At 35.3% G+C, this 72,089-nt stretch overlaps 1 pseudogene; it reads left to right on the forward strand.

The window, feature by feature from the left end:
- Positions 1 to 13,129: 13,129 nt before the first annotated feature.
- Positions 13,130 to 50,551, forward strand: LOC114088079 (60 kDa heat shock protein, mitochondrial-like; annotated as a pseudogene).
- Positions 50,552 to 72,089: the final 21,538 nt, after the last annotated feature.

Below are 72,089 nucleotides of genomic sequence, written 5' to 3' on the forward strand. Positions count from 1 at the left end.
AAATAAGAAGTATTCCAAGGATAGTAAACAGTCATAAAGAAAGATACTTTCAAGGAGTCAATGAATTTAAAATGCCATCAATTCCAAAATGCAAATGTCCCAGGATTCAGGTAGAGAATGCTCAGGTGAGACACACAAGGAGGAGATGATGGGAAATGGGGAGAGAGGGAGGAAGCTGCCTATTATAGTGAGTTTGAAAGAAATTATTTTATTTAAAGCAGGAAAATCAACATTAGTGAATTTTTGTCATGCAGAAAAGAGATTGCCTGTTTTAGTCAGCTTTTTCACTGTTGTGTTTAAAGGAACAGACCAGCACAATTATACAGGAAGAAAGGTTTATTTGAGGCCTCAGGGATTCAGAGGTCTTAGTCTTTAGAAGGCTGGCTTCAATCCTCAGGGCTCCAGCTGAGGCTGAATATCATAGTGGGAGAGGGTGGCAGAGGGAAGCAGCTCACATCACAAGTGATAAGAAGCAGAGAGAGACTCCTCTCTCCAGAAACAAATATACACAACAAAACCATGCCCTAATTTCTATCTCCTCCAGCCACACCCTACCACTTCAGTTACCACTCAAGTTAATTCCTATCAGGGGATTAATTCACTGATTTGGTTAAGACTCTTAAAACCCAAACATTTCTCCTCTGAACCTTCTCACACTGTCTCACACATGAGCTTCCAAACCATAACATCTCCCTTTTAACTTATTGGTAGAGTCCACTAATATGGATTTTTACGTACAATGTCTAGATTTCAAATACTGACTTAAAAATTATGCAGACTGATTCAAATATCTTTGAACTATATTTTTCTATGAGCCTTAAGTATATTACTTTGGAATGAAAATAGAGTAAGGCGGAAGATATTTAGAGAAAGAATTCAATGAGAAGGTGAGTAAAATACCTTAATACTAATTAAAGAGAAGTGCTAGATGTAAAGAGTCAAGAATCTGCAATTAACTTGCATAGAATATCATGACAAATAAGCTACAGCTATCAGTAGTGAACATATTTAGTATTTTCATTCCTGTGGTTCCATTTGATGTAACTATTTCTTTCATTTAAAATTTTTGAATTTCTTACATAGGCAACTGTTTTCTTTAGTATCAGCAAGTCACAAGAGTAGGTTATAGTATATCTTACAAAAATATTTTTAATCAAAAACAAGTATATGCTATTTTCTCAAGAGTCTAATGAGAGGTATTGTGTTTGTAAATAAGAATTAAAATTCTTTCTTCTATGCTACGTATATGCTTAACGTACTGTTTGAGTAACAACTATTAATATCTTTTAGAATAGAATATTTGGTAACTTCTTCATAAACCACTAAAAACTTAATAAACCATTAAAAACTTTTAAGCAGTATCTTAAAATTATAACAGATATCCTCTATAATATTAATGATTTAATCTTACACATAGTTTTTAATAGTAATTTTAAATTCATTTTACAGATATTGTCTTATTTGAGCCTCAAAAAGGTATATAGATGCAGTTATGGATATTTTGTGTTATGTATGAATGAAACCGGGACTCAATTTCTCTGAATGCCAATCTCTTTGCATTTGTAATACATCACAATACTAGAAAGCACAGTTAATGATGTTAGAACTACGTAGAGGGTTACATGGTAACACAGAAGAAAAAGAATGGTTATTTATGAGCCATTTGGCATTTATTGTTTGGCATAAGATTTAAATAACAACACTATCTCTTTTTCCAGATATAGGTAAAGTATAAATAATATAAAAATTCACACATAAGTAATGTTCTATAACAGGAATTGAAGGATTATGAAGCCAAGTTTAAAGATTTTATGAGGCCAAAGGAACACATGATTAAAGCATTTTGATGATAAAACATTGTTAGAACACAATTGTATTTCCTTCATAGTCCATTTTTCTCCACCATTTCAACACTGACAAGTTCCCCAGGAAATAAAGAGGCAGTAGAACACTTCAGGGAATTTTAGCAATCCAGTAATTAACACCCTCCTGCCTGAGGTTGGAACCAATCCTCATAAGAAGCAAGACAAGAAACAAGTTAGGTGGGGATCAGATGTCATCTTTATTGTATAAACAGCTCTGAAGGGAACATTGACATGCCTCCCATCATTTTTGTCGAGGTTGGTGTCCAAGCATTGGACTATAGGATTAACAGGCAATTGGTCAAATAAAGGTATTCCCTTGGGCTTAACTGGACAGAGTATCTCCCAAGAAAAGACACTCTATTCACATATAAGACTTACTCGTTGTTAAAAAGAGATTTTAGAGGAATGATAGAAGCAAATATTGACAAATCCCCTCTAGGAACAGTCTCAGAGTGCCTGGCAGTGTTTTGGCTCACTGATTTCATTCTAGGTCACAAGAGCTCCAACTGCAAGTTGAATGCATTAAGGTATTACTGCCTTATTCAACCAAATATTCAATTCATCCGTCTAATTTTCTTTATTCTAAATGTACAATCAACAAGCAGAATTCTAATTGTTTTTTTTAAAGTTCACCTTTAAAAATGCTCTCAAAAAGACAATACAGTGATCACTCTCACACGAGTATCCTGGTTCTTTTCCAAATGCAATTATAATTCTCATTACACATTAATTTTCTTCTTCATTTAATGCCTTACTGTTTTGTGCAGCTGATTGTGGTATTAGCCAGCCTCCTAAAGGCCCTCTATGATCCTCAGTTCCTAGTATTACTATTAATACTAATTCCTAGTTTCCTAGTAATACTGTTCCTAGTATATCTTCTTTGTTTAATTTCTTCTTAATTGACACAGAGCTGGTCCAATATAATACAATGCAAGTGACAGCACACAGCTTCCAAAATGAGGTTTTTGTTGTTGTTGTTGTTGTTGTTGTTGTTTTGGTACCAGGGATTGAACTCAAGGGCACTGGACCACGGAGCCACAACCCCAGTCCTATTTTGTATTTTATTTAGAGATAGGGTCTCATTGAGTTGCTCAGCGCCTTGCTTTTGCTGAAGCTGACTTTGAATTCGCGATTCTCCTGTATCAGCCTCCCCAGCTGCTGGGATTTTGGGAGTGTGTCACCATACCTGGCTCCAAAGTGAGATTATAAAAGGTATTGCAACATCCACCCAGTCTTGTGTACCACTTCCTTTAATATCTGGACTCTCTAGCAGCACCATACAGAGACCTGGATGGAGAGAAAGGGGTACTCAGCTGACAGCACCAAATTCCCAGCCATGGGTATAAACCACTTTGAACACAGATCTGCCAGCTCCACTATGGCCTTCAGATGCCTGTAGCAAAAATTGACACTGGACTGCAGTTTCACAAGAGACCATAAGCCAGAATCTCTTAGGTGAATCATACTCACGTTCAACGAGCATTGTGAGAAATAATAAATGATATTATAATTTTAAGTCATGAAATTGCAAAGTGATTTGAATTAATTAGGGCAATTAATTAGTGGGTTAATAAGTCATCTTCTGATATGAATTCCCTCTAATATATAGTTATCTATTACTTAATAATTGTTATTTAAAGAGTACTAAATTATAACATACACAGTTATATATATAATTATAAATATAAAAATATAAGCTAATTTAATAATCCATACAAACCTACTATGATCCCCAGTTTATAAATGCAGAATCTGGGACACAAAGAGTAAAGTGTGAAGGTCACATAGCTACGAAATATCAGAACTGAGATTCAAACCCAAAGAAGACTAAATTGATAGTACCTGTTCTTAACCATTGACCTACACTGTATTACATCTTTGTCCACAAAGAATAATGAAATCAAGGTTTCTGAGTCTTTCCACACAATAGGAAATTCACTATGCTGAATATTTCCTTTCTAATATCCTTGTCTCTAACTTGTGAACTAGCCTAGCAACATCTAGACCATTCTCAAAATGCAAATAAGTTGTCATGTGCCAGGACTGACAGAGGAGGGACAGCAGAGGGATATTATTAATTACTCCCAGTTACATCTCTCTGCAACTGCAGAGAGATGAACAGGAAGAACCTGAAAGGTGGAGTCATATTTTACAATGTCCACAACGTGACCTTGACACACTGAAGAAAATCATTATACTGACTCATTATATCCAATTTCTAAACTCATGACTTCTATACTTGGTCACTTAGTGATTCAGCAAGATATTGGCTTTTTGAAATGGGTGGTTAATCATTTCCAGCTTTATATTTTGCATTTCTATTAGGAAATCTAGCATACGGCTTTTGACGTGGCAATGCAGAAAACAGAGTTTTGATTTAATTTTTTCTCAGGCATATTTGTCTATTTTGACAAAAATAGAACCTTTGTTAAATTAGCAAACTGTGAAAAGAGCTGTCATATTAACCAGTTATTGTTTTCTAAACATCTTCCTTAATGTCATATGAAATGTACAAATAACGATTTATGCCAAAACAGAAAAAAATAAAGCAAATGATTCAGTTAAAAAAATCAACATTGGGGATAATAATTAAACATGAGCATGACTTTTATGCTAATGGATCAAAATCCCATCTCTTAAGAAGTATAAGGCAAGAAAAAATAATGCACACATTTTATAATTTTATTTTATCCCATAAACAATTTTTGAAAGGCAAGGTGATTGTGAAGTCTTAAGACCTAGATTGAAAGTCCACTTCTATCGCTTATTAATTTGAGTTGAACACCATGTGCATCTATTATTGTTTAAATGATTTACCTCCCTCCAATAAGAGGATTACATTCCCAACAGTTGTGTTGCCTACTGTGAAAAAAGTATAAATCCCCACCCCGCTGGTATTGGGCTCCACCATATGATTTGCTTTGACCAATGGCATGTGCGCAGATATGGAATTTGCTATGTTCAAACAGAAGCTTTAAAAATCATTATGTTTTACAGCTGACTTGCTCTTTCCCTTCTGAAATGAGAATTGTATGTTCGAAATAATGGCTTCTTCCTCATACTGAATCCTTAAATAAGCAATTAGTCTACACTTATGAACCTATAATGTGAAAAGAAAATACTTCTTATTGCAAGTACTGAGATTTAGGACTTTAAATACACAAACACACAAGCTAAGAAATATATACTATCTTATTTTCTACTTATGAAAGATGGATAATAACCTTAGATTTATTGTATCAACCTGAACACATGGAAATGGTACATAAATTATATATGAATTTAACAGAAAATAGAATAATTCAAGAATAGAATCATTTTATTTGAAATGAGATTTTTATGCTTTTGATAGTTTGAGTTCAAAGAAATAAATTCTAATTCTGGCCCTGCCAAACCCCTCTTTCATTGATCCTCTTTACATGTCAACTGTCACATATATGGTATGGAGGCAGTAATACCAGTCCTACCTGAGGGATGACCTCAGAGTAGCTCTGATATAGATGAGAAAGCATAGATCTGGATAACAGTCCCTCTGATTTTGAGTCCTGACTCCACTTTTTACCAGTATCATGAAAATAAATGTGTCACAACATTGATGTCTTGTTTCTTTATTTAAACACAGGATTGTTGTAAGATTCAAGGGAAACGATGTAATTGATTATGTAGATGTGATTTATTTCTCTCATCATCAATGCTGTACTCTATCCTAGTGCCTTAAAGAAAATGTTTTCTTAAATAAACTCTGTTTACATAATAGGATAGGAGGGGGAAGAGCCACTGATTTCAGAAATGAATCCAATCCCAACTTTGCCATATGTAGTAGTATTCTCTGAATTTTTTTTCTAATACTTGTTGTATATCAAATTCATTACCTATAAAATGAATACAGGATAATATTTTGGGGTGATGTGTATTTTCATGAATAAACAAATTCATATATTTAAATGCTTAGCATCCAGTACCGCTGCTGCCTTTTCCAGTAAGAACATTGCAATGCTAGTATCATATGCCTGATGATATAGAGTATTCTAAATGTGAACGTGCATCCCGTGGACAAAAGATATCTATCAGAATTCAGTACAGAATGCATTGATTTCTGAGCTATCTTTCTAAAAATTCCTTACCTTTAAATGTTAATTTGCATGTATATAATACAATATTCATCTGTATTGTTTCCTCTTCATCTTCAGTTATCTTGCAATAATTTGGTAAACAAATGAAAAAGAATCTTCTTGACCAAAATAAGATGTATCAGTGGGCAATGTAGAAAGTAATATGCAGATTAATTTCATGAAATATTGATAATACAAGCAAGCATTAGTCACACAAAACTTACCTACACATTGGGTACTGAGTTGTTTGCTACTATGTCATTCAAGGAATTCTCTAATTAATATGAGCTGTAAAAATGTGCTGACATACATATCACTCTGTTATCAGCATTAAAAACATTAAAACAGCACAACTGAATCAGGGTTGATGGACTGATAATGCTTGGAAGGAGAAATTTTCCCTCTCTCACACTCTTTCTCTCTATATACATACACACACACACATACACACGCACAAACACATTGTTTTTGGCTATTTATTACATAGGTTAATAGAGCAAAAGTGATATTATAAAAGTAAAAAATCAACTCTAATTTATCTGGATTTTTCTTCCCAAATACTATTTGGGAGTAATGTTTTTTGTAATTCTGTAGTGGGCAGAAGCAAAGAAAATATTTACTTACTTATATTTAATTTAAGAAATTATTTATATTTATATTATATATATTATTTAAATATATTTAATTTAAGAGTTTCCTCAGGCCAGTTGTCACCAATGCAACTGGGCAATCTTGACCTGAACCTCTTTGCACAGGAAGTTCCTGAAACAAACACAGCCACTAGGCAATCAGATACCATGATCCAAGTCACTACTCTCCACAAATGTTCAATAAGTATTAGAGTTTAAAGAAATACACATGAGAAAAAAATGAAAGAAATTATACAAAGTAATACTGATGAATATATATTTTTCTCAGCGTAGTTGTTGAAATAAACTGATACCTATTTAATGAATTAAGAAATAAAATTTAAAAACAATAATGGGATAGATTGAAATGAAAAAAACTTCTTCTTAACAAAAGAAACAATCAATAATGTGAGGAGAGAGCCTACAGATTGGGTGAAAATCTTTATGACATGTACCTGTGATAAAGCATTAATCTCTAGGATATATAAAGAAATCAAAAAACATAACACCAAAAAACCCAAATAACCCAATCAATAAATGGGCTACCGAACTGAAGAGGTACTTCACAGAAGAAATACAATTGATCAATAAGTACATGAAGAAGTGTTCAATATCTCTAGCAATTAGAGAAATTCAAATCAAAACTACACTAAGATTTCATCTCACTCTGGTTATAATGGCAATCATCAAGAATGCAGGCAACAATAAATGTTGGCAAGGATGTGGGGAAAAAGATACACTCATACATTGTTGGTGGGACTGAAAATTGGAAAGCCGTATGAAAGCAGTATGGAGATTCCTCAGAAAACTTGGAATGGAACCACCATTTGACCCAGCTATCCCACTCCTCAGTTTATACCCAAAGGACTTAAATCACCATACTACATCAATGTAGCCACATCAATGTTTATAGCAGCTCAATTCACAATAGCTAAACTATGAAACTACCTAGGTGTTCTTCACTAGATGAATGGATAAAGAAAATGTGGTATATATTTATATTCAGTGGAATATTACTCAGCTTTAAAGAAGAGTGAAATTATGGCATTTGCCAGTAAATGGATGGAGTTAGAGAATATCACGCTAAGTGAAATAAGCCAATCCCAAAAAACCAAAGGCTGAATGTTTCCTCTAATATGAGGATGCTAATTCACAATAAGGCAGGGGGCACTCTAGAAGAATAGCACTACCTGAGATTAGGTAGAGAGAAGTGAAGGGAGGGGAGGGGATAGGGGATAGAAAGGGTAGTAGAACAAAACAGATGTTATTACTGTATGTATATATGTGACTACATGACCAATATGATTCTACAACATGTACACTCAGAAAAATGAGAAATTTTATCCCATCTACATATGATATGTCAAAGTGCATAAATGCATGCTACTGTCATGTATAACTAATTAAAATAAATATATATTTTTTAAAAAGTAATATGCACAGTAGTCCTTCAATGCCAAGGGAAGTTTGTTTTAAACTGATCATGTTCTGAAAAGTAAGCTTGGTTACAGGAAGGGAGAAGAGATAAAAGGAGCCAAGGATTTCCAAAGAGTCTAAATGTTGATTCTTGCTTGGGGCACTTAAATTTCAATTTGTTGAAAACTCTGAATTGAAAATCTGAGGACCAAAATGTGTACTTCCTCAAAGTAACAAAATGCTTTATAACTTCCTTAACATCATTATTATATCAAAATGACAAATATTTATAGTATTTTTCTAAGACCATACTTGAAATCACTTAAGTAGTTTAGTATATTGAGGTTGCTTTGTATTTTTTAAATTACAATATTCATATAACATTAATCTATAGTAAACAATACGAATTGAAAATTGGCAACATTATGTGAACGGTGCAACGTAAAGAGTAAAATTACAATTATAAACTTTGGCCTCTCTGTTATAACTAATGCTGAAGAATTTTTAAAACTAAGAAAATAATAATTTGAAGGAATAGAGGTGGTTCTTATGTCAACTGAACAATATAATTCATTTGGAATTGATATAGCTAATACCTAATATAATTTTGTACACCCTTTATATTTCAGTCTTTAAATTGTATTCATGAAAGTTGTACACTTATTCAATACAATGATGGCACCAATTTGAATATTTGTTTGGTATTTTTAGCTATCTATTATCTTTATTCAATTTATCCATCTCCAATTATCCTCCTTAAATCTGAAAGTCAAACAAGATATAGATCCAACTGTTTTGTATTATGGGTTCTCTCTGCATCTCAAGCCTCCATATGCAATCCCCACCACCACTTGCAAAGTTCTAACTCCATAGTGTATTGTTTTAATGAGGCTTTTTTTTTTTTTTTTGGCAAAGAAATGAAGTACCTGCTGATTTGAATGATCCCATTAGCACTCTGCAACACAAAAATATTATGTAGTTAATTTTAGCCTTCTTATCAGAAAATAACAAATAATTCTATCATCTTCTTGTTAATTTGTGCATGGCAACTTGGTCCCCTGTTTAGCTATAGGGAGAGAAGATTAGTGATGGTAATGATCTCCAAATTCTGTCTGTAGTGTTGTGGAGAGTTGAGTGTCTTTGTGAATGATTTGCCATCACTCTGATACAGAAGCTCTACTGCCTTTTATGCAATTTTTAATTTGTAGAAATATTATAAGAAACAAACGACACAAAACATCAAAGCATTAGGTTTTGATCTGTCTTAAAATCAGTATTCAGGATCTATTTAATGTTTAAAAAATCAAGAAACTTACAATCTAGTTTAGTGGGCTGGTTATCGACATGATTATCATATCATTCCAGCATTTTCTTAGTAGGTTAACTGAAAAATGAAGTGGATAAGGTTTTGATATCTTCCCAGTCCTAAATACTTAAAATACTCATAAGATAAAGTTTTTAGTGAATAAAACATCCATTGTCTGGTCTACTGTAAATGTAGGTCGCATGAGAGTTATAAACAAGAGCTCCAGTGACAACCTAGTGACAAAACTGCGCAGATATCCTGTTTCCCAGAGTATGGTGGTAGTGAGCTCAGTTATGTGTTCTCTTTTGAAGCCCTGTGAACATTTTATTTCCAGGAGACTATAATTAATTCATCTCCTTTGTTTATTGACCACTATTTTTCTGACTTCTGGTGAAACCACTTCCTTCTCCCCAGCCTTAATCAGGAAATTTCCTCAGCCCCTTGACCTTTTATAAGGCATTGTAAAGTTGGTGCCCTTACCATAAAGTTTCTCTCCGCCCCCATTTCTCTCAATATGGCTAGGGAAAGACAAAAAAAATATATATAACTTAAAAAACTAAATAATATATACACATAGTATATATGTGTTACATATATATTAAATATAAAAGTAGAAAATTTATTCCCTCTTCTAGATTAAATTATCTTGCCCATGTGAATGCACTTCACATTATACCTCTAGATCTTACCTTTTCCAGAATACCTGTGTCCCAGTTTTCAACTAATAGACTTTACCATCTGAAAGTCCTTCCTGGTATTTCAACATTAACATGCTCAAAAGATTGTCTCTGAAACAAAATTTTTCTTGAATCCTTTTTTAGTTTATGGTTTAACCTTTTTCATGCCAAAAAAAAAAAAACACCCAAAAAACAAAATTATACCCACTGGACACTTTGTTTTCAAACGATATCACATATACCCTTTATTCCCATTGCTACCATTGTAATTCAAAAGTCTGTCAATTTGTACCTGAAGATTGCTTTAGCATAATGAGTTTTCTCTTTGTCTCTATTCTTTCCATAATATCGTATTTGGTCAGAAATTCCTTTTCAAACCTACTTCAATGTGAAGCCTCTCTTTGATGGTCCCAGTAAATATCTCAGACATTGACAAAATGTAGAAGAACACATTAAACACAATATTCTGCCTTAGTTTTTTTATATTAAAAAAAAAAGTCTCTCCAAGAGTGGAGTGGCTAGAGATACAGCTCAGAACTCAGAACATGTGCTTTGCTTTGTGTGAGGTCCTAGCTTCAGTCCACAGCATCACAATTAAAAAAAAAAAAAAAAAAGAGTAGACCTGGCTCTGAAAACCAGCCGCTTTGCCTGTGGAGACAGTATACTTGATCTAGCACAGAAGCTGAAAAATCTAGCAATGTTTTTCCCATTTGCTTCCCTCCAAGAAGCAAATGGGAAAAGCCAGAAAAAATCAAAGGGAAATCCTGCATATGAGAGCCATAGAAAGACATGGTAATCTCTCTGTACTTGCCCGGCTGACCATGGAGCTGCACATATGTGCAGAGGAAACCCAAGCAAACTCAACAGAAAGTAAAGAGCAGAATAGTTTAGTGAACTTTGAAATGTGCTCCAAACACACTGTAAAAGGATAATTACATCCTGTTTCGCTGTGTTTGAAGATAACATGTGATCAGTTACTGTGTGACCACTAACTTATGTAGAGACCAGGAAAATCCCTTAGGAAGCCAAGAAAAACAGGCTAAAATTAGATTGTTCATAAAATATTAAGCAGAGACATTAGTGGTTGCACACCATGAGAAAGAGATCTTTTGGATTTATTTCAAATGGGATTAAACTGTGATTTCCAAATTCATTATGTAAATTCCAACTGGATATTTATTTGAACTTTTCATGAATGTTTTATACTTAATATTTCCAAAGAGGAAATTTTGATTTTGTTTTCCAAATTTTGTTCCCATTGTTTGCTCTTCTTTGTTTAAGCAATGGCACCAATATTTACTCAATTTTCCAAAGCACATATTTCAGGGTTATTTTTTTATTCTCTTCTCATATCAATTTATGATTAATTCTGGCCTTTTCAATCTCCAATAGAAATGTATACTTCCATTTCTACTGGCATAGATTTAACATTGATAACTGTTGTCTATTTCCCTGGCCTACAAAAAAAAAAAAAAAAAACCAACAAGTGTTTATGAGTTGCTTTGTTTCTTTCTCCTCTATTCTACCTTCCCATACTAAATTCGAGCCTTGTTTTACTTTAGTTATTCAAACACCTGAAGTTATTTTATTTTTCAAGGCCTGTGTGCATACTGTTACCTTAAACTGGAAAATTCTTTGCCCATCCTATCTTCGCTTTTCACATGATCTATATATTTCATCCTTGTTATGATTCCTGCTCCAAAAAGACTTCTCAACTTATCTCAGTCATTGAAACATCTTTCCTATATAACCATTTTGCTATTCTAATTGTTCAAATTCTTTTTTTCTCCATAGCACTTATAATTATTTGTCATTATTTTATTTAAATATTTCATCCATCTCTCCTATAAGATAGGGAGACCCCCCTTGGTACAGACAATGTGTATTTTGTTCACTATTTTTTTCCCAGTGTTTGGAATAGAGTTTACTGCATATTAGGTTCTCAAAAAATATTTCGGTGACTTACTGTATTATGCAGATTATATTCCTGCTTCCCTAGGAATAGAATCCAAGGTTATATGCCCCATTACTTTTGTTTTTGTCAGTACATTCTTCTTAATCTGCAGAGGTGGGTAGTAGATATCAAGTAGGCAAATTCATTATGCACCAAGAATCAATAGACCCAAGAAAGATTGAGACATAAAACTGTTCATTGTCAGGTTTAGAATTTTTGGAAATCTCTGATGAACTCAATTGTCCTTGATAGAGTTCATAGGAGAGCTGAGCATATAGGAAGAGTTTGAACCATGCAACCTCACCCAGTGTAAGGGATAGGGTCATGAGATAAGAGCTGACATGAGATAGGGTCAGAAGAGGAAGACTAGACAAGCACATGGATGGCTGTGGAGAGGAAGTAAAAGGACAGTCAGTGTAGGTAATGAATGATCAGGTAGGATCCGGAAGAAGGGAAAAAAATGCTAATACCTTCAGAGTCCTACCCTCTTCCCCAAACTGTTGCCAAAGTTACCTCTCTTCAGGGAACTGTTCCTCCCAACAAAGAGTTATTAATGAATGCCCCCTGGGTCACTCCTTTCCAGCCAGTACCCCAGGAAGGCTCCTTCCCCACCTTTAGGCCCACCTTGTTCACAATGGCAAAGTAGGAACAGAAGGGAGCATAAGAACAAAGGAAATATACAATCTATAAAAGGGGCAGGACACTCCCACTCCCTCAGGCACCAGCTCTGGGTCCAAGCTCCTCTCCAGAGGAGTCTACTATCTCTGTTCCATCTCTTTCTTAAATAAAACTTGCTTTCTACTCTTTCCTCTGTGTCTGGGTGTTCAATCTTCAATATCAGGGGAACTTGTTATGCTCGAATTCAGAACCCCCAAAAGACCATCAGAGACCAAGATTGATGTAAGCAGCAAACTGGTGATGCTGAGAGGCCCGGAGCCCAGGGTTTGTAGCAGTTTTATACACTCTTTGGGGAAGGCAGGGACTTCACATACATCATAGCATCTCTTACCAAATCATCACACACCGCGGGGAAATCATAAAACAACTCTAAAACATGATTAGCACATTCACTGGTGGGAACAAGTTGGGAAAGGGTGATTTGTTAGTACAAGAGGGGGATTCGTTTGACCTGATTGGTTTAGGCCACGTGGGGAGTATGTGCTGACCGACATGGTTTCCCAACATGTTATCAACTACCATAAACTACTGGGAGGGTCATCTGGCATTCCAGGTATTTTCCCTGTCTCATGCTGATTGGTGGTTGCTAGAGGGTTGCTATGGGTCCTCACGTAGCCTGACTGAGTCAGGGACACTTGGCTCCACAGATCTCTCCTCTTATTTGTAGATAAACAACTCAGCAGAGTGAGTATGTGCCTAGGAGTGCTGTGGGTCTTTCCAAGGACAAGAATCAATCCCCCTTCCTTGGACAGGCTTTGCTCTGAGGTAGAGCCTGGTTTTTCAAACTGACCTGGATCCTGGTTGATTCTCATCACCAACACTGGTATTATCTCCATCTAGAAGTCCTTTCTGTCCTGGTCACTGGGAGAACTTCTTTGGGAACAATATTTGACAACATGAAATGAACATAAACTAAAGAAGTGTTTGAAAACATTTAGAGAATATCCACAAAAATTCAAAATTAACCTACATTATGTTTCTTTCTATTTTGACCTCTCCTGAAGCTTGAGCCCTAGAATAGGAATTTCTAGAAGTGACATAGAAATAAGGAAGAAGGCTGCTACAGAAAGTATGCTAAGATACAAAACATACATTTAAACTGAGAAATGAACTTTTTTGTAAGGCAAGTTATACTATTGTCATTTTGCACAGGAAAGAAAATAGAGCTTATGAGTTGCTTTCGTTCTTTCCCCTCTATAGTCATGAACTAAATGGCAAAGTACTTTCCCAAACTCCCCAGTCCTCCAGGAAGAACTCATTCCCTGTTGTCCTGCTCCTAGAGCGTAATATAGTTTGTGCTGTTTATATAAATTAGGAGCATGTTTTAGTCAGCTTTTTCCAATGCTGTTACTTAAAGACCTGACCAACACAATTGTAGAGGAGGAAAAGCTTATTGATAGCTCACGGTTGGTTTCAGAGGTATTAGTCCAGAGAAGGCAGGCTTCATTCCTTGGGGCTGGAGGTGAGGCAGAACATCCCAGTGGAAGAGTGTGGCGGAGAAAAGGAGCTCACAAGGTGATCAGAAAGCAGAGAGCAGAGAGAGACTCCACTCTCCTGAAACAAAATATGTACCCCATAGCCACGCCTCCAATGAACCCCTTCCTCCAACCACACCCCACCCCAATCATCATCCAATTAATCCCACCAGGGATTAATTCACTGATTAGGTTAATGCTATAATCTAATGTTTCTCCTCCAAAACTTCTTGCATTTTCTCACACTTGAGCTTCTGGGGGACATCTATTTCCAAACTACAACAGAGTACATTTTGCAATACAACATTTTAACTACAATTGAAAATTCAATAAGACAATGATTGCTTCTTAATCATTTTCTTTTCTTTTCCCATCATCAGTAGTAGTGTTCAATAAGTGGTAATTAAAACAAATAATCAAAGATTAACTGCCACAATTCAGTCATACAATAGCAATTTTCGTTTTGTTTCTAAACATTTCAATACTGGTCTGTTTGCTCTTTTTTCCCATGGTTTTGTAAGGGTCCTGCGAAACGTCGGAGAAAGAGACCACCAAGTGACCACTCATGCAATTGGCAGAAGGCGATTTATTGAACCAGCATGCTGGGGCTCCGTGCCCACTCAAGAAGGGAAAGCAGCCCAGAGCCCCGAGCAGGGGCTGAGCACTGCTTAAGTACACTTTTTGGGGAGGGCGGAGGGCTTTGTATACATCAGAACAAATCATCATGAGGCGCGGGAAAATTGAACAACAACTCCTAAACATGATTAGTTCATTCATTGGCGGGAACAGGTCAGGCTGGAGTGATAGGTCATTCCTAAGAGAGTACACATTCAAACTGATTGGTTCAGGCCCTGCAAGGCCTACGTGCAACCACACAGACCCCTTCAGTTATTAAATAACCAGAAAATCAGGGGAAATGTTTACTGGGCGTTTCTAAGCATTGTCTTAACAGCTACAGAAATTTCAGGTTTTGCAGGTAGCATAGAAACCTAACAATACCTCCTTTACATTTTAACTCAGACCTTGCAGCTTAGAAACTTTTACAACACCCTGTCTTTTACCCTTTAACTTTTACGCTTTAACTTCAATTTCTTTTACCCTTACAGTTTGAGTTTTTAATCAAAATAGGCAGAAACTAGCTCTCTCAAACCATATGAAGAAAAGTGAGATTTGCAAGTTTCTAAAACTTGTAAATAATATCACAGTACTTTGTGAGTCTGGAAAAAGTATTTTTGAGTTAGTTCCAGCAAAATTGGCTGATATCAAGTTGGTATAATATGGCAGTCTATTAGATTGGCTAGTCATTAGGAGATACTTTCAGTTTAGGAGGCTATGATTGAGCCTCATGAATTCAGCCTCATGACCTATTGTCATTCTAACAAACCAATCCTGTTTTTGGAGATAGAATCAGGGAACATCCCATTTTTTTTTTTCATATTCTAAATCATACTCTAATCTCCAAGATCAACTGCTAATTTATCTATTGTCAAATATTTTGCCTCATAATGAATGCACAGAAACCTATTACCTGAGTTCATTTCATACAGCCACTTTGGCCTAATGGTACTTGTAAATAAAGTCTTTGCATAATGAGCAATATTTATAAAAGCCAATTATCACTAATATGTGTGACCTTTTGGCATCAAGTAGGTTAATAACATTTCAAATGTGGACCAAATTACACAGGGCTAAAATAAAACTTAGATATGATAAAAAGAAAGTCTTCTCTATACATAAAAATGAAGGTTATTTTCTATTTTGGCTGAACTTTTAAGAAGTATTAATTAGATATGTGATTTCAATTAAAAATTCATTCTGGCCTATTTTCAAATAAAGAACATTAAACAGGAATCATGTGAAAATGGTTAACTAGATATAAGAGCCTTATATTTACTAAGTAATGTCTAATGAAGCAGAATTAACCTTAACATTAAATCCTAAGGTTCAGATATTTCAAGAACATTAATTTGCAAAATACCATATACAGCTTATCTAAAGATTGCCACGAGGTTTTGATTTTTTAGGCAGGGCACAATGGCACGTGCCTGTAATGCCAGCAGGCTGAGGCAGCAGGATGGCAAGTTCCAAGACAACCTTAGCAATTTAGCCAGGCACTAAGCAATTCAGTGAGACCTGTCTCTAAATAAAATACAAAAAAGGGATAGGGATGTGGCTCAGTGGTTAAGTGCCCCTGAATTCAATCCCCAGTACCAAAATAAAAAAGATTTTGAGTTTTTGTTGATTCATATGCAGTCAATATTAATAAACTATAATTAACAGTAATAATACTTAATCCATTTGAATTTTGACTTAACTTTTAAAATGACAATAATAAAGTGATGCCATATATTTAATTCATTTTTTATTATGTTATCAAACTAACTTAATTTACCTAATGCTGGTATAACTCCAGTTCATTCTATTAAGGCACTTTCGTTTTCTGTATATTGTATTTTAAATTGTTTATTTACAGTTAGGCTGCCATATTAGATGATATTTAGCATTATAATATATGGGATAACAGAACTGATTCTGTATTGTACAGTAAAGTATTAACAAGATATACTGGGTCTAACTTTTGCTTCACTATTATATTCTATCCTATTTGAATTATTAGGGATCAAAATTCAATTCTCCAAAACAGAAATAGAATATCAAATATTTTTCAACACTGATAATATTACCTACCATAGGTTTGCTTTTGTCTATCTGGTCTAATCCTGGACTAAACTGCCTAGGTAGTTAACTGCTCAGAATAATCCACTCAGATCTTCAGCTGTCTCTTCACTTTTTAGTGACCTTAACCCCATGTGACCTGAATTTTCACAATTACTGAGTGAATACTATTCACACCTCTGGCCTTCCACCCTGGCATCCCAGGCTGCTATTTTATTTCCATTCATCAATGATCTGTGTAAATTATTTTCTTGCTGACAAAATCACATATCCAATGTTCTCAACACTTTAGTTTGGTAACCAATAACTAATGTAGCAAAATAAGTATAAAATATTAATTTTTAAACACCTGGCAGCTGGACACAAAGGTGTATGTCTGTTCTTCCAGCAGCTCAGGAGACTAAAGCAGGAGGATCACAAGTTCAAAGCCAGGCTCAGCAACTTAGCAAGGCCCTGAGCAACTCAGTAAGACCCTGTCTCTAAATAAAATATAAAAAGGGGCTGGATATTTGGCTGAGTAGTTAAGTGCCCCTGAGTTCAAACCTCAGTGCCCAAAACAAAAATAAACAAACAAAACTCTGGTTATGTGCAAGCCCACTAGGAGATATGTGTATGTTATGGAATATTACTTTCTAAACACATATGAAGTCTGGTGGTGAGGTACAATATATAAAGTAAAGAATAATAAATGCTGTAACTATAAGGTGATGCTGATGTTAGGCCTTATTTATGATTCCTGATTCAATGATTCTTGCTGCTCAGATATTTACAAAATGATTTTTCATATAATTAATTTGATATCATGAATAAATTATACTTTATTCTTTGTACTGAAAAAAGGTTCTACAAATGAAATGTGAACAGTTTTGGGGAAGGTTGGGAATAAGTCAAATGAGTTTATTTAAACACAGCAAGTAATGAAATTTCTAATAAAATCATAAAATGTCTACATTGGGAAGCAATAGTAAGTCCTAGAAATAAGATCAAAACTTGCACATTGAAATCTGATTATATGTACTCAGACAAGGTTAGCTGAGTCCATAAAGGACAATAAAACCTTATCATGAAAAAAAAATGTTACTGTAAGCATATCATATTAGTGAAAATAATGTTCAATAAACTAATACAGCATGACACAATCAGAAGAATCAATCAAAAGTATGAAAGTTAATTCCACCATCTTTATATAAACATAAGTATATTTAATGATGAAGACCATACACTTTGAAGGTAGAATTTAAACATTGTCATGGGCTTTAGTCTTTCATCATGAGAGATAGGAGCTTTTAGAAGAAGATTACAAAAGGAAATAATTTAGGTCAAAACAGGTTTTTAAATAGCTTCAAATACCCATTGTTTAAGTATTACATCCATGTATAGTGTCATCCGTCACTCTTTCGTAGATTATTCCCCTCATCCTGACAATCTAACAAGACTTTGTTTTTATCATCAAAAAGCTTTGTCAAATGTGCTAAAAAATATATACTATCTAAATTGAATATAGCAAGTAATGATGTCAGTAATTGTATTTCTGCCCCAAATGTTTCTTTTTTGCTCCTTTCTCAATTTTGTAACTTTTCAGATTGCTTCACCAACTTTTTAAGCTCGAGGTCAGTAGGCTGAAATGCTCAGAGACAGTTAACTTATAACTCAAAGCCTGAAAGACTGTATCATACTCTCTCAGAGGGATCAAACATCTTTAAAAACACAGCTGAAGGGCAGAGGGGGGGAAAATGGGTCAACATTTTTGTGTTTGTGCTATTTTCAGTGGAAATATCCCTTTTACCAAAAACCTCTGAACAGCAGTTAGCTATCAGTTCTGTAGGAGTCATCACATGGCTAAGAGCGAAACACAAAACTCATGGTGGAGCAGAGGAAGCCGTGTGTGCTGGTGTTAGTGAGATGGTAGGCCTTGGGCTCTGAAGGGCACCCTTGGGACAACAAGCCCCTCTATTCTCCTCAAGCTCTGCATTCCTTCCTTGAAGCATTCATCCCACGCATCCCAACACATGAAATCTTTTCTCTACATCTTTTGTTCTTTTTTTCAGATTTTTGTTGAACTATAATATAAAGAACTTATAAGTAAATTTGTAAGTACAAGTTATAAATCAATTGCTCAGTCTTCACAAACGGAATGGAACTTTGTAACCAGCATCTGGATGAAAAACAGAGTATTCAAATACCCCAGAAAAGAGAAGTACTATGTTGAAAGGAACATTTTTATAAAAGAAGCATGGGTATGTTAATTACAATAGAGAGGAGAAAGGTAGTACCTTTCCCAGGTATATGTGTGTAATGACTCTATGATACACCATTTCCAAAAGTAGGATTATGGATAACTTCCTAAGGCATATTTTTGCAATTGTTAAAAAGCTATTGTGATAATTTTGCAACACATTTAACTAAGGCTACTCTAATAGTTTTATCACCTAAAAGATCTGTACAAACTCAGACTCTAGGGCCTACTACCAGATGATGCTCAAGTCAGAAGAGGAATGAGGAAAATATTTCATTTCTCTTCTGGACATAGATGGACATATATATTCTGACGAAAACTCAGTTGGGTTAACACACGGCCTCTTTCCAACTTTTCTATTTTTTCCTCCATGGAGGGAGTAACTGATTGATAAATTTTGGACAAATGAAGTCGGTGTGCTATTAGGAACTCTGCCCTTGTCTTGGAAGCAAGTAGAACTGGTTTTGTGAATGTGCCACACAAAACCTATCACTGAGAAGGGGCCACCTTGATGTAATGCACTGCTGTGGTTGTCTTGGAATTTCTTAATAATTTTCTTTGAAATTGTGTTCAGAACGTGCAGTCTGGTGGGAAAATGGAGCTGGCATGTGAGAGAAGGAGATAAACACAGTTTGCATTCCCATCATTGTTGTTGTCCTGTCAGCCTATACTATTCACAGTACCCCATGAGCACAGGGCTCCTGTGGACCCTCCATGCACAAGAGTCCAGCATGATTCAAAGTGAGATCAAGGTATGCCTGTTAACATCTTGCACTGAAAAGGAGAGATGCTGATCACCTCCAGGGGCCAGTTTTCCTTGACAACCAGAGCTTCCTTTGAATGCAGAAAGAAGACATTCAAAAAAAAAACAAAAAAAAAAGGCAAAACTGAAGAAGCCTTTCATATCCTTTATTATTCATATTACCTGTCTGTATTAGGCAACCACTGCACTAAAATGATGATACAGAAGCAAGGGAGAAAATAAAGTAACCCTAAGATTGTGTTTCTCTTAATGATTCCTTATTCATCAGTAAGCCAAACGCAGAGCGTGGTAGAGTGTGAACCTATGAAAAAGCAAACTAAAACCACTAAATTAGCTTTAGGCATCATTTACACAGTTGTAGTACAAACAGATTACATATGTATGTAGGAGTTGTACAATTTCGATAGTTTTTATGACTGAATTAAATTCTCTTTTCACTAATAATTGGCATAATATAAAAATAAATTGTCAAATTTAGGTTAATAATTTAAAATTTTACTTTTTAACTAGAATGGCATTAAATGACAAAAATTACTATAACGGAGAAAAAAAGATCATGCAAAAAAAGGAAAAAATATGTCTCAGGACCTGTAATGGTATTTTTCCATTTTTTTTTCTTTTTCTTTTTACCCAGCAACACTCAACTACTGAGCCACATCCCCAACCCCTTTTTTTGTATTTTATTTAGAGACAGAGGCTCACTGAGTTGCTTAGGGCCTCGCTAAATTGTGGAGGCTAGATTTGAATTTGTTATTCTCCTGCCTCAGCCTCTCGAGCCACTGGGATTATAGGCATATGCCGCAGCACCTAGCCATTTTTCCAACTTTTTAAACAAGCAACCATCCATTTTCATTTCGCACAAGGCCTCACATAGACTAGCTGACCCTGGAGGCAAGGATTCTGCTCTGTCCCTTCGAAGAGCGCATCCAACAGGGAAGCCTGCTATTATGACTAGGTGGGTAATTCTACTTCTTTTCCTGATTAAGCAAGACATTTGATGTTCACACTGAGCTGTATTCTCCAACCTCGTTTTCCTAAGTAATAAACAAGGTATTTGGGATGTGTTTGCTACTTTTTTATTGTATTTTTCCATTGGTTCTAAAATCAAGCTGGAAAGAACAATGCTATTTTTTGAGCCTTCACAGAGACCCTACCTAACATCTGCATGTGGGAAGATCCACAGATGTATCTGATTAATTCCCACCTCCAGAAATGATGGAATCTTCATAAAATTCATGGGTTGTACCACAGTCAATTTCCTTATGCTGAAATTATACTTTGTGAAAACCAGGTGAAGTTGTACTTGTGACTTGCTTGTTCATTCTTTTGCAACTTCCTATGAGTCTATAATTATTTAATAACAAAGTAAAGATAATAATAACAATTACAAATTTATTAATTTTATTTTAATGAAACTACTGCATGTTGGGTATTTGCCTGAACCAAATAGCATTTAACTTAATAATAACAGTTAATTGTTAGTACACTGAATATGTGCCAAATGTTACATTAACACTGAATATAGTATGAGTAATGCTTAAGTAGTGGGTGTCCGATGAAGATTTGAATAAATACATAAGTTAACAGGTAAATAAATTGCATTATTTCAAGCCACAAAAGCAGATAAGGCACTACTGTATTTTTATAGCCATTGAAAGGAACAAAATTACAAAATGTGTTTTATTTTATTGGCTGAAAAGAATTAGTAATACCACAGAATTCATAATAAGATTTGACTTGAACTGTTAGTTCAGTGCTAAGCTACTGTATTTATTTCCCAAAGTTCAAAAATAATTTTGATTAAATTGCAACCATCTTTCAGGAATATGAAATTCCAATTATAAAGTCAATATTAGTAATTTCCTTTGGTTTGTATTGAACAACACACTGATTCATGAAACCAAGTGTTTTAATAACCATTTCCATTTTAAAGCAAGATAACCAACCAATCTCTGTGTTCAATAAAGGCCACTCCTCAAAAAACGGAATTTTGGAAAACTAATACCAAAGTTAATGGCCTGGTAATTGTTTTAAAACATTATTCAGTGATGTGTGAATTCATTTTTTGACACATAAATAAAATATCAATTGTTATAGTACATGGTTACACTTTGGGAAAAATTAGATTATTAAAAGAGTTCAATTTTGTTGTCAATGTTTGGAGAAAAACATCCCTTAGTAAGTATAAGAATTCAGATTATGTAGTTGTACAATATGTTTTTTATTTTAGGTAACATTTGCCTTTATTACTAAAAAATACAGATTCTATCTATAATTTCAAAATGTTCTACTATATTAAATCCTCACTCAACTCACAAATAGTTTTTTAAAACTTGTGTTAGTACATTTTTTCATTACTATAACAAAATATCTAAGGCTAGGTTACATTACAAAGAAAAGAAATTTATTTTGGCTCATGGCTCTGGAGATTCTGAAGATTCAAGATTCACAGAACACATCTATTATTGGTCTTCTTGCTGCCAGATTCCTGAGGTGCTGCAGAGCAGCACAGAGCAAGAAGAGGGACCATGCATATGGGTGTGTGTAGGTGTATGACTGATGTCCTGCCCACACTTCTTCTCTCTCTCTCCCTCCTTTCCTCCCGTCTACTCTCTCTTCATCTTCCCATAAAGCCTCAGAATTTCAACCATGGAGGCTCTACCCTGATAACTTTATTTAATTGTAATACTTTTTCAAACACTCTACCTCTAATGCACACCATAGCTCACAATGGGAATTAAATTTCAGCACATGGACCATTAGAAGACACAAACCATATCCAAATCAAGCAGTACAGTAAACCATATACCTTTTCTTCAAATGAGGCTTAATTTTGTTTCCATACTTCCATTATAATAGTTTGGCTCAATGCATTCATTCTATCCATGATAACGTTCTCTCTTCTTTATATGTAGCAAAATCACCCTATGTTTTAAAATTTACCTTAGCAATAAAAACTCATAGGGATGATCACCTGTGTGCAAGGAGTTGTGACAAACTGCTACTTACAACAATTTGGTGGATACACTTATCAACTTTACAATTGAGGAGACTCAGTGTTTGAAAAAGGTAAGTAATACATTAGTCAGCTTTCCATTGCTTGACAAAATACCTCAGTTAGGTAACTTAAAGAAAGAAAAGTTCATTTTGACTCAAAGTTTCATAGATTTCAGTCCACGGGTGGATTGTACTATTGTTTCAGGGCCTGTGGCAAGGCAGAAAATCATGATAGGAAGCCTGTGGTAGAGCAAAGCTGCACATCTCAGGGTAGATGTAAAGCAAAAGAGAAAGACGTGGAGAGTCCAATGAATTAACTTGAACTAAGCCCTATTTCTTATAGGTTTCACCACAGGCTGATGACCAAGGCTTTATCATATGGACCTTTGGAAGATAAATTTAAGATCCAAATTACAATAAGCAGCTAGCCTACAATGCTACATAGTTCAAACCCAAAACATTCTATGTAAGAAATGTGAGTACTCAGTTGCGGAATATATGTGGCTACATGGGAAGGGAGAGGGGGACAGTCATTCTCACCAAGGTGCTAGGCATGTGAGTGAGACCAACTGGTTTTCTCAAGATCAGAGCAGGTGCTAACCAAGCCAGCAATTAATCATAGTCAATGTCACATGGAGATAAATAATTTTTTAGTTGAGCCATTTCTAAAATCCCCACCCATAAAATGACAAGATCTAAGAAAACATAAGCCCCAAGAGAGTCCACTATCCAGCTAACCTTACCAATTGATATGTTAGATGGTAGAGGCTTACCTTCTTCCTTCTTTAATTTACTCATTTCATTAAGAATGGAAAATTAGAAAATTATCTGCAAGTTTGACAAATAAATCACCTTATTTTTCAGTATATTAAATCTTGTCTCTTTTCTGGAATTCTATTTTAGTTGTAGTATAAAGTATGTCATTCTTTATTTAAAGATTTAATTATTCTTTCATTAAAGTTTTCAAAGCTAAGAGAGTGAAAACCCTTTTGAAGTATCCTTAAAATATACTTTGAAAATAATGTATGTTCTTCTATACTTTGGAGTCCTAACATCAGTTTGATTTCCCACATAGATTGCTAAAATGGTGCTATCCAGAGTACTAAACACAATCATTTTTACAACTCCCAGAGGTAAATTCCCAGCACAAAAGTCAAATTTTGAAAGTAATTTAGAAGTTAAATTGAAAAGCCAGCAATATGTCAAACTAGGTCCACCTTATTTATTTTTACTTTCTCTTCTTTGATTATGTTTATTTTTGCCTTCCTTTTCCCTTAAGGAAATATCTGTGTTACTCAGTTTTTTAAATGATAGCTTCTCTAATTAGTGCAGACAATGATTTTTAAATAAGAAGTTAGGAAAGATTACTTAGTATGGCAAAGGCATTCATGTGTAAAAGTTCAAAGTATGCAGATGATTTTATCTTTAATGGATCGCTTGATGCTTATATGAAAGTAACAAGCAGGTGCCAAATTATCCTTATTTCCTTCTATCATGGAGCCTGAAATAATGCTATCTGGACTTAATCTTTCAATTACTTGAGGCCATTTAAGCACCAGTTATTCCCAACTACAATTTAAAATAATCAATTTTTTCTGGTAACACAAATACTTAATTTCTCCAAACCCTTCTGATTGAAATGGATGGTTTAAGTGTTGAGAGGCATTCTTTACTTGGTTTGAGAAATCGGGTAGAGAGTGAATCCGCAGTTACCTGTTTTGGTTATTTTCTGGGAAAAGTTCCTTTATCACCAGGAATATTGATCTGTATCTCAAATTTTACACAAGTGAGGGAAGAAATATCCCCAAGATCTGTTTGATATTCCACACTGAAATATTAGCGATCATCTAAATCACTATTTATGACAAGGCTGACGGGCAGCTGAGAACATGAACTTAAAAATCAAACTAACTTGTGTTGAAATCTCGGCCTTGTTATTCATTGTCTATAATTCTCAGCCTCAGTTCTCACTCTTGTAAAATGGTGAAAATGATAATTGAACCTATTTTCCACTTACTCTTAAAAAAAAAAAAAGAAAAGAAAACCTATTGGGCATCTACTAGGTGGTAGACATTTTTCTGTTGAAAACAGAGTGTGAGGCAAGCTGGTTTTCCATTTGTGCTGGCAGGTGGGGCCTGTGCAGTCTGTCTATAGGCCTCTGGGAAGGAAGCCCTTTCAGTGTTGGCAGCTTATCACAGCAGGGATACCTACCTCTCCAAGGGTCACAGCCAGCAAAGCTGGATTCTTCTCCACTGCTGTCAAGCATTGTGTTGCAGCTCTAAATGGCAGACTATACCTCCAGTGTCACAGCAGACCCCAGCAGCTCACCACTAACTTCTTTTTCAGGTCCTTGTCTCACAAATCCGAAGAATGAATTCATGGGACAATGAAAGGCCACAGTGAAGGGAGTAGGATGTATTCAAGTGTGAAGAATAGAAACAGAACTCTTGCAGTGGCAAGAGGAGACCCGAGAGCAAGTTGCCACCTGAATATGCTAGTCTATGGGTTTATATAGAGCTTGGGCCAATGTTATTGGTCCAAATTATGGTAATCAGGGTTTGGGAAAAGTACTAGTGCTATTAGTTAACCCTTGAGTCTGAATTTCCATTCAGGTCTGGCCCCTTTCTGTTCTCTCTCCACTTGTGGTTAATCCCAGCTCTTCCCAGGAGATTGAAGTCACCAGATTGTAGATTCTGAGGGTTTCAGGGCTGTGTGCTGTATGGAACAGGCTTCCATACCAGGCCTGACCCAGGCAGTCACAGGCTGATAGGTCAGCACACCCTGGCTTACCAGGATTCAGGCCCATACCATCATGGTGGGCTCTGCTCACCACCTGAAGTGCAGCCCACTACTCTGCAGCTTGGGGAGAACAGCTGGGCTTCTCCATATGCTAGAGATACAACAGTGAATACAGAGAACAAAATACATGAAACATATTCTATTTTGAGGAAACAGACAACATATAGAGGTCACGAATTGCTATGGAGAAAAATAAGCAGAAAAATTGTTTAGAGACATTTGGGAAAAGAGATTATTGAAATTTTATTGAGAATGTGATATTTGAATAATGTCTGAAGGAGCTGAGACAGAGCACCATTAGACTTGTATGCTATAAAATACAACAAACACAAAACCCTAGTTCCAGTTCAAAAGATAAGTACATGGGAAGATTGAGAGGTAGCATGTATGAGTGCTCTATTATCTAACGCTTACCCCCAGGTGTATAGTGATAGAGGCCTGGGAGATTTATATGTCCTTCTGCTGTCAAGTAGTCCAGTAAATTTTGTTTTTTGAAAATAAGTGTCATAAAATTTCAACAAATTGAATTTAATGATGTAATTGGCTATTATTGATTAATCACCAGGCAGCATCCTATCTATTAAAAGGAAAAGCACATCCATGAAGGAGTAGTTTTATAGACAAAAAAAGGCTGATGGAAGCAGAAATAAGAAACGAGAAAAAGATTAATTCTTTCAAAGCTATTTTGTATGTTAGCTTATGGTTACTGTAACAGAATACCTGAGATAATTGACTTAAAAAGAAGAAAGATTTATTTTGGCTCATAATTTTAAAGGTTTCAGTCCCTGGCCTATGGTGCTGTACTTTGGGACTTTTGTTGAGGTAGCACAGAATGGCAAGGAGCATATTGTAGAGCAAAACTATTTTACTTCATGGCCTTGAACCAAAAATAAATAAATAAAATAAGAAAAGGAAGGGATTGAGTACCAATATCCCATTCAAGGGTATCTCTGCAGTGACCAGACCTATCAGTAGGCTCTACTTTCTTAAAAGTTCCCAGTAGCGCTGCAGGCTGGTGACTATCTCTAACATATGGACCTCTGGGGAACAGTCCCAAACCACAACAATTTCCTAATATAAAAAGTAAAGGGGACATTATTATCATGCCTCCATGACTGGTCTCTTTAATTGGCTTCTATGCATCTTCTACTTTTAAGAAACTTTCCCTGTTTCCAAGTTCTGTTTGATTATGTGTCAGGCACCTAGAATAAGTGGCTCTATCCAGGTTTGGCCTGGTCTTTTGTGTCCAATTATAAAGGAGCTTAATCTGAAACAACAGTCTCCCATAAATTTTCTTTACCATAAATAAAAGCCACAAATAATGTATGGCTTTTATGAAAAAAAAAATAGAGAAACCTCAGCAATAATACATTGAAGTTTCAGGGGAATGAAGGATTGTATTTCATTACATTGCATATATGTTTTAACATGGCTGAAATTGGGATTCAGCTAAAAAATGAATGTGTTGGGAAATTTCATGTTATAATTTTGTTAGTAACATTTTTCTTAGTTGTACAAAAAAATATCAATGCATCTTACATTGGGACTAATTTATGGCATCATAGATTCAATGAAGTATTACAGCCATGAGAACAACTTGCAAAAAGAATCAAGATAAAACATTTAGAAGCATCTGCATTCTTTGTAAAATCATAGGATTTCTCAATTTGTGGGAACAAAAAAGAAAACAAAACACAAATAAACAACAACAACAAAAAGATAAGGAAAAGGGTAGAAGAGGCTGAATTTAAAATCATCATCACCATCATCATCATTATCATCATGAGGTGAGAGATACCAAGAGGGAAAGAAGTGGAATGGAACAAAATGGTCACAAGAAAAACCATTCATTCTAGAAGTTGGAGACTTCCCTGGAGTTGTGCAGAAGAAGCTCACTTCCTCCTCAAGTTCATCAGGAAGGTGCACAGAGTTGGCCCTGATGACAAGAAGGTGCCAGAGTTGATGAAATGCAGCAGAAGCATCTTGATGGGCATTCCTGAGACAAAACAGCCCAGAGCACCAGTGAAACATCAAGCAGAAATGAAACCATCCTGCTTTGTGGACAACACAAACTTATAGCACAAAATAGTTTTCCATTTCCCCAAAACACACAAGAAGGGTTTGGGGAAATTACGAGCCATGAGCATTTGATGGCAAAAGTGAAGAAACTAAAATCAGGTTACTGATAAACACAAATCAGAATAAACTCTGGCTTTCTTCTACATGAGTAAATTTGTAAAATTTGAGCAACAGTGAATACCAAAGTTTCGAGAAAAATATATTCTTCTAAGAATTTCACACCCATACAAAATGTGTTTTCCAGTTTGAAGTTAAGACCTCTCCTCTGAATTTGGTGGTATTGTACTGAGTGCCCAGTTATCCTAGGGAAAGCCAATCCTGCTTGCAAACAACTGCATTCAAGGAATTTGCCAGAACATAACCTTGAATTTGCTTCCATGCAAGAAATTTCAAAACTTTGTGAGAATATTTATGGAGGACTTTCTGTAAAATGTAGTACCTTCCCATCTCTTAGCCAAGTTTTCTTCAAACTCTGTTCATGTGAAGATAAATATCCCCAAAATTAGCCATAGAGAAATACACAGAAAAATATAGGTGATAAAATGTCAGAGACAAGCTGAGCTCAACTACGTGACACAGAATTCTCTTCTATAGGACAAACTAATCTGCTTTTTAAAATTTTCAAGAGTATGCAGGATTCAAAGTTATTCTTTCCACTGCAACACCAAAGCATACAAATTTACTTATTATTATTTCATAGGAAACCAATATTCCACAGACCATGCTTTGGGAAACATCTTTTGAGATACTTTTAAAATTCACTCTTATAAACGCTCTATTTGTTCTGATCTGAACATACAGCACCCAAAGTTGTTGTAAGAAATTTACCTTCGTCATATCAATTATATTGCATGGTAATATTGTCCTTTATGAATCAACAGAAGAAATATTTCACTTGTCTCAATACCAAAAGTAATGGTGTGTTTCCTAAGAGATAAATTTGTGTTTTCGTTTTGGTTCCTGGCAACCTCATAACTTACTGTTTTACTTTTCATTCTGGCTGCTAAAAACTTCAGAGATAAAAATGATGAGCTCCTCTGGGGTATATGAAGGGCAAAATGCAAACAAGAAACATAACAATGATGGGACATGAACTAGATCAAGCCTTCATATTGGACTTTACCTTCTAAGTCCTTCTCGAGTGACATGAAAAAGCTTTAGAAGCTATTTTTTAAAGGAATTTTATGAGAATTGGTGTGCAAGTGATACTGGTCTGGACCCAGATGACAATGGGCAACGCATGGCAGGAGCAAGCATTTTCTTCTCAATGTCGCTTCAACACAGTGAAGTAGGACTACAGTCACTGTTTGGCACAGTGGAGTTTTGCAGTTTGAGGATCCTAGGTGTTATTCTAGAGAAAGACACATTCTTTCCAGAGTACAGTAGTAGCTGGATAGGAGAGCAACAAATTGAGCTGCAGCCTAGTGAAGGAGCATTAGCCTCGGTATCTTCATCCTGAAGACTGAGATACATGGAACCATTAGGAACAGCTAAGGTGACATTTTCAACTGTGGTCTTGCACTGATAATGATGAGGATTAAAAAAGGTGTGGGATCTAGTTGCAAGTGCCAATATTAGTGTATCTGTGCTCTTGGCACAGTGAGGCTTTGCATAAATATAGCTCTTGGTTTGCCAGTTGTCATAGTAGTTTTAATTTTTAACTTTTACTTACTTCAACTTTACATATTCCTTTCCTTTCCTTCTTTGGTGCTGAGGCTCAAACCCAGGGCCTTGTGTATGCTAAACCAGTGCACTATCACTGAGCTATATCTCAAACCCTTACTTATCCTTCAACATTGAATGTTTTATGTTATGATATTTCATACGTTTCCTTCAGCCACATAAAATAATTTCTTATAATAAGAAATAAGAAGTTGTTAAATAAATAATTAATATGGAATTTTTAAAGCAGATAGAAGTCCAATAATCAATAAGTATATGATGCAAAGAGAAGTTTTGTGGTAGACTACTTAATGACCCCCTCCCCGCAAATGTGTTCATCTCCTAATCAACAGTACCTATGAATATTTAAGTTATGTGGCAACAAGAATTCAACAGATGCAATTAAGGATCCTAAAATATGGCAATTATCCTGGACTTATCAGATGGGCACAATGAAATCAAAACAGTGTTTTTAAAATAGAAAGTGGAGACAAAAGAGTCAGAAAAGGAAACTTGACCATAGAAACAGAAATCAGGGTGACAGAGCTACAAGCTAAGTAATGCCCACAATTACTAGAAGCAGGAATAAGCAGGTGCAGATTATTCCCCAGCACATCCAGTAGAAATGCATCTCTGCAGAAACCTGGACTTCATCCCTCTAAGAGCCATTTTGGACTTCTGACTTCCAGAACTATAAGATAATAGACATTGCTATATACTACTAAACTTATGGCAGTTTGTCAGAACAGCAATAGGAATTCAGTACAAAATTTTAATGAGATATACTTTATTCCTTTGTTTTATACAGATAGTGAAAATTCCTTATGAAACTTAGTGAAAATGGAACTTCTATGAACCACTTGCAGAATATATACTGGGATGTTCCTGGAAGGTTAGCACCATGGACCAAGGTCTAAGACCTTAAAATAATTTTAACTTTTTTTTAAACATTTTTAGATTTATGGACCTTTATTTTATTCATTTATTTATATGTGGTGCTGAGAACTGAACCCAGTGCCTCACACAAGCTAGGCAAGCGCTCTACCACTGAGCCACAGATTCAGCCTCTAACATGTTTTTTAAAATATTAGTGTTCTTTCTTTCTTTTTTAGAAAGGAGAGAGAGAAAAAGAGAGAGAGAGAGAGAGAGAGAGAGAGAGAGAGAGAGAGAGAGAGAATCTTTTTTGTAGATGGACACAACACAATGCCTTTATTTTTATGTGGTGCTGAGAATCAAACCTGGGTCCCTCTCGTGCTAGGCAAGTGCTCTACCCCTGAGCCACAATCCCAGCCCAGCCCCTAACATTTTGACTTAGAAACAAAACTTTAGGAATTTATGATAAAGAAGTAATCAAATATTCATATTATTATAGTTTAAATGTGGTGTCCCCCAAAAGTTCACATATGAGACAATGCAAGAAGGTTTGGAGGAAAAATGATTGGGTTAACCTAATCAGTGAATTAATCCCTGATGGGTTTAACTCAGTGGTAACTGTAGGCAGGTATGGTGTGGCTGGAGGAAGTGGTTCATTGTGGGTGTGGCTATGGGGTATATATTCTGTGTCTGGAGAATGGAGTCTCTCTTTCTGCTCCCTGATCATTATGTGAGCTGCTTCCTTTTGCCACGCTCTTCTGCCATCATATTCTGCCACACCTCTAGCCCCAAGAAATGGCGCCTGCAGTCTATGGACTGAGACCTAGAACCAACTTAAAGATCCAATAAGGCATGGATTTGGGGGGAAAGGTACACTCATACACTGCTGGTGGGACTGCAAATTAGTGCAGCCAATATGGAAAGCAGTATAGAGATTTTTGGAAAATAGGGAATGGAACCACCATTTGACCCAGCTATCCCTTTCCTCAGTCTATACCCAAAGGACTTAAAAACAGCATACTACAGGGACACAGCCACATCAATGTTTAGAGCAGCACAATTCACAGTAGCTTAACTGTTGAGCCAACCTAGATGCCCTTCAATAGATGAATGGATAAAAAAATGTGGCATATATACACAATGAAATTTTACTCAGCAATAAAAGAGAATAAAATCATGGCATTTTCAAATAAATGGGTGGAGTTAGAGAAGATAATGCTAAGTGAAGTTAGCTAATCCCAAAATAACCTAATGCTGAATGTTTTTTTTCTTATATAAGGAGGCTAATTCATAGTGGGATAGGGAGAGGGAGCATGAAAGGAACAGGCGAACTCTAGATAGGGCAGAGGGGTTGGAGGGGAATGGAGAGGGCATTGGGTTAGAAATGATTGTGGAATGTGATGGCCATTACTATCCAAAGTATATGTATGAAGACACAAATTGGTGTAAATATACTTTGTATACAACCAGAGATATGAAAAATTGTGCTTTATATGTGTGATAAGAATTGTAATATATTCCACAGTCATATATAAATAAAATAAATAAATAAATAAATTTAAAAAGCTAAGATCCAAATTTTAAAAAAAGATCCAATAATATGAAACAATGTAGACAAACTTTTTACCCATGCAAAAAAATATATATATACAGTTGTCATTTCCTATGATGCCAAGGGGGAAAAAAACAGGTAACAAAATTCTTGCACATTATTACTCAAATGTGTATAAGCAAACATGTATGCATTATGAACCAAAATAACCAATTATTTTTTAATAATCAGGTATGCTTCACTCTGTAATAAATTACCTGAATTTAGTGGATTGAAAATGCAACCATTCATTAGCTAATGGTTATGTGTTTTGGCAATTTGGAATATTGAGATAGGCAGTTCTTCCCTTGGTCTTTCCTATATTCACATATGTGGCTGGAACCAGTGAGTTTCACCAGGGATGGAATGACCTAAGATAGCATCTTTCTTGTCACTGTTTGTTGGAAGCTACTAACTAGGATGCCTTTGGATTATATTGATAATGTATATTATGTATTTTCTTAGTGTAAAAAATCTTTCTAACTTTAAAAATAAACTAATTTACTGGTTTAATATTTAAGATTAAGTCAGGTGACAGGAGTTATGAATCATGATTTCGGTGTTGTCACACATCATTTTTATGACCTTAAGTTCTTTCCCTTAACATTCCAGAAATGTTATTTTATCATCTAAAGAACAAGGGTATTATACCAAATGATTAGCCACTAATTTGTGATTCTTAGATTTTGAGTCTCTTAGGTACCTAAAGTATTTATGCTGCACACCCTTCTGAAGGAAGCTGTCATCATTTTAATATCCTTATTTAAATCCTAACAATATTTCCTATCAGTTGCTTTGCAATTCTCCATTGCTGCTTTTATGTTTCTTCTAGTAGATTATATTCAGGATGTTTTTATTGTTTTATTGCTATCCATTCTTTTATTTATCCACATTCATTCAGGAAGGGTCAGCTATGTGCCTAGTGATACATGGGGAAGATATGTTTAGGTTACTATATAGTATTTGGGAAAATTAATCAATGTATGCATAACAGAGGAAACTTCTATTGCAAAGTGAGCTAGATCTATGGAAAAATAAACCTTTTTCCCTGTTATCACATGCATAATCACACATAAATAAGAAACTAAGCACTATAAAATTCCCTTGAAGATTTGTATTTGCTACTCAAATTAAACAAACATATCTCAGACTAAAATGAAAGTAAAACCTTATTTCCTCTCTCAATTTGATGGAATGATCTGCATACTTAGTCTAAGTAGTTGCATGAAAAGTCACAAAGAGAATATTCAGAAAGAGAAAATATAAAGAAAATAACACAAATCCATTCTTGAAATTACAGACACTTCATTGTAATTCCCAAAATATTATTAAATTATATGTGTTAATTATGTTTTCTTACAATTTTACAAACGTTTATAGATAATCAAACATATAATCAATAACATATTCATAAAAAAGTTTAATTAAAATTGGCTTCAATGTTTCATGCTATTGAGATCATAATTCTCTATTATTACCATTTTCACACACAAAAAAATTAGCTTTCAATGAAACTTAGCAGTGAAAATGTTTGCTTGGGAGGAGAAAAATACTTTTCTCTCTTATAGACACTTAAATTGAGTCTGTTTTACTCATAAGCTTTTGTTCCTATTTGCTGTAAAGAATTTAAAAGTTTCCTGAATTCACTTTGCAAATGAAACAATGACCATTTTCTTACTGAAATCCCTCAATATGTCTCAAAAAGAAATAGACTCCACCACAATTTCTGCAATCATTTCATGGATGTAATTTTCTTGAAACAAAAAACCAAAATACATCCACAGTACAGAAAACAAATACTGATCTGATTATTAAATATTGAGTGAAGCTGGACCTGGTGGCACATGCTGGTATTCCCAGTGGCTCAGAAGGCTGAGGCAGGAGGATCTTGAATTCAAAGCCATCCTCAGTAACTTAGGGAGAAAGCCCTGAATAACTCAGGAAGACCCTGTTTCTAAATAAACTACAAAAAGGGTGGGAGAGGGAAGGGATGTGGCCAAGTGGTTTAGGGTCCCTGGGTTTGATCTCCAGTACTAACAACAACAACAAAAAGATTGAGTGGCATTTGACTTTTTAGGGGAGTATAGTACAAGAGATACAGGCTCAGCTTACAAATAAAACGAAATAGTTGCATAATGTGTCAAACACAAAGTAAAAGAGATAAAAATTTTAAGAGCAGGGCATTTTTTCTAACAACTAAATAAACAATTAAAAAGAAGAAGACATTAAACCAAGTTTCATAAAAAAATGAATGAGCTAGAGAGAACTTTTCTCTTTAAAATTTTCAAGAAGGACTTCATGGGCCCTGTATACAGGAGAGGTACAACTGGATTTAAGGATCAGATTGGATGAAAAACTGAAGGCAGGAGTCACAAAGGAGTAGGCACAAATGTCAGTACTACATAAAAGGTAATATAGTTGGTAAGATAAACAGGAAGGGAATAAATCCAATCTGAAAAATCGTTTTTCTAAAATTTAAAGTAGATTCTCTTCAAGTTCACCAATTTAGTTGGTTGACGGGTTTTAATATTTAACAACATGTTGCTAAAAAAAATAAAATGAAGTATAAAAGAAGAAAGGAAAGCTAGTGTTTGTTATATTTTTAAATTTTTATGTGGCCACGTAAAACATTATGAATATTTCACTAATCCTAATTAATTAGAAAGCAGAATTTCTATTTTTTTCACTAATCTTATCTTTACTTTGGAATTCTGATAAGTAGATAACTGAATAAATAAATGTATTAATACTTAAGAACAAACCCTAGTATGTATATAAAATTGTTTTATTATTCCTAGTCTTTAAATGGAAAAGCTATCACATAATTTGATTCCCAGAATCATGATCCCCTAGATGATTTTCTCTATTCCATTTGAGGCAAACAGTATATTTTATTCAGTCTTTTGCACATACTTAACAGCTGTTGGTTGAAATGCTCTATGTAAGCATGTAGTGCTTAATTGTCAATTCACTTATTAATTGCCATTAAATATCAAATGCACATGGTGGACAAGCATACCATCACACAGTTTGTTTTCCTTCAAGTACAATGGTTTGCTTAAATCTTTTGACTGTAAGACTGAGAGTTAGTTGTCCCCCTTCTCGTTCCATGGCTGCTGCCTTTTACAAGTTCCTTACCAGCTGTGGTCTGATCAATCCCTGATTTCTAGCTGGACTTCCTACCTGAATCTGCCTTTCTTGTCCACCAACTCCACCCCATTATCTCCTTAAACTCTCAAGTAATCTTTCAAGTCATATTTTTTATGCCAGTGACTATCTAATAAGAGTTAGTTTATATATTTACAAAATGCAAAACCTTTAGTTATACTTTGAAAGCCTTTTACATTCCTTAGCACATGTCTCACTCAAATTAATTTTCACAGCTTCTCCACATACTTACCATTCTTTGATAAGGTTTATAACTTTCTTGTCTCATACCTCCATTGGCATTTGTGCCTTTATTCATTTCTTTCCTGAAAACCTGTCTCCCAATCCTTTAACGTGTCTTCTGTTGTCTTTTCTACATAACCATGTTGTATTTTCATTGAGGCCTAAATCAAGTTTTTATTACTCAAGCTCACAATCAGTTTTCTAGATATTTGGATGCTGCATACTGAATTTTACACAATTTGGCACTTCACAATTTTCTGATTTGGTAAGTGAACACCACCAAAATGCATCCTATTTTTTATTGATTTTTTTAAAAATAAATGACAGCAGAATGCATTACAATTCTTATTACACATATACAACACAACTTTTCATAACTCTGGTTGTATATAAAGTATGTTGACACCAATTTGTGTCTTCATACATATACTTTGGATAACAATGTCCATCACATTCCACTGTCCTTGCTAATCTCCTGCCCCCTCCATTTCCCTTCCATTCCTTGGCCCCATCTAGAATTCATCTATTCCTCTCATGCTCTCCATCCCTACCCCATTATGAGTCAGCCTCCTTATATCAGAGGAAACATTCGGCATTTGTTTTGGGGGGATTGGCTAGCTTCACTTAGCATTATCTTCTCCAATGCCATCCATTTACCTGCAAATGCCATGATTTTGTTCTTTTTTATTGCTGAGTAAAATTCCATTGTGTATATATGCCATATTTTTTTATCCATTCATCCACTGAAGGGCATCTAAATTGGCTCCACAGTTTAGCTATTGTGAATTGTGCTGCTCCAAACATTAATGTGGCTGTGTCCCTGTACTATGCTATTTTTAAGTCCTTTGGGTATAGACTGAGGAGGGGGATAGTGGGTCAAATAGTGGTTCCATTCCCAGATTTCCAAGGAATCTTCACTGCTTTCCATATTTACTACACCAATTTGCAGTCCCACCAGCAATGTATGAGTGTGCCTTTTTCCCACATCCTCGCCAACATTACTGTTGTTTATCTTCATAATAGCTGCCATTCTAACTGGAGTAAGATGAAATCTTAGAGTAGTTTTGATTTACATTTCTCTAATTGCTATAGATGATGAACATTTTTTCATATATTTTTTGATTGATTGTATATTCAGGTCCTTGACCCATTTTTTGATTGGGTTATTTGGTTTTTTGGTGCTTAGCTTTTTGAGTTCTTTATACATCCTAGAGATTAGTGCTCTATCTGATGTGTAAGGGGTAAAAATTTGCTCCCAGGATGTAGGCTCTCTGTTAACCTCACAGATTGTTTCCTTTGCTGAGAAGAAACTTTTTTAGTTTTATTCCATCCCATTTATTGATTCTTGGTTTTAATTCTTGCCCTATAGGAGTCTTATTGGGGAAGAACCCACAGGGACTGCAGAAGCGAGAAGGAGTTTCCATCCTTGTATCAAATAAAGTAGACTTCAAGCCAAAGTTAATAAAAAGGCATAAAGATGGAAATTATATACTGCTCAAGGGAACCATACACCAACAAGACATAATAATCATAAATATATATGCCCCAAACAATGATGCAGCTATGTTCATCAAAAATTCTTCTCAAGTTTAAGAGTCAAATTGACCACAACACAATAATCTTGGGTGACTTTAACATACCTTTCTCACCACTGGATAGATCTTCCAAACAAAAGTTGAATAAAGAAACTATAGAACTCAATAATACAATCAATAACTTAGACTTAATGGACATATATAGAATATTTCAAGCTGCATCAAACAGATGCACTTTTTTTCTTAGCAGCACATTTCTCTAAAATAGACAATATAATATGCAACAAAGCAACTCTTAGCAAATACAGAAAAGCAGAGATACTACCCTGCATTTTATCAGATCATAATGGAATGAAATTGGAAATCAATGACAAAATTAAAAAAAATTATCCATCACCTGGAGACTAAAAAATATGTTACTGAATGAACAATGGATTAAAGAAGACATCAAGGAGAAGATTAAAAAAATCTTAGAGGTAAATAAGAACATAGACACAACATATCTAAATCTCTTTCTGGGACACTATGAAAGCATTACTAAGACGAAAATTCATTGCATGGAGTTTATTCCTTAAAAGAAGAAAAAGTCAACAAATAAATGACCTCATACTACATCTCATAGAATAACAAATCAGCAGCAAAAGCCATAGAAGGCAAGAAATAATTAAAATTATAGCTGAAATCAATTAAATCAAAACAAAAGAAACAATTGAAAAAATTGATAAAACAAAAAGTTGGTTCTTTGAAAAAAATAAATAAAATTGACAGACCCTTAGCTACGCTAACGAAGAGAAGGAGAGAGAGAAAACTCAAATTACCAGCATACGTGATTAAAAAGGTAATATCACAACAGACACTAAAGAAATACAGAGGATAATTAGAAATTGTTTTGAAAACTTATATTCCAATAAAATAGGAGACATTAAAGGCATCAACAAATTTCTTAAGTCATATGATCTTCCCAGATTGAATCAGGAAGATATACACAATTTAAACAGACCAATATCAAGTGTTGAAATAGAAGACACCATCAAAAGCCTACCAAGAAAAGCCCAGGACTGCATGGATACACAGCTGAGTTCTAAAAGACCTTTAAAGAAGAACTAATACCAATACTCTACAATTTATTTCAGGAAATAGAAAAAGAGGCAGCACTTCCAAACTCACTCTATGAGGTCAATATCACCCTGATCCCCAAACCAGGCAAAGACATCAAAGAAAGAAAACTTCAGACCAAAATCTCTAATGAACATAGATGCAAAAATTCTCAATAAAATTCTGGCAAATCGAATACAAAAACATCAAAAAGATTGTGCACCATGATCAAGTAGGATTCATCCCAGGGATGCAAGGTTGGTTCAACATATGGAAATCAATAAATGTAATTCATCACATCAATACACTCAAAGATAAGAATCATATGATCATCTCAGTAGACACAGAAAAAGCATTTGACAAAATACAGCACCGCTTCATATTCAAAACATTAGAAAAACTATGGGTAACAGGAACATATCTCAACATCATAAAGGCCATCTAAACTAAGCCTCAGGCCAACATCATTCTAAATGGAGAAAAATTAAAGGCATTCCCTCTAAAAACTGGAACAAGACAAGGGTGTGCCCTCTTTTACCACTTCTATACAACATAGTTTCTTGAAACAGTGACCAGAGCAATTAGACAGAAGAAAGAAATTAAAGGGATATGTGTAGGAAAAGAAGAACTTAAATTAGCACTATTTGCTGACGATATGATTCTATACCTAGAAGACCTGAAAAGCTCCACCAGAAAACTTCTGGAAATAGTAAATGAATTCAGCAAAGTAGGAGGATATAAAATCTACACCCATAAATCAAAGGCATTTCTGTATGTCAGTGACAAATCCTCAGAAATGGAAATGAGAAAAACTACCCTATTTACAATAACCTCAAAAAAAAAAAAGATACTTGGGAATCAACTTAATGAAAGAGGTGAAAGATCCATTCAATGAAAACTACAGAACCCTAAAGAAAGAAATCAAAGAAGACCTTAGAAGATGGAAAGATTTACGTTGCTCTTGGATAGGCAGAATTAATATTATCAAAATGACCATACCTCCAAAAGCACCATAGAGATTTAATGCAATTCGAATAAAAATCCCAATGGCGCTCCTCATAGAAATAGAAAAAGCAATCATGAAATTCATCTGGAAAAATAAGAGACCCAGAATAGCTAAAGCAATCCTTAGCAGAAAGAGTGAAGCAGGTGGCATCACTATACCAGAACTTAGACTATACTACAGAGCAAATAGTAACCAAAACAGCATGGTATTGGCACCAAAACAGACTGGTAGACCAATGAGGCAGAATAGAGGACACACAGACTAACCCATCAAATTGCAATTATCTTATATTAGACAAAGGTGCCAAAAACATGCATTGGAGAAAAGATAGCATCTTCAACAAATGGTGCTGGGAAAACTGGGAATCCATATGCAACAAAATGAAAATAAACTCCTATCTCTCACCATGCACAAAACTCAACTCAAAGTGGATCAAGGACCTAGGAATTAAACCAGAGACTCTGCGTCTAATAGAAGAAAAAGTAGGGCCTAATCTTCATCATGTGGGATTAGGCCCCAACTTCCTTAATAAAATGCATTCTATTTTATTTGAAGTACATACATGTAAAAACTTATTTAAAATATGTGTGCTTTGTTCTTTATGAATGGTTTACCTGCACAGATTCATCAGGCCTACATAAAGAGACTGACTCTCTTACTTTGGAATGCAGTCAAGTTCTCCCATATTAAAGGGGATTCTCATATCATCCAACATCTCCCTTAGCCTCCGTGTCTCTGACATCTCCATGAAACGCATTGTTCTTGAGTACCCTCTTTTCACTAATACCCTGCATACTTCCCTGTATAAGTCATTTTCCCTGAAATATTCCTATAAACCAACAGCCTCTTCCCCTTCCTGTTCTTTATTATCTCCATTCTTATCTTTATCTCTTCCTTTTATGTTTCCCTCCCTTTTTATCTCCTCCCCTAACTTTACTCATTTCTTCTGGGTGAAAAGCTTGCATTTCTTCATCTTCTAAGTTTCACATGTATGTTTCCAATAGTTTATTAAATATTTTCACCCAGTCTTTCTTTTTTTCACTTAGATAAATACATACCTCAATTATTTTTTCTTTTCCAAACACATATTTCTTCTTTTTACTAGTATGACTAGCATTGTTTCAGTTATGTCAGTTGTGCTTTCTACTTCTGCCTCTCCTCAGGTCTGGTGTCTTTTTAAGCACTATGTTTCTTTCCTCTTCAAAGAACTTATCAAAGGAACCAAGATTTTTGATGTTTTTGGAACAAAACTGCTGGAAACTATTTTACTTGAGTAATGTTTTAGAATTTAAGGTAGACATTCCATTAAAATAAAGTACATTTTCTCAAGAAAGCAAGACAGAAATATTTTCACTACTTAGAAATACATCATTCCTATTCAGTTTTAGATTGCACAGTAAGTATGAAGTTGTATGATAAATTATTATAGATTTAATAGTTGGAAACTACATTTCTCAAAACACACTTACAGTTTTTTTGTGATTTCTCCTTTCATTTTTAATGGGAATAGTCCGTGTTTCATTTCCACAAATTTGCCTAATGAGTATGAGAACACAGAAGTCCACAAAGCAAGAAATATTCTACAATACAAAAAAAGTTGTAAAACACATCTTGAGTATTCTAGACCACTAAGCAGGTTTTAAAGAATAGTTGGTTCTTTTGTTTTTGTTAATTACCCAAGAAATAGAAAATTAAATTCTACACAAGTGAGATAAGTGCCTAATTAGAGTCAGCTGGATAAACATTGAAGCATCATTGTCAGCCCTCCCAGGATTCCTGTCTGTTTCTCTCTGCCTCTGGTTCTGCTGTGATACTGACGATTTTCTACCCTGTGCTTATCACTCTATTTTCCTTTCTTTCTTTCCTTTTTCTTTTTTTCTTGAATAACTGCTCTAAGATAGAAATCAGTAGTGCAACAGGGACTGTAAAACTGCTTTCAAGGCTTCCCTCTGCGGGCATCACCACACACGGTTTTCCCTGAAGAACCACCTCTCACTGTTTCGCGAAAGGTCTCCTTTCTGCTATGCCAGCACCCAAAGACTAAGGTTTAAAATGTATTCTTTTCATCACGCTGTACCTCAGTGCCTATTGTAAAACCTCTGAATGATTGGCAGATGCCAACTAGCAACATTTTCATGAGGCAAATTATAAAGCATATGTAGAAATCAGAAAGAGAAATGCCTGTTAACAAAATCCATGTCTCTTTTAAAACTGATCTAGTTGCTTAGCTGATAAACTTCCCCTTGACACAAACTAACACAAAGCTATCTGTTAGAATATGTCATAGAATTTTATTATAGGTGATAGCATTATTGTTAATAAAATATTTTCATTTTTGTAAACTAGGAGAAAGCCGAAACCAAAATATTTGTTCTATACAGGTAACGCTAATGTATTTGACTAACATCTAACCGTTGACTAAAGGTAAATATTGAGGCATGATATATTGGATTTGTAATAAAACCTAATAAAAATAAACTAAGCTGAAAACTGTGAGGAAAAAAAAAAACAGGATTATTTATCATAATTTCCAGTGAGGAAGTCTTATAAAGGGGAAATATTTTCCCTGTCAATTGCATCTTTTATTAATGCAAAGTATGAAGCTAGGAAGATAGGTATACCTACTGAGATATTACAGCTCAATAAAGTCAATAGGACAATAAAGCAACTTACACAAAACTTTTTGCTTTTCCAGCACATATGGAACTCATGGTAATACTATAGTGTAATTCATTAAGTTTACAATAACATTTTAGCAATAAAATAAAATGTTTTATTGCTAAAAACCTACTAGTGATTAAGCCTTCAGCAAGCATTAATCTTTTTTGCTAATTATTCATTGCAGAAGCCTGGGATAACTCTGGATGAGGTTGTGCATGCCTGTAATCCCAGCAGTTTAGGAGGCTGAAGCAGGAGGATCACAATTTCAAAGCCAGCCTCAGCAAAAGTGAGACACTAAGCAACTCAGTAAGACCTTGTCTCTAAATACAATACAAAATAGGGCTGGGAATGTGGCTCAGTGATTGAGTACCCCTGAGTTTAATCCCTTGTACCCCACTTGCCCCCTCAAACAAAAAGGAAGAAGAAGTCTGGGATGACTGGTGAATTTTTTAAACCAAGACAAACCATGAAATTTGTCACATGAATCTGCCCTTCATTCATGAAAGATTTTTCTGTAGCATTTGATGTTATTTTGTAATATTTTACCCACAGTATAACTTCTTTCAAAATTGGAGTCAGTCCTCTCAAACCCTGTCACTACTTTTTTCACTAATATTATGTAATATTGCAAAAAAATTGTTGTCATTTCAGAAATAAAGGTGTTCATAGCATCATTACTGGGAGAAGAAATCATTTCAAGAAATAATTCCCTTTTCTTGTTCATGAAAAGCAACTCATCATTTATTACATTTTTATCATGAAATTGTAGCAATACATTTATATCTTCAGACTTCCCTTCTAATTCTAGTTCTCTTGTTATTTCCACAGTTGCAGGTTATGGGATGGGATGGGGTCAACGAACAGCATATATCATTCCCAGGATAATCCAAGCCACCCTAAAGCATATAATCTAAAATAACAAGTATATAACAAAGCACAAATACTCAGAAATATATTTACAGAAAGCGAAGCCCCTGAGAGATCTAGTCCATATGGGTTCTGGAACTAGACAAAGACAAAATGGCTCTGGTGGTTTATTTAAGGAGGTACATTAAAGGCAGGGATAAAGTTTCAGGGGCGGAGTCTTGCTACAGGTCGCCTTGTAGTCAGCAGGTTGATTGATATCTTGGCAAGTCATACCCAGCTCAGGTGCTTTTCGGCCTCAGTAGAGCAGGATAGAGATTCACATTATCCCTGGGCAATTGAGGAAATGTCCACTGGTCATTCCCAGACACCAGATGTCTCTATCCACAAGGTTTTCATGCATGGTGAGCCACATGCAACCCAAGGATGGCTCCTGACAGTAGGTACTTCCTCCACTGAAATTTTGAGCCTGTAAAAGTCATCCATTAGATTTAGAATTAGCTTCTTCCAAACTCCTTAAAATATTGATTTTTTAACCTCCTTGGATGATTCAGGATAATCATGATAATGATGATGATGTTTTTGATACTGGAGATAGAACCTAGGGTCTATATCTCTGACCCTGTTTAGTTTTTATTTTTAGACAGCGCCTCGCTAAGTTGTTAAAGCTAGCCTCAAACTTGCAATCCTCCTGCTTCAGCCTCCTGAGTTGCTGTGATTACAGGGACGTGCCACCACACCAACAAAGATTTTATAGTTTTTATCTAATGTACAGTTTGCCCTTTTTGTTTGTTTTTGTGTATTTTGCTTGTTTTTGTGTGCTACCGATCGAACCAACGGCCTTGCACTTGCTAGGCAAGCACTCTATCACTAAGCTATTTCCCCTGCCCCCCCATGATTATCCTTAATGGCATCTATAATGATGAATTTTTTTCCAGAAAGTTATTCTTTGCTCAGATCCATTACAGGAGTAATTATGTGTAGCAGTGATAGCCTTATGAAATGTATTAAACAATAAGACTTGAAATTCAAAATTATCGCTGGGCCCACAAACTGCAGAATGGATATTGTGTACACAGATATCAATCTTGTTGTGTACCACTATCAGTGCTTTTGGGTGACCAGGGGTAATGTCAATGAGAAGAAATAGTTTGAAAAGAAACTTCCCCCCGCCCTGAGCTCTAAGTCTCAACAGTGGACTTAAAATATTCAGTAAATCATGTTGTAAACAGATATACTGTCATCCATACTCAGTTGTTCCATTTATGGTCCAAAGGCAGAGTAAATTTAGTATAATTCTTAAGGTCCCCAGGATTTTCAGAATAGTAAATAAACATTGGTTTTAATTTATAGTCACCAACAAGAGAGCTAGCCTGTCCTTTGAAGCCAGGCGATGATCTCTGCTCTAGCTATGAACATCCTACGTAGCAGCTTCTTCTAACATGAGGCTGTTTCCCCTACACTGAAGATCTGTACTTTGTGTTATGTCCATTACCCGTTCTCTAAGCCACATCTTGTGGCACCTTCTACATGGTGCATATTGTTTCTCTTTAGACTCTCATGTCACGGAGTTTCCTTCCTAGGGTGAAGTTCTCAACCTCTGTCCGGTTCACACTTGTATTCTGTAGCTTCCTCAATTCTCTCAATCTTCATAGAATTGAAGAGAGTTGGGCCCTTTTTCAGAATTAGGCTTGATTTTAGGGGATGTTGTGGCATGGAAACTGACTTCCCTGTTGCTTTTTGGCCTTGTGATCTTGTTTTGGATGTAATTGAAAATGTGACATTGGAACGTAATAATGTGGTAACTCTGGAAATAAGATTATTCTCTTTCCCTGGGGCTTCCTATTTTTTGTTTGTTTCCGACTTTAATTGTTGAAAGCTGTCTCTGTGCTGAGGTTCAGCCTGAGGTGTGAACTTAAGGTCTGCTCAGGCCTTCTTCTGATTTGTACTGACTTTCTGATTCCTCAGTATATGTAGTTTTCTTTGTTTGTTTGTTAATGTTCTAGTTTTCTGTGTCTGAGTCCCAAGAGGGAAAATAGGGAGGGAATATGTGGCATCAGTCCGTTTTCATCTCCTGGGAATCATTCAGGCAGAGAACGGTGTCCTTACAACAGGGTGGGCTGCCACAACCTTTGCATATCTGTGTTCAGAAGCAGCTATCAGTGGTCACAACAGTCTTTTTTTTTTTTCTTTTTGAGGACATGGTTCCTCTTGCACACCAAGGCTACTGCAAGATGTGTGCAAGCTGCTTCAGGAGCTCATGCACAGCTACCTACCACAGGGCTGGGGTAGGGGAACTGACTAACACTAACTGCAGTTTACTTTTCAAGCCTTCCCCTGGGAGTTATAAGCCTTCAGCAGACTCAAAGTTCCATAATGGTTAAACAAATTCTGCTAGTGCAAGCAATTGCCTTGCGGGGAGGGTGGGGAGACAGATTTCTGGTGTTCCTACTTTACCATCCTCCAGAAAATAGGTAATAAGACCTCAATATTGACGAATTACACACCCATGACTTCAAACAACCACAGATAAAAAGCATTTGAAAAAAAAATACATATGTACTGAGCATGTACAGAATTTTTTCCCTGTTACTATTCTCTAAATAATTTATTAACAACATTTACATAGCCTTAATAGATTGCATTAGGCATTGTAAGTAATCTACAGATGACTTCAAGCATACAGAAGGATGTGCATAGTTAAGTGCAAACACTACACCATTTCATATTAGAAAATTGAGTATTCAGTGATTCCTAGAACCAATTCTCATGGATTCTGAAAGTTATCTACATATGTGCAGGTGCGTGTGCACCTATACTACACTATTAACTGGCCTCAGTTACATCAAAATTTTAAAGCAGGGTGGTCCTACAGGGTGCTGTTATCTGTACACCATAAGGTTTTGGGGCCAGGCAAGGTGGTGTATGCCTATAATCCCAGTGGCTGGGGAAACTGAAGCAGGGGGATCGAGAGCTCAAACCCAGCCTCAGCAACTGAGCAAGGCAGAATAAGCAATTCAGTGAGACTCAGTCTCTAAATAAAATACAAAAAAGGGCTGGGGATGTGGCTCAGTGGTTGAGTACCTCTGAGTTCAATCCCCAATTTAAAAAAAAAATTGTGATAGGAAATATTACTTTTGAAAATATTTTAATTTTTGTTCAATTACTACTTTTATGCACTCAAATATACATTTTTTCTTTTCTTTATTATGTTACATACCCTGAGTAAATTCTATAATTTTTAGAACTCCTTAAATTCCTTTTAGACTTCTTTGTCTTTATCACATATGTCATGGGCTAGTGTCTACATGTAGTGAGTTGCTCTGAGTATGGTATTCTTAACAGTGTGAAGTTGTTGGAGGAGGACAGACATTTCATTTTTTAAGTAATTATGGTTGATGCTTTGATCATCTATTACTGAATAGTAAGCTGCTCTTTTCCTCATAAATATGCAGTTGGATCAGGTATCAGTGGGGACATTTCGTATCTGTTCTACATGGTCTTATCCAGGAAAGCTTGCAAGGCTAGAGGATATGCTTCCAAGGGGCTCTGCAGATGTTTGGCAGCTTGGTACTGGCTGGCTGCTGAGGACTCAGCTGTGGTTGCTGGCTCAGGACACAGTTCCTCTCTCCCAGATCTTCTCTGTCAGGATGCTTGGGCTGCTTCATAGATTGGAAATTTGAATTCAAGAGAAAGTATTCTAAGAGGACTAAGTGGAAGCTGCAAGTTTTATGCCATAGTCTCTGCCCTCCCAGGATTTCCCTTCCACAGATTTTGTTGGCTAAGGATGTCATGAGGGTTAGGAAAGTGGTGCAGGACTAACTTGCTCAAAACACACCGAAAGCTAAGCAGAAGCAAGTTTATTGTCAGGAAATGACAGATTGCCTCTTCGCAGAGAGAACAACAGCAGATTTCCTCTCAACCAAACTTTTATAAGTCAGATCCTGGGTTATGCACTGGGTGGGGGTTGGGGTGGGCAGAGGGGCTTAGCCCTTGCTATTGCAGGTGGAAAGCAAGCTTCAAAACCTCAAGAACTGCAAAGAGGAGGGGGCAGGAGGAGCAGGCACATTGCCACCAGCTCCTGGAACTGTTAGCCCCTGTACATACTCAGAAAGTAGGCTAACTTCAGTGAGCACTGTGGTCAGGGTGCAGGTGGGGTGGAGGTGTCAGCCTTTGGGTGAGTGGGCTCTTTCAGGGGTGCAGGAGGGAAGGGAGTAGAGTCAGGTGTCTGGGCAGAGATGGAGTCACCTTGATTTAACTTGTAAAATTAACCCAAAGTTATGTTAACAGGCTAACAATGAGAGGCAACATTCAAAGGTAGGGGATCAAGTTGCACCTCTTGGTAGAAGTAGGAAAGATTTTTGAAGAATCCAAGCACCAGATGCTTTGGGGGAGATAAACTGATAATGTAGTCATGCTCTTCTTGATGATAGTAACTTCTTGGGATTAAGATCATGGGAGAGAGCATAATTAACTTATTCTAAAACAAAAATGAATGGATATATATTAGTCTATTTGGGATGCTTTACCAGGATACACACACACACACACACACACACACACACACACACACCCCAAGCAGCTTAAATAGGATCACTTTCCCATAGTTCTGGAGGCTGAAAACCTCACATCAAGGTGCTGGTAAAGATGGTGTCTGGTGAGGTTTCTTCTTACAGCCTGTGTGCGTTCTCCTGGTGTCTCCTTCTCTTTCCTTAAGGATTCTCTCTCTTCTGGATTAGGGTTCCATGCCTATTCTTCTTTTAGCCTTAACTAGCTCCTTAAAGTACTATCTCTAAACACAGTCACATTGGGGGTTAGGGCTTTGACATAAATTTTGGACAGACATAATTCAGGCAACCTTGGAATTTATTGATTATCTAAATGAATTTATTGATTACCTAAATGAATTTTTAAACGAAACCTCTTATCTATGCTTTTTTTTTACTTCAAACAGCATGTAATGACATTTTTATTCTATAAATAGAAACTGGTTTAAATCAGAACTCATTATAATTTTCTATTATGCTACAGTTCTTTTTTTCTTTCTCTGCTTAAACATCCCTAATCTGAAAATCCAAAATCTAAAATGGTTCCAAATTGGAAACTCTTATGAGTGCTGACACAATTGGGAAATGCTTCACCTGACCTTATATAACAGATAGCAGTCAACACATGGGCACAACAAAAATATCATAAAATTATCTTCAGCCTATGTGTGTGAAGTATATATTATAAAATTACCTTCAGCCTATGTGAATACATAAATGCATTTTATGTTTAGATTTGGATCTTCTTCCTACCAAATCTTATTATGTATATGAAACTATTCAAAAAATCTAAAAAATATCCAAAATCCAAAACACCTCTCTTCCCACAAATTTCAGATAAAGGATACTCAATATATAAATATTTTCTGAGAATATGAGGTTTCTGGAAGATGGGGTATGGAGTCCCATACCCCATTCCATATTACATGCGATTGTTGATTGAAGTTCTACTTGAATAATAAAGTTAATAAATACATGTGTAAGTCTGACAGTTGTGGTGTATGATTTATATCCCAATTATTGTTTTAGAAAGAGTATGAGGCCCTTCCTCACTTACCACCAATGTCCTGCCTGCAGCATGCACTCCCTGCCAAAGCCACACAGAAATGCTTTCATTACCTGCCACAGTCTGGCTGAGCAAAGTAACAGGGGAGGGGTGGTGACAAGCAACTTGTGAAGGTTGATACAGCAGGAGCCGCTTTATTGCAAGACAGTTGAGGCATTTATACATAACTGAATACACAGCTTAATTCAATTTAGCATCATCCAGAAACAGCAATCAGTCATCAAGGAATCCTCATCATCTTAATAATTATACACAGCTTAACTTAATTAACATCGTTAGATACAGCAGTCAGTCATTAAGGAATCTCCATCATCTTAATGGCTAGCTGGCGTTACTTCTCAAACCACTCCTTCTGGCAAAGTGCCAGGCGCCATCTTGACTTGTCCGTGGCCCTCATCAATTACCCACAGTCCTTGACCAGATGAGACTAGTATCCAGGGCACTGGCTCCTCATCTTACTCTGGCTTATGCCAAAGATGTGCAATGTGGTGCGGATGCCTGAGACTTAGTGTTTCAAGGTGTATAACTTTTAGCCAATGCTGTAGGTGTTATGAATAGGCCCACAGGGAAGACCAGTTGTTACTGAACAGAATTGGGGACATCTCAAAGTAATAAAAGATGGCTGACTATTGCAAAGTCAATTGATTTAAAGGATAAATACAAAAATATTAGAGCTAAACTTGTTCAAGATGTTGCCAACAATACAAATGAAGAGACTGGGGAAGTCACCATGGTTGTGAGCCATCCATGGGCTGTGTGTGTGTGTGTGAACTATTGTGCAAAGTAGCCAAATGAGGGGATAGGTCCAGCATGGTGGGCTTCCACCTGTCTGGGAGTGATCGTGTGATGCAGATGTGCCTTCCCTTCTAGCTCTGCCTAAGATTCCACACAGGACCTGAGATAGGTGTGACTTGCCAAGATGTCAATCAATCTGCTGACCACAAGCCATCACAAACCAAGACTCCACCCTTGAAACTTTATCCCTGCCTATGATGTCCCTGCTATAAAATAAAGGGATTCCAGGTGCACTTGCTCTCTTTTCAGTGCTCTTTCCAACGTGGGAGCTGACCCTGAAGGTCGCAGAGCCTTTCTGCCCTCCATTTGAAAATCTCATGTCTGTGTTGAGTGATTTTTTGCTGCTTTCTTAGCTTAATGTTGCAGCCAGCTCTTTAAACCCAGTTGGTCTCGTCTGCATGGGTCTTTGGCAAGACACCACCTCTCCTACTGTACTGGCATATTCTATTGCCATGGAAGCTTTGAGATGATTAGTAGAGATGCCAATACAGTGGAAATTAGAAGAGGTGTGATGTTAGCTGTTGATGCTCTAATTGCTGAACTTAAGATGCAGTCTAAACCTGTGACAACTCCTGAAGAAGTTGCTCACATTTCTCTAATTTATGTAAATGAATACCCCCCCAAAATTGGTATCATCAGTTCTGATGCTATGAAAAAGATTGGAAGAAAGGTGTGATCACAGTAAAGGATGGAAAAACACTCAATGAAGAAGAATTAGAAATTATTGAAGGCATGGAGTTTGATCAAGGCTATATTTCTCCATACTTTATTAATACATCAAAAGATTAGAAATGTGAATTCCAGGATGCTTATGTTCTTTTGAGTGAAAAGAAAATTTCTAGTATCCAGTTCATTGCATCTGCTCTTGAAATTGCCAATGCTCACTGTAAAGGCTTGGTCATAATTGCTGAAGATATGGATGGAGAAGCTCTAAATACACTTGTTTTGTTTGAATAGGCTAAAAGCTGATCTTCAGGTTGTGGCGTTCAAAACCCCAGGTTTTGATAACAGAAAGAACCAACTTAAAGATAAGTCTATTGCTACTGGTGGTGTAATGTTTGGTGAAGAGGGTTTGACGCTAAATATTGAAGATGTTTAGCTTCATGACTTAGGAAAAGTTGGAAAGTTCATTATCACCAAAGATGATGCCGTACTTTTGAAAGGAAAAGGCGATAAAGGTCAAATTGAAAAGCTTTTTCAAGAAATCATGGAGCAGTTAGAAACTATGACGAGTGAATATGAAAAGAAAAACTCAATAAACGACTGGCAGAACTTTCAGATGGAGTAGCAGTGCTGAAGGTTGGTGGGCCAAGTGATGTTGAAGTGAATGAAAAGAGAGTTCCAGATGTCCTCAATGCCATAAGATCTGCTATTGAAGAAGGCATTATCCTGGGTGGGGATTGTGTTCTGTTTTCATTGCATTCCAGCCTTAGACTCACTAACTCCAGGAAATGAAGATCAAAAAAATTGGTTTAGAAATCATTAGAAGAACACTCAAAATTTCTGCAATGGCCATTGCTAAGAATGCAGGTGTTGAAGGATCTTTAATAGTTAAGAAAAAATAGTTCAGAATTCTTCAGAAGTTAGTTATGATGCTATGCTTGAAGATTTGTGAATATGATGGAAAAAGGAATCATTGACCCAATAATGGTGGTGTAAGAACTGCCTTATTGGATGTTGCTGGATTGCTTCTCTGTTAAATACAGCAGAAGTTACAGTCACAGAAATTCCTAAAGAAGAAAAGGATGCTGGAATGGACACGATGGGTAGAATGGGAGGTGGTATAGGAGGTGGCATGTTCTAATTCTCAGAATAGTGCTTACCATTATTAATCTCTGTGACAGGGAGCCCAAGGCAGAGTTCCTCACCAACAAACTTCAGAGAAGGCAGTTGAAGAAAATGACTGAAGAAAAGGCTGGTTGATGTTCAAGAAAATCACCAAAACCATCAGTTACTGGTTTCAATTGACAATATGTATGGCTTACTACTATTGTTGTCCATGCCAACATGTTGAGAGCCACAGCCAAGACAGAATGGCCCCTGGCATTTTGCCAGAAGTAATGGTTGAGAGGGGAGCCATTAAGATGATGGTAATTAAGTTAAGCTGTGTCAATAGGGCAGCCCCTGCTGCCTGGGGCGCCCGCTACTTTGGAGCTCTGGCAGGGATTCCTGAAAAGTTCGCGTTGGTTGGTGAAGTTCAGTTGGGGAGTTCGGGTGGTGTGTGGTGTGTGGTGTGTCCCGGAGAAGGCCGTGTGGGTGGCGTTTGGGGGAGTTCAGAAATAAAGTTTGTTCCTGCTTGAGTGGCTCGTGATTTGTGCCCAGCCAGACTACGGCACCAACAGATAATATATTTTGTATTTTTGAATAAAAAGACATTTGTACATTCCTGATACTGGATGCAAAAGCCATGTACCAATGTACTGCTTTCAACTTAAATCACCAAAGCATTCTACTACTATTCTGCTAAAATCAGGATTTTAGTACTTTCTATCACCAGATGAGAAGTTCACAAGCAGCCTTTCTGTGGAAAATTTAAAAAAAAAAAATTGTGTACTGTAAGGGTAAAAGAAATTGAAGTTAAAGCATAAAAGTTAAAGGGTAAAAGACCGGGTGTTGTTAAGTTTCTAAGCTGCAAGGTCTGAGTTAAAATGTAAAGGATTAGGTATTGTTAGGTTTCTATGTTACCTGCAAAACCTGAAATCCCTGTAGCTGTTAGGACAATACTGGAATTGCCCAGTAAACATTTCCCCTGGCTGTTTGGTTATTTAATAACTGAAGGGCTCTGTGTAACTGGTCACGTAGTCCTTTAGGCCCTAAAACCAATCAGTTTGAATGTGTACCCCGTTTAGAAATGACCTATCACTCCAGCCTGACCTGTTCCCACCAATGAATGAACTAATCATGTTTAGGAGTTGTTGTTCAATTTTCCCGCGCCTCATGATGATTTGTTCTGATGTATACAAAGCCCTCCGCCCTCCCCAAAAAGTGTACTTAAGCAGTGCTCAGCCCCTGCTCGGGGCTCTGGGCTGTTTTCCCTTCTTGAGTGGGCACGGAGCCCCAGCATGCTGGTTCAATAAATCCCCTTCTGCCAATTGCATGAGTGGTCACTTGGTGGTCTCTTTCTCCGACGTTTCGCGGGACCCTTACAGTACAAAATAGAGAAATATCCACTTATGTGACAACCTTTGTATAATAAAATTTTGTTCAAAGTTTTTTTTTTTAAAGAATATGAGAATTGTGGTATAAACAAATGGATTATAAAATAATTTAATTTTTAAAAAGGACATAGGATAAGGATTGAGTCTTAGAGAAGAGAAAAAAGATTATATATAGCACAATAGTCTTATAAATACAATTTTCTTCTCTACTGAGAAAGAAAAATGTTCTTTGTAGAAGAAAATAGTACCAAGAATATCTCCCATTTCTTTTTATTGAAAGCAAGCTGACCTATATATTGGTCAGTCTTTTCAAAAAGATATTTATAAAGTGGTATTCCAGGTTCTCCATATGGATTGTTTTAACATTAACATATAAAAACAAAAGCATAATCTTATATCATAACCTTGAAGAAATTGCTTTTGTGGAGGATATTAAAGAGACAGAATAGATGTGAAGATTTCTGCTGATCTAACTTGCCACTTGTGCAGAACCTAGAGAAACTAAAGCTATGATTCCCTAGGAGTGGTCTCCAAACACTGGTATTAGTATTACCTGAAATCTTATTAATGTGACTACTCAGGTCTAACCTCATTCTCCTGGATCAGAAACTTAAGGGCAGGGTAGAAAATCTCTAGTTTAACAAGTCCTTCAGATGACTGTAATCCACTGAAAATATTGAGAGTCACTGACTGAGTGGAACGTGTTATAAAATGTGTTCTGTGGAACATTAGTTCCCAGAGGTATCAAATAGGATTCTAGGAAGAAAATAATAGTTCTAGGTTAAAAAAAAAATTAAGTGAAAGAAAATTGAACAGTGCTCTTTCTATGGTGCTTTCTCAGGCTCTAATATAATAAATTACGTTAATATCTTAAATTTGATTCTCCAACCAGCAGTATCAGTTATCATATGGGAGTTTGTGAGAAATACAGTGTATCAAATCTCATCCTTGATCTGCTGAATTTGGAGCTGCACATTTTCATGAACATAAAGTTTGAGAAGCTCTGTGTGAAAGTACACATTAGGGGATATGGCAGTGTGGATACAATACGGAGTGTCCCAAATGCCTTGGCGTCAGTAATGGGAAAATCAGAAAACCAGACATGCCATTTTATCATGGTTAGACATCACTTACATTTATGATGGCGTCAATGTAAAAGACTGGTGAAACACATTTCTTCATACAGAATCCATTCTCATCATAGCGCAAGAGTCACGGAGCTGGGGTTCAAGAAAGAGAACCCCAGAATGTCTTCTGAACAACCCAAACCCTTGTTTACAAACATTACATGTAATCATAAAAACACTGTCAACCAGTGAAACAGAAAATAAAAATCTTAATCTAAGCAAGTAATAGATATGCAAAGATGCTTTTTAGTAAATTTTACAGAATATATTTTAAGTCTCTCTTTTTAAACAAAAATGTCAAAACCTTTGAATATTTTATATTTAAAGAATGGTTCCAAGGAAGTATTTAAATAGAATAAAAAATAATGCAAAGTGAAAAGGGCCTTCTTGTAATAACATGCTTACTTCCAGTGGCTTCTTTCCTAAGGCCGCAAAATATTTTCCTCAAATATCCATCTGGGTATCAGTAGGGTGGTCCAAAATTATCAACATCTATAAACAATAAAGATATTAAAAATAATTAACATTAAGAAATCAGAGATAACATATAATAATACTTTAATATATGTTTGATACATGTTTATTCTAGCAATATATAATTGAAATATGAAATAGAAGTGAAAATAAAAAGGGTAATAAATCATATTTTTATAAAATGTCCATATGAGAATAAAATAAAAGTAATTATATTTTGAAAATTCTGCCCACTTGTGTAAATATACTAGTTATTATTTGTATATAGTAAAACTGAGTCATAACTGTGAACCCAAATAAGATGCAATTTTATTAAGCTATTAATTTAAAAATATAATTTTTGAAAAACAGAAAGCTCTAGAAAGTGATCATTCTTCTTCCTATTATTAGAACACAGTGTTGTTGCAATTTTATATAGCAATGTTGTAGATACACCAAAATATTTTCAGGTGGAAAGGAGCATATTATAATAAATGTATTTAATTTCTTTAAAAGAAAATAATGTTTTACTTTTTACCATCTTACAAAAATTAAAGCACTTAATTTTCACACATTAACTATGTATTTATCTAAAATTAGATCAAGTAATAAGAGAAAAAAATAACAAGTAGAAATTTGTAATCTGAGTCCAGATAACAAATAAAAGGGAAATTCTACTTTGAGATATAGTAAACATTCTCATCATGTTTCAATTTATTATACACAGAAGAAGTGTTTAATAGCCATCCTTTTCACCATTATGAAACAGTATTTATGGAACACTTACCTACTTACCTTATTATGAGACTCATTGTCAGATAGGACTATGACTTTGGAAGCTGATAACCATTGCATGTATGTATATATATATATATATATATATATATATATATATATATATATATATATATATATATATATTTTATGTGTGCAAACCTTTGGTTTGTGAAGCTTTCTTATATTTTCAAATGTTTTTTTTTTTCAATCCCACTTCTAAACATGTTACTTACATAGATTCCTGACACTAAGAAACCAAAAAAGCAAATATTAAAAGAAAAAAACTTCACCAGACACAGAAGAGACACAGTAAATATAAATATTAACTAATAAATATTCATATTAAGTAATAATTTTGTGTATTTAGTAGAATTATTAAATGAGGTAATTTAGTAGTACGTTTACCTGTTTGAGGTCTGTGAACAATTCAAGTTAACAGCTATAGTGCTAAAAACATCCACACTCTTTTCAGTATTTCAAGTAACACAAACATCTGCACAGACTTCATAAACATTGGTGAAGGCAAGTATTTATGACATTAATTCTTAGTATATATAATTCTAAAATGCATACACATATGCACATATATATTTGAAATAGGATTTAAATAAAGAGATATTAAACCGTACATTAAACAATTGGGGAATATCTTCTCCAGTGTTAAATGCTATGTCCAAGTCAAATACATAGTGGGTAAGAATAAAGACTAAGCTTTGACTAGTGTTCATTTTTCTGGAACATGAACAATAGAAAAGTTTTTTCACTATAAAATAGGAACTTCATCTAAGGAGAAAAAAACATAACAATCCAAGCTTTCAAATTTAATAAAGTAACAAAGGTGGAAATTGTGAATTTATATTCCCTAAATAGTAACTGGGTTATGGAAAAAAATAAGGCAATTATCCTTAATTGCCTTTGAGAAAAAGGATTTAAGATGAAAGTGTAGGTTACAGGCCCAAGGCAAACCATTCACTCTTTCTTAAAAGAACTATTATTATGTCTTTATTTTAGTGCAGTTTAGCTTTACAGAAAAATTGTGAAGATAGTACAGAGAGTTTTCATGTCCTGCTCATCAATTTCCTGTCTTATTAACATCTTATATTAAGATGGCACATTTATTATACTTAATTAAATTATGTCGATTACTTCTTGTCCTTTTTCTGTTCTGGGAAGCCATCCGGGTATCATATTCCATTTATGTGCTATATCTTCTTTGGACTCCTGTCAGTCTATTCCTCAGACTTTTCTGTTGATTGATTTTGGCAGTTTTGAGAAGTACTAATCAAGAACTTTGTAGAATATCTCTTAAAATTAAAGTTAACAGGATTTTTTTTTTAATTAAGATTAACCTGGAGCTGTGTTTTGGGGAGGAAGACTGCATAAGCAAAGGCCAATCTCCCCACATCATATCAAAGGCACATGGTATCAACAAGACTTATCATTTTAAATGCCAACTTTGATCACCTGAATAAGGTCATATTCACCAAGTTTCTCTTTTTAAGTTATTCTTTTCCCCTATTTCCATGCAGCCTTCTTTGAAAGGAGCTTATTAAACACTTAAGGGATAGGGAATTATGCTCACTCTTTGAAAAAGGAATATGTACATAAATCATTTTAAATTCTTATGCAGAGATATTTCCCTCTTCCCTTGCATTGATTTATGTATGTAAATTTTACTTATGTATGTACTCATAGTTTCTTACATTTTTTCCCCTTTGGTTTATAATACAGTATTATTTTTAAAACTTCTGTTGCTCAGATTGCTTCAGCTTTGGCCAAAGGGAGCACTCTCATTGACTCTAGTATTCCATCACTGTGCAGTTCTGTTTGTTGACTTTTCTTACTTTCTGGAACTGAGAAATGCTTAGGCTCAAGTTCATCTTGTATATTTTCTGTCCCAGTCCCAGAATTAATAATTTTCCCAAAGAATCTTGATTCCTTGTATTGGAGAAGGAAATATAGAAAGATCTGGGTATAGGTTGTGTTCACTGCTACTGAAGTGTTGATGATTCTTGGCTCACTCACCTCACGGAGCAAGGAACTATGCCAATGCAATGTATGCCTGGATGTAGACACAACTGTGGGTACTTATATATATATAACCATTTATATCTTCAGGTTTTAAATGATACATGAGCTCATACTGATATCCCAACATGACCCTATGGAAGGTTTTACTCTTCTCCTCTTGCTTATTTATATCTTATTGAAACAGATTGATATTGAGGGGGCCCACTAAAATTAAGAACAATTTGCTCAGGCTGAGAATAAAGCTGGAGGACTTCCCCTGTCCCTGACCCCACCAGCCTGGGGAGGGAGGATGGAAGGATGGGAAAGCAGAAAGGAGGGGAGGATATAACTAAACACAATACCTGCATGTCTGCAAACATCACAGTGAAAAATGTTAATTTGTACATTTAATATGAGTTAATATTTTAATAAAAATCAAATTTTATAGTTTTATATTTTACATTTAGGTTTTCTGGCTAAACCGTAAGCTTTTCAAATCTTTCTGCTTTGCTTTCTGTTCCTAATTATCATTAAAAGCTGCCAGCAATATCCATGCCACTGCCTGAATACTGTGTTGCCTATAAATTTCTTCTGCCAGATTAAGAAGTCCATTACCTTTCAATTCAGCCTCACAGAAAGTCTCAGACATGGGCAAAATGTAAACAACTTCTTATCCAGAACACAACATAAATGACCTCTAGTCCACTTTCTAACAGAACCCTCCTTTTCCTCTGAAACTTCATGAGACCTATCTTCACTGTGTACCGTCTCATCTGCATTCTGGTCTTCTGAGACCCACCAGAATTGCACATTAAGGTCCACTTACAACATTCTAAAGCTTTTCCAGCTTTGATTGCAAAACTCTCCAAAATTCCTCCCACAAATTCCAAAAAAGTTCTAAAAGCTTCTAAACCACATGGTAAGTTTAGTCACAGCAACAACCCACTCTCAGTACCAATTTTTGTTTTAGTTAGCTTATTTGCTGCTGTGACCAAAGGACTTGCCAAGAACAATTTTTGAGGAGGAAAAGTTTATTTGGGATTCACAGTTGCAGAGGTCTCAGTTTATAGATGGCTGACTCCATTTCTTGGGGCCTGAGGTAAGTCAGAACATCATGGTGGAAGACTGTGGCAGAGGAAAGCAGCTCGGAGGATGGCACCAGGAGAGAGAGAGAGAGAGAGAGAGAGAGAGAGAGAGAGAGAGAGAGAGAGCGCACTACTCTCAATAAGGGCAAAATATAGACTCCAAAGATATGCCCCCAGGGACCATCCTCCTTCAGCCACACCCTTCCTGCCTGTAGTTACCTGCCTATATTTACCACAATGCCTAACAGGGGATTAACGCACTGAAAAGGTCAAACCTCTTAATCATTTTATCTCTAAAATTTCTTGCATTGTCTCACAAATGAATTTTTGGGAAATACCTAACATCTAGACATAACAGTGGAAAAAAAAAAAAAACAAAGTTGCAAAACAAGTGAATTTGAAGCAAGGAGATTATCCTATACTACCTGGGTGTGCCTCATCTTATTTTTAGGGTCCTTACTCACTGAAGATAGCAGGCCTTTGTCAAAAGACCCTCTGTATATACTTCACAGTGATTACTCTTCTCCTTTCCCTGTGGAGACAAAGAAGATAGCACTGTCAGATCCTTAAGGTAAGAATATTGTAGGAAAGCCCATGAAAGTACAAGAAACTCTCTAAAACTCAGATACCCAGGAGATTCCAACTCACACTCTAATCCATACCCAGAATCCAGCAATTTCTTAAAGTCATCATTAAAGTGCTCTATCTGCTTTTGGCTATAGAAAAGTATATCTTGATTATGATTCTCCTGATTCACTTCCAGATTTTAGGGCAATTAGTTAGCCCTGAAACCAGGATTCTTTGAGTATTGCAAGAAATTCTGCGAATGTTCGATTACTGTAGTATTTTCTTGCTGCAAGGATCAGATCGATGACATACTGGAGTTGAAACTATAAGTCTCTTTCAGTTACACAAAAAGCTCTCATCTTCATATTGCTCTGGAAAACTTTGTTTTTGATTTGATAAGCCTCACCTCCAGATGGCCATTGCTTGAAACACATAATAATTCTTTTTACAGTTAGAATTTTTTTTTTTTAATTTAAGGTCAAATTATAGACTTTACCAGACATGGCCAAATATTTATATTGTATTTTATGGCAGTAAACAGCATTTGTTTTATGAAGAAATTCGCATACTTTTCCCATAAGGGAAAACAAATTTTATATTAAACTCAATATTTCTGAAAAATGTGACAGAGTCCAAAGTGGGTGATACATTCTGCTGCACCCATCCTCCATATTCTTTGACTCAACACACTATAAAGCATACAGCAAACAACCAATAACCTGAATCTTACATTCTTTGCCTTTTTCAAGAATAAGTCAATTTAAAGTGTTATTATTTTTGAAATATTGCTCCAGTGCTTCTTTTTTGGGGGGAGAGGGGCTTACCAGGGATTGAATTCAGGGGCACTCAAACACAGAGCCCCATTCCCAGCCCTATTTTGTATTTTATTTAGAGACAGGGTCTCACTGAGTTGCTTAGCATCTCACTTTTGCTGAGGATGGCTTTGAATTCCTGATCCTCCTGCCTCAACCTCCTGAGCTGCTGGGATTACAGGCATGCACCACTGCCCCTGGCTAGATATTGTTCCTGGTTTGTTGAAACAGGCCACTAGAATCATGAAACATTGTCACAGTTATCATTATTTAGGCATGACTATAATTTTGTCACCTTAAATCCAAGTTTAGTGTGAAAAATAAAATAAAAAATAACAACCTCAATATTTATCCTAAATTTTTGTATTTCAAGCTGCCTTTCTTTCATTCCCAATACTGTAGACTTCTTCAGCTAGAAACTTGCTTTCCTTTATGCATGACTGCTACCATTCTCCCTGATCTGGGAACCCTCTTTGAAGGTCCATGTTACTCTTGGAGTTCTAACCCCACTGCTGCCACAAGGGAGATACTTCTCCATCTGAACCTCCCCAGCCTCTGAGGCAGTGTGGGTGACAGCATGCAGAAAGAGGTATCATTATCTTACAGAAAGCATCAGGTGGCTTTATGACATTTCCACCATTCTCACTTTTGTCCTAACTACTGAACCTGAGACAGTTTCTTTGCTGGGTACTTAAGAACTGGCCAAGGGAAGGCACTGATCCATCATGCCAGCCCCCTTGCTTCTTTACTCCAAGAAACAGAAACATCTTTGGAGTTAACTGATCTTCTTGTTACCTACTGCACTGCTGTGCTCCCTTGATTTCAATCTCAGACATTGCTTACTATTCAGGAGAAGTCAGATACCATTGCTGATGCTACATTTCTTCAACATTACTATGTATTATCTTGGAAACAGCTCTGCTTTGTATGTATTCAGCCATTTCCTCTTCTTAAAAATGTCTTCAGCCATTCAAAATAAGTCTTGTTTCTTCCAAAAAAAAAATCATGTTTGTTAAGTAATTAAATTTTTTTGTAATACTTTTTCCAAATAGAAACTTAGTTGTATAATAAACAAAGAAGTGTTGTCACATGGAAAAAAATACATAATGACATTTTTTTTTCAATTGTTGGATATACACAGGCCTAAAAGGGTAGGAGATCTTCTTGATGTCTCCCTCATGGACTTTAGTTTCAGTACCCACAAATCCTGTAACACATGACAAGTATAAATTTTATGAATCTTCTATTTTTTTTCCCGAATTTTGGTACAAGAGATTGAACCCAGGGGTACTTTACCACTAAGCCACATCCTCAGACTTTTTTATTTTTTGAGACAGAGTATCACTGTTTTTCTTAGGGCCTCATTACATTGCTGAGGTTGATTTTGAACTTTTATCCTACCTCAGGAACTTTTGGGATTACAGGTTTATACCCCCTGCACCTAGCATCTTCTTTTATTCTTTATTGTTTGTTTTTTTTTTTTTTTTTTTTTTTTTTGTCCTCTGTTCAGAAAGTGATTACTTAGACACTGAAGAGAAAATATAGTACTTTACCTCAAGAAAGAGATCAACAAGCAGGAGAGTTGGGCATGGTGACGCACGCCTGTAATGCCAGAGGCTTGGGATGCTGAAGCAGGAGGACTGCAAGTTTCAGGGCAGCCTCAGCAATTTAGCAAAGTCCTCAGCAACTTAGAGAGACTCTGTCTTAAAATGTAAAATAAAAAGGGCTGAGCATGTGACTCAGCATCCCTGGGTCCAATCCCTAATTCCAAACAAACAAACAAACAAAAAACCATGCAGGAGAAAGAAGAAGAGATGATGTCCTGATTGATACTTCCATGTTCTTGCTCCTGGAACCTGTGCCCATACCTTTCATACCACTTTTTCCTGCTCTTTGTCAGGTCAGAAACCCAAGCCCTATATCACACAATCTTCATCTCCAGTCTTATTATGTGGTTTGTTTTTATAGGGTAGACCTGTTAAGGCATTTTATATTTTTTATATTTCAAAATATTTTATGTTACATTAAAATTTTTAACCTATCTGGAAAATCTTCAAGGTCCTATAATAAATCCAATTATGCATATGAAAGGTGCTAACCAAGCTGGAGGTTGTCTCTAGTGATGGGAGTCATAGGGTGAGACAGGAAGGCCAGCAGGTTGTAGAAGAGACTCTCACAATATATTTCTTTTAATATAGTATAATGTACAACCCTGTCATCTTTCCTTAATTGCCGTCCTTTCTTTTCTATTCTTATGTTGGTAGGAGAGTGGAAGAGCAAGAAGAAAGCTGTGAGCCTAGGGTTCTATGTTCTGATAAATCCTATTAAAATGAAGATAGTCATAGTTAATAGTGTATAGAAGGAAAAAAAGAAACCTAAAGGGAATTTTCACATTTAATCAAAACTGTTCAGATTCCCCATATCTGGCAAACTTATTTCATGTGAGTAGAGATAATGGTAAAAATTATATATGGGGAAAATGATAGGACAGGGTTTATTAACCTTTGCACTTTTAACATTTTGGGAGAGATGCTTCTTTGTTGTGGCAGCTATCCTGTGCTATTGTATAGGGATTATCAGTGTCTCTGGCCTCTACTCATTAAAGGCCAATCTTACTCTACTTCTCCAAGTCATGAAAGTCAACAATGTCTCCAATGATTTCCAGAAATTGTCTTCAAGTCGAGAATAACTATGTTAGATGCTTAGACATTGAAATGTATAAGGACTCACTATTCTGCTTAAGGAGCATAACATCTGGTGGGAAGGAAAGGCTTGCTAAAAAACTTAGTTCCCTTGATTCAAATAAGATTGTGATTCGTGTAAGAAGAAAAATTTCAATAAAATTTTGCAAAATCACAGTAAAATAATTCCAAAGAGAGGAAGAAGGAATCAAAAATCAGTAAATGTTTTACAGAAGAAATGTGATTTTGAATTTAAAAGACGAGTAAACAAAAATATGCAAAGGAACACATGGGCTGGGAAATATGGAAGTTAAATACTTTTATGAAATGGTAAAATCCATTGTAGTAAGTCAACTTTAGGTTAAGTGATACATTAGGAGGTTGGAAAGGTAGATAAACTGAGAGTATATTTTGAAAAATTTCACTGTTAAGATGAGAATTCGAGCTTCAATTCCCTATTAATCCAGTAAAGAACGAATTATTATGTTAGAGAACACTGGCACAATCTTTGTTTTATGAATGCACTTTTTAAAACATCAAAAATATTTAAAAATAATATTATGATAGAACAATATCTACCATCTGTTACTTAAAAACAACATTAAAGCCATCTTCCAGGTTGGCAATAGTTTATCAAATTATAGTCACAAATCTCCAATGAAATGGATAGATTCACAAGGTGTTATCCTCATGTGTAACCTAATTTCCAAACATGGTTTCTACTCCTGAAAGTGGCACGTGAACAGAACAATGTACGCTTAAATGAAAAATACTGTAATGTAGAGAGCTCTAAAATGAAAAGATGTTTAAACAATAAAGGCTGAAGATTATCTAGAGTATACTCATATCATGTTGTAATAAGTACACCAACATATAAATGTAAATTGAAATAAAACCTCTGATTGCATTTGACCATGTGGAAATGTTTTGGTTCCTGGTTCTGACTTCTGGTTCCTCCAGGCCTCCAAACTGCAGACAGCTATTATGGGACTATTCAGCTTCTGGTTGTGTTGTGTAAACCAATCTTGGTTCTGTTCCTCTAGAGAACCCTCAATAACATAGCTATGAAGTCCCAAATTATTAGATTTTTAAAGAAGTACCCACTTCATATCTATGCAAGCACTGACATTTAAATGATTGCATTTAGGCACAACTTAAGGACCCAGCTCCCCGCTTCTCTCTAGGTACATGTTCTCCATCCACACAAGTTGTTTAGCTGTGAGAGGAAAATACATGGTGCAGGAGCTCTGATCAGCCTCAGTACAGATGTGCCCCATCCCTTACTATCTGATTATATTTGACTATGTGTAAATGTTTTGGAGTGATTAATTAAACTAATAACTAGATTAGAGTTGGCTCTTGCCCATGAACAGAACAGAAAGCTACTTGGACCCTCTCAGCTCAGGACCCTAATTCTTATTTATCCTAGACACAATTTTGGCTCCATGTACTATGCTTGAATTTGGAAAATATTTTGATAATCAAGTGATCAGAAGGATTTTATTTGGCACCATTCTCTTATGGGTCTCTAAAAGCCAGGTAAAGCATTTTTTGTTGATGAAGGGTTAGTGTTCACAAGGGAGCCCAAAGAAACCCAGTAGCTTTCTATTGTCTTAATAACAGTGAAAATGGCATGTGAACAGAACAATGTATGCTTAAATGAAAAAACACTGTAATGTAGATAGCTCTAATTTTTCATCTGTGTCATTTTTACCCCTGATTTTAAAAAGAACTTATATTTTTTCTTTCTCTTTTCTATTGTACTTTATTACCACAATTGTTTTTACATATTTTAATGTGTAGAGAAATAAAATAACCAAATAGAAACTAAATATAGGGTGTGTTGGTGAATGATAGTATGAAGAATAACAAAAGGTGTAAGTATACTATAGCACAATGAGAGGGAAGAACTGAGACTCATCGAGGTATTACAACAGCCAAGGCCTGAGGAAAGAAAGGAGCTGTCCACTTGAATATAAGATGACAGAGTTTTACAGTCAGAAATATCAAACAAGAAGGCCACATCAGCATGTGTGCTTTGTCTGAGGAAAACTAAGGAGACCATCAGAAGTTTTTTTTTAATACTTTGTCCATACTATCTCAAAAGTGCTGACCTCATAGAATGAACTCAGTACCTGTTAGATGAATCAAACTAGCATGCTAGAGCAATGAATAAGGAGAAGATGATCAGAAATAGAGCAGAGAAGTTCCAGAAGGTAATTCTAAAAACTACAATTTTAAGTCTGATATAAATGGGAAATCATCAGGGAATTTGGGGAAGGGAAATAACACGGTATGACTTTTTAATATGAAACTCTAGTATTGCATCTTACATGTGTAAACTGTAGGAGTTGTTAACAAATTTATTGGTGTTTTTTTTTAAATTGAGGCATTAAGGAGGACCCCAAGTTTGTTACCTGAGCACCTGTTAGGAAAGGAGTTATATCTACTGAGATAGAGAAGATGTGGAAAGAACAGGCGGGGAAGAGTTATGCAATGAGGAAATTATTTGGAGATTGGTTAAGTTTGAAATATGGATTAGATATATGTAATGAGAAGTTGGATGAATGGTTGGAAATGCAGTGAGTTGCTCAGCTAAAGGTCTAGAATCAGGAGTTTAGGGCACAGAGGGTATTTAAAACCATATGATGAGATTATCAAGGGAGTGACAGTATCAGGGAACTGTCAGCAACTGAACCCTGGTGCGTGCTAAAATTTGGAAGACAGAGAGATGGGACAAGGCCCACAAACCAGAATGAAAATAAATGGTTAATGAAGTAAAAGAGAAAACAGGGAATCCTGGAAGTTCCCTGTATTAAAAAGGAAAAAGTGGTGAATTCGGTAGATTAACAAAATGAGAATTGATCATTCATTTAAGCAAATTGGTGCAGCCAATATGGAAAGCAGTATGGAGATTCCTTGGAAATCTGGGAATGGAACCACCATTTGACCCAGCTATCCCTCTCCTCGGACTATACCCAAAGGACTTAAAATCAGCATACAAGAGAGACACAGCCACATTAATGTTTATAGTAGCACAATTCACAATAGGTAAACTGTGGAGCCAACCTAGATACTCTTCAGTAGATGAAAGCATTAAAAAAAATGTGGCATATATATACACAATGAAATTTTACTCAGCAATAAAGAGAATAAAATTATGCCATTTGCAGGTAAATGGATGGCGTTGGAGAAGATAATGCTAAGTGAAGTTAGCCAATCCCCCCAAAAAACAAATGCTAAATGTTTTCTCTGATATAAGGAGGCTGACTCCCAGTGGGGTAGGGAGGGGGGACATGGGAGGAAGAGATGAACTCTAGATAGGGCAGAGGGGTGGGAGAGGAAGGGAAGGGTCAGGGGGTTAGCAAGGATGGTGGAATGTGATGGACATCAATATCCAAAGTACACGTATGAAGACATGAATTGATGTCAACATACTTTATGTCAACCAGGGATATGAAAAATGTGCTGTATATGTGTAATAAGAACTGTAATGCATCCCACTGTCCATTATTTTTTAAAAAATCAATAAAAAATAAAAATAAAGAATTGATAATTACTATGACAGACATTGGTGATTTTGACAAAATCTGTTTTACTGTAGTGATGTGAACAAAATCCTAACTAGTAATGTCTCAACCTAGAAGGAAAGGAATTAGAAATAAAAATATAATCATATCTTTTGATTAATTTTGCTTTCAAGTTAACAAAGAGATTTAATGGTATATGGAGAAATATGCTTGTTCAATGATTTTGTTAACATGGATAGTATTACTTTATGTCATATGATCATGAAAGTAACTCAGTGAAGTGGAAAATCCAGTTTTTGCAGAATGGACATCTTGCTAAAGCATTATAAGTGAGAGGATGAGAAGTATCATGACCAAATGAAGGCTGGTTCTCAAACATAAGTGGGCAATTCATCCATAATGACAGAAGGGAAGGTAGAGAGGTGATATAGGTAGATTGATAATGAACAGTGGGAATGTTTTCATTTTCTTCTATTTTATTATTGTAATAGGAAGCATTGTCCATAGAAATTGAGGACCAAAAGAGGTTCTAGAGGACTAAAGAAAGAATAAAAGAGGTAAAATTATAGTTGGAGCCTGGGAACATGAACAGACTAGGAAATGTATAAGACTTGCCAGATAGTACTAAAAGCTCACATAGGTCTGTGGCAATTAACTTAATAAATAACAACAGAGGGCACAGTTATGTTATTTTCCCCAACCAGGTTCAGCTGCCTGATATGAACATGGAGAAGGGGAGAACTGGGTACAGCCAGGACTGGGAGTGAGGACTCACCATAAGTAAAAATTGTATACTATGGTATAAATTCATATAAAAATAACTCAAAACCTCCCAGCTGCACACCTATACTTGTAAGCCACATGATCATGATGTGTCTACTAATGTTAAATCTAATAACAACAAATAAATTCTAAACTCTTATTTTGGCTATTGTAATGGTTAATCTGAATTGTCAGCTTAATTGGATTTAGAGATGCCTAAGATTAAGAGACTTCTGGGTATGTCAATGAAGGTATTCTAGGAATGACTGGCATGTGGAACAGCAAACTGAAGCAGAGACCCACTCTAATTGTGGACAACACTGTCTAATAGGTTGGAGGTTTGGATGAGACAAAAGTTGGAAGAACAAGGAAGCAGCAACAGATGCAAGCTCAATTTTTCTTGAAAGGGCTCTTAATTGCTAATGTGATTAAATAAGGACATCAGACTCCAGCTACTTCACTCCTCTAAAGTGGACTCTGCCCAGTGACTCTTCAGGAAGTTTCTGGGCCTTCACCCTGAACTGGGACTATCCAGCTTTTGGTTGTATAAATAAATATATATATATATATATATATATATATATATATATGTATAAATATGTATAAATATATATATATATATATATATATATATATATATATATATATATATATATAACCAAAAGGAGAAAATACATACATATTTTCTCCTTTTGGTTCTATTCCTCTAGAAAACCCTCACTATATACCTATTTATACCCAATTATTCGGTTTTTAATGAAGTATCCACTTCATATCTATGCAAGCACTAACATTCAAATAATTGCATTTAGGCACAACTCAAGGACCCAGCTCCCTACCTCTCTCTAGGCACATATTCTCCATCCACATAAGTTGTTTAGTTGTGATAGGGAAATAAATGGTGCAGGAGCTCTGATCAGCATCTATATAGCTATGCCTTGTGCTTTACTATCTGAGAACTACAACTCTTTCCAGTGTAGAAGAGTTGCTTCCTTTATCCAGAAGAGGAAAAAAGGACCATTATCTTTCACTGGGGGCATCATCATTGTTCACGCAGCATTTGAAGCAATGGTTTTTCTATCTCTCTTAGTTATTTTGGAAAAATAGACTGAAGTCTTCAGAAAGATAAATAAAGACTAACCATGAAAAACAAAACAAAACAACAAAAATAATAAAAATAATAACGACCTTTTCACACTTGGTTTTTGTTGACTGGTAAAAAAGCAATTTCATGAAGAGTTTTACTGGTTCTTATACAGCAATGTGAGCATGGCAGGAACCTGGCAGAAACGTTTCTCATTTGGAACAACAAATAATGTCTTCAGAAGAAAGGTAGTTTTTCTTAGGAATATATTTTTGAAAGACTTAACAGCAAGGTTTCAAATAGGTCATTTGGATATTTTTGAAACAGAATGCTTCATTATTGTTTTCATCACAAACACCAGTTTAAAAAAAGAAAAAAAAAGACAACAGGCAGCAATAAGCTACATGAAATTTAAAATGAATTACATAAGCTAAGTCTGTGCTGTTTAGTACAAAAATTTTGAAGGTCTAGCTATATTCACAAACGATTTTGACCATTTTCAGAGAAAGGGTTATTTAAAAAAATGAGTTGAATGATTTACATTTACTGGCACTCAAACATGAACTTTCAAGGTTTGTTGGAGTGTAAGAAGATTTGAATTATTCTTGCTCACCATTAACTGCCAGTGCAAAACATAGAAACAGGTAATGTTTTTGTGTTTCTTTCTACCTGTGTACTTCAACTAAAATAAAAGTGCTTTTCAATGGCTCTTTAAGAACATGTAAAGAAAAATAAATTATATATTAAAAATATATATGCACATATATAAAATATATGAATATATAGTTAGATATGTTTTCCCTAGTTACTGATAAAACATGAACCTGAATCCTTTTGTATATTCTTCTCTGAAAAGGGATTCAACACTTGTACTTCGTTAAATTATTGTAAATCCACTAGTAAAACTTTCTGAGCATCAGTTATCTTCAATGGGAATAATAATAGACTGCTTATCTGAATAAATTGCTGATAGAATAAATAATGCAATTATAAAACATCTTTTCAATGATAAAGAACCTTTTAACAATGAAGTATCAATATTAATCTTTAGATTGAATCTTTGATTAGATCTCCAATTTAGAACATGTTCATTTGGGTCTTCTCTCACATTCTTTTGATTAGTTTAGCTAGGGGTATATCAAATCTTCATTGTATTTTTTTTTTGTTATTTTTTCATTCTCTATTTCATTAATCTTTGATCTTAATTATTTTCTATCTTCTACTGGTTTTAGAATTAATTTATTTCTGTTTTTCTAGGGCCTTGAAATGTACAACTAGATCATCTATTGGGGATCTTTCTGTTTTTTTTTTTTAATTATCATTACTTTTTAATTTAGGCTCTTAAAGCCATAAACTTTCTTCTTAGAAATGCCTTCATACTTTTCTAGAGATTTTGGTATGTTTTATCACTGTTCTCATTTGGTTCCAGAATTTTATTTCTCCTCTCATTTCTTCTATGATCTATTCCTTATTTAAAAGAATATTGTCCAATCTCCATGTGTCTACAAGGTTTTGATAAATTTTCTTGTAGATAATTTCTAATTTCAATCCATTATGATCTGAAAAGATGCATGGTATTCTATATGTATATATAGAATATATTAATATAATATATATTAATTTTTATATTTTTATTTGTTCTTTGTTGCTGAGTAACAGCTTTGTGCAATAGAGTAAACTTGACTTACATATGTTTTCTTTCAGAGTGTGGATTAACTCATATCAAACCCTCCTAGATTTTAGAGTCTGAATTGCAAAGTCTGAAGTGAATCTTATCAATCAATCTACCTCTAAATGTGATCTGATGTTTCTTTCTTGTGGCTTTTAATGTTCTATCCTCATTCTTTATGTTAGGCATTTTGATCACGTGTATTGGAAATGTTTTTTTTTAATCTTGTCTATTTGGAGTTCTGTATGACTCTATTATTTAGATATCCATCTTGTTCCTAGGGTTTGGAATATTTTATGCTTTTATTTCAATAAAAAGTTTCTTAATACCATTAGTCTATATTTCTATACCCTCTTTTATCCCAATTACTCATTAAGTTTGGTCTTAATATTGTCCCAGAGTTCTTATATATTCTGATTAATGGTGTTTTAGTTTTTTCCTTACTGTCTACTGAGTGTTCCAGTTCAAATAGCCTGCCTTTGAAGCCTGAATTTCTATTTTGTACATAATATAATCTGTTGGTGATAGTTTCCAGTGAATTTATTTTTATTTATTGCATCTTTCATTTCCATGAGTTCTCCTTGGTTTCTTTCCAGAATCTGTATCTCTTTATTAAAATGGTCTTATATCTTCTGTATTTACTCTCTTAAGTGGTTCCTTAATTTATTTTTTAGATCTTCATTTAGCAATTTATTAATCATTTTAATAACAAATCATTTAATAACAAATATTTTAAAATTTTTGTCTGGAATTTTATTCCCTTCCATTTCTTTGTGTTCCTCTTTATGGAAGTCTTATCTGCCTGCTTCCTCATGTTTTCAGAGATCTTAAACTTATTCATCTGTTCAGATGGATCCTTCTTCTCTTTGGTGAGGATGTCTTTTAGTATATAGTTATCTCTTTTGTAATAAGTTCTGTGTCACTGGTATGTCTTAGCTTCAACATGCAGACTCAGTATAATTCAAATGGTAGTTTCAATTGCCAATGCCTCTAAGTTTGCCATTGAAGAAATGCTGATTTAATTAATTAATATGAGTCATATTAAATAGATAAATTTGTGAGGAATATTTGTGGGAAATGTTTTAAGTATTATCAAAAAAGATTTCTTCTGTAAAAATTTCACTATAACCTCATTCTTTTGCAAATTCTATTAATAAAAAACAGTATAATATGTCTTTAAGAAAAAAAGTCATATTCCATACTTGTTTCCAATGGGGATTAATTCCTGGGATAGAATTTTTTTAAAAAAATTAGAAAACTTATAAATAAAGTTTCTCTGACTAAATTTTTAATTTATTTTAATATTTTTATGATTTTTCTTTTCTTTAGTTTCCCCTTTCAAAAAAATTTATGTCGACTTTGACATTTCCCATTTGCTTTTTCCAAAGAGTTGGCATTATCTTTGTTAGCTTTTCTTGCTCAAGTATTCTCTGCTCATTTAATTTTGCAGAATTTGTCTTACTATTCCTAATTTACATTGTAACTATATTATTTTATTCCTAGTGAAAGTAACCTGAATAAATAAAGATTTTGCCCTATAAAAATTTGTCAGGGAGAAATATGCATGGTGATGATTAACTGGAAACCAGGGGAATATAATGAATCAAATGAAGTGTATCTTGTAAGTTGGTGATGGAAATGTAACTGAAAAGAAAAAATCAGGGATCAGTTCTCAACTACATAACTAGTAAGGTAGGTTCTTGAAGACTGGACAAAATTCATAGGACCTAGAAGTCCAGATCCATGGTCTGACCTCAATAATAATGGTGGTGGTAATATTAGCTTTATTAGACTACATAATATTGCTAGGGTAAATTACAGACAGAAGAAAAGGTAATATTCATAACTTCAAAAAGAGAACAGGTATCTTAGGAAGATGTGTCCTAGTTAGTATAGAATGTTAGTATAAAATGATTGACTTGCCTTGTGCAGAATTTTATTTGTTAACTGAGAAATAACTCTCAAATTTATGGAGTATGATGTGATGTTTTAATGCAGGCATATTTTGTGTAAAGATTGAAACAGAGTAATTAGAATGCCTTCATCTAAAACATCATTTCTTTGTGGTGAAACATTCAAAATATTCTCTTCTAGCTATTTTGAGATACTCACAGTATTATTGTTAGCTGAAATCACCCTACTGTACTTAAGAATACCAGATTTTTTTCCTATACAAATTTAACTTTGTACCTATTGACTACCCCCTTCTATCCTCCCACCTTCCATCCTCTCACAGAAACTGGTAACCATTATTCTACTCACTACTTCTATGAAATCTTCATTTTTAGATCCCACATGTTGGTGAAATCATAAAGAACTCCCCTACATCATCTGTTAGTCAGAAAGAGTAACATTATTCACTTTCTAAAATCAGTAATTATAACATATAACAATGTAATTACTAATAACAAATTATTGAGTATCTATAATTTGACAGATAATGTTCTGAACACTTTTTTAATCCATTCAATGACCCACTATTATAGTTTCACTCTTATACATGAGAAAACTAGCACAGAAAGGGCAACTAACCTATCCAAGGTCATTTATTTAGGAAAATTTCAGTGGTTTTCACATCTAGATCATTTGATTCTAGAACCCACACATTTATAGGGAAAATATATTGAGCATAAGAGGTATCAGCAGAAGTCTCTCATGGGTCCCATTGAAATTCATCAACATGATCCTACCATGTAAGGAAAATGAAGTGATATAATAAATCAAAGTTTTCCAAAAACAAACAAACAAACCCTTACAATCTAGAAGTCATGAAAGAAAGAAAAAAAAATCAAGTCACAATTTTAAGTGTTCATAATTTAAACCGAACCTGGGTTTTTATATACTAGAATAATTATGGGCTTTGTTTTCCCTTTGGAAGACCTGACAGAGAAGATAAACCTTTCTTAACGAATTAAGATTTATATGGGCAGAAGGGTGAGAATATTTCAAGGGCAATATTAAATTTTACCTGCCTGAGAGCCAATAGCTCTTGAAAATAGAAACTGTTCAGAAAATCCTCATCTTTTCATTTTCTGAAAAAAATCTTTATTCATAGAATCACCTTCCTACATAGGACCTAAATGGTATATGTGGATGCCTCTTTCTTTACCTGTGGCAGGGACAGACATAGACCCTCTCTGCCTTTCCATTCTTTGCTTCATAAGTGATTGCGTGAGCTTTTGGTCCCCACTGACAAGCTAGATAAATGCTGGCTAACTTCATTTCATCATATCCTTAAGTTTCACTCCTTCCGCCAGGTTCATGAAATTTACAGCTTATAATGCTCAGCCTGCGCTGGCAGATAGCTCCTTTCAAATGCACCCTCCCCTGAATGAACTGTAAGAAAAGATATTCCCTAACCATTTTGCCATCATGCCACCTACTCATCCCACTTCCTCATACCCAAGCTTTGTTTACCTCTCACCACAAAGAAAATCCCTTTTCCTTCTGATCTTTGGAATACATATCTCTTATTTAAAGTGTTCTCTCTATTGTGGTCATCCATTTTCCACTCTTGAAATAGCCTTCAAATAAATTCTCTTTATGTAATTCTAGAGTTGTTTTATTTAACACTAAGAAAAGTGCCATATGAGTGCGCGCGCACACACACACACACACACACACACA

This window comes from Marmota flaviventris, chromosome 2 (genome assembly GCF_047511675.1).
Source record: "Marmota flaviventris isolate mMarFla1 chromosome 2, mMarFla1.hap1, whole genome shotgun sequence".
Taxonomy (NCBI): Eukaryota; Metazoa; Chordata; class Mammalia; order Rodentia; family Sciuridae; genus Marmota; species Marmota flaviventris.